The 57803-nt window shown below is 36.8% G+C and overlaps 7 protein-coding genes and 1 pseudogene across 8 annotated transcripts; 5 read left to right on the top strand and 3 right to left on the bottom strand.

Moving 5' to 3' along the window:
- The first annotated feature begins 110 nt into the window (after positions 1-110).
- Positions 111-2467, top strand: LOC125818312 (dynamin-related protein 4C-like; annotated as a pseudogene).
- An 11838-nt stretch (positions 2468-14305) lies between these two features.
- LOC125818311 (dynamin-related protein 4C-like) lies at positions 14306-16757 on the top strand. Its single transcript, XM_049497853.1, has 2 exons — positions 14306-14329; positions 14922-16757. Exons 1-2 carry the CDS (start codon positions 14306-14308, stop codon positions 16755-16757), a joined length of 1860 nt encoding a protein of 619 aa, XP_049353810.1.
- A 6967-nt stretch (positions 16758-23724) lies between these two features.
- Positions 23725-27725, bottom strand: LOC125818241 (putative disease resistance RPP13-like protein 1). The gene is made up of 2 exons (XM_049497782.1): positions 27601-27725; positions 23725-27510 (listed from the first exon to the last, which is right to left on the bottom strand). The coding sequence occupies exon 2, from the start codon at positions 27499-27501 to the stop codon at positions 23725-23727; it is 3777 nt and encodes a 1258-aa protein (XP_049353739.1). The 5' UTR covers positions 27502-27510; positions 27601-27725.
- A 940-nt stretch (positions 27726-28665) lies between these two features.
- On the top strand, positions 28666-30668 carry LOC125818310 (dynamin-related protein 4C-like). The gene is made up of 3 exons (XM_049497852.1): positions 28666-28819; positions 28874-30419; positions 30467-30668. Exons 1-3 carry the CDS (start codon positions 28666-28668, stop codon positions 30666-30668), a joined length of 1902 nt encoding a protein of 633 aa, XP_049353809.1.
- A 978-nt stretch (positions 30669-31646) lies between these two features.
- Positions 31647-35637, bottom strand: LOC125818252 (uncharacterized). 2 transcript variants are annotated; one of them, XM_049497798.1, is made up of 6 exons: positions 35388-35630; positions 33348-33418; positions 33181-33245; positions 32602-33087; positions 32441-32531; positions 31647-32027 (listed from the first exon to the last, which is right to left on the bottom strand). In XM_049497798.1, exons 1-6 carry the CDS (start codon positions 35527-35529, stop codon positions 31941-31943), a joined length of 942 nt encoding a protein of 313 aa, XP_049353755.1. In that variant the 5' UTR covers positions 35530-35630; the 3' UTR covers positions 31647-31940. The 2 variants fall into 2 exon arrangements, with proteins under 2 accessions (XP_049353755.1, XP_049353754.1); XM_049497797.1 differs by lacking the exon at positions 31647-32027 and having other exon boundaries at positions 32324-32531; positions 35388-35637.
- A 2399-nt stretch (positions 35638-38036) lies between these two features.
- LOC125818258 (NADH dehydrogenase [ubiquinone] iron-sulfur protein 7, mitochondrial) lies at positions 38037-45110 on the top strand. Its single transcript, XM_049497804.1, has 2 exons — positions 38037-38508; positions 44657-45110. Exons 1-2 carry the CDS (start codon positions 38102-38104, stop codon positions 44889-44891), a joined length of 642 nt encoding a protein of 213 aa, XP_049353761.1. The 5' UTR covers positions 38037-38101; the 3' UTR covers positions 44892-45110.
- A 2121-nt stretch (positions 45111-47231) lies between these two features.
- LOC125818248 (pentatricopeptide repeat-containing protein At1g77360, mitochondrial) lies at positions 47232-48805 on the top strand. The gene has a single exon (XM_049497789.1). It carries the CDS (start codon positions 47253-47255, stop codon positions 48687-48689), a length of 1437 nt encoding a protein of 478 aa, XP_049353746.1. The 5' UTR covers positions 47232-47252; the 3' UTR covers positions 48690-48805.
- A 1970-nt stretch (positions 48806-50775) lies between these two features.
- On the bottom strand, positions 50776-56690 carry LOC125818259 (uncharacterized). The gene is made up of 4 exons (XM_049497805.1): positions 56490-56690; positions 52268-52375; positions 51699-51866; positions 50776-51185 (listed from the first exon to the last, which is right to left on the bottom strand). The coding sequence occupies exons 1-4, from the start codon at positions 56589-56591 to the stop codon at positions 51063-51065; spliced, it is 501 nt and encodes a 166-aa protein (XP_049353762.1). The 5' UTR covers positions 56592-56690; the 3' UTR covers positions 50776-51062.
- Positions 56691-57803: the final 1113 nt, after the last annotated feature.

The following is a 57803-nucleotide window of genomic DNA, read 5'->3' as shown; positions in this document are numbered from 1 at the left end:
CTGCAGAAGTTCACATAAATGATCAAGTATCATGTATGTATAAATAGGGATACTTTGAGTTCATGCGGTCATCAAGAGTTAGATTTAATAGATACTAAACCTTCCCAGCAATGACATCCCAACAAGTAAGCAATGACTCTTCTTCCAGTGATCCAAAACATCTTGGAGGGGTAGAACCACAAGGCTCTGTAGTCCATGCACCAATTGTTTTATCGTTCAATGATATGATTCGACCGCTCCTTGATTGTGTGGACAAGCTTAGGCAACTCAATAGTATGCAGGAAGACATTAAGCTGCCTAGCATCTTCAAGCTTGGACACCTCAACATCATGCAGGATGGCATTCAGCTGCCTGCCATTGTGGTGATTGGTGATCAGTCTTCGGGGAAGTCCAGTGTGCTTGAGTCACTTGCCGGAATTAGTCTTCCTAGAGGGGAAGGCATTTGCACTAGAGTGCCTCTCATCATGAAGCTCCAAAATCATAGTGAGACAAAGGTTTACTTGGAGTACAATGGAAAATCAGTTCCAATCGATGAATTTCACGTAGCAGAGGCCATTATTCTTGCAACTAATGAGATTGCTGGACATGATAAGGGAATAACCAATATCCCTTTAACACTCATAGTGAAAAAGAATGGTGTTCCTGACTTGACTATGGTGGATTTGCCTGGAATACCTACGGTCCCGGTTCATGGAAAATCAACAGATACTTTTGAACAAATTTCAGAAATTGTTATGAAATATATAACACCAGAGGAAAGCATAATTGTGAATGTTTTATCAGCCACTGTTGATTTCCCTGCTTGTGAATGCTTTAAGATGTCCAAAAAGGTGGACAAAACTGGGGAAAGGACTCTAGTAGTTGTGACAAAGGTAGATAGAGCTCCTGAAGGGCTGCTTGAGAAAGTTACTACAAATGACATGAATGTTGGACTTGGCTATGTTTGTGTTAAGATTCGTATCGCGAACGAGTCTTATGAAGAAGCTCTTAGTGAGGAAGCAAGGCTTTTTGAAACTCATGCACTGTTATCCAAGATGGACAAGTCCATGGTTAGCATTCCTGTTCTGGCACATAAGTTGGTGCAAATTCAAGCAAACATCATTTCCAAGTGCTTTCTGGATATTGAGAAGAAGATCAACGACAAACTCGCAGTAAATGTTGCTGCTCTCAACGGTTGCCACAGCATTCAGGTTCTGTTGCTTAAGCTTTGGCTACATTCATGCGCATTCAGAGTTTGGCTATTGAGTCTCTGAAGAAAAATTTTCTTGGAGTAGAGTTTGATGAGTACACTGAAGATTTTGATAAGCAATGTGCTGCTAAATGGTCTGAGTTGATTGATCTTGAACTCAAACAATACTCTGCTGAGCTACGTTCAAAGTATCCTGATGAGAAGGAAGACAACTTGTTCGTTGAGCTCATGTTTTTAAATGAAGCACAAAGGATTGGATTTCCCGATTTCCTGGATGTTTTGCAGAAGAATGTCAGGGACATTTCTGCCACTACAGAGGAGTTTGTTGGAAAATTGTGGAACTATATAGAGGGAGTTGTCATCGAAGTTTTGATGCATCATTCTGGTAGTTGCCCAAAACTTCAGTATTTCATTAAGAGGGCAGTGCAAAATTTGATTGCCAACAAGAAGGATAAATCGGTCAATGGGATACGAGAAATCATTGGGATGGGTAGGCTGACTGACCTCACTAGTAGTACTGAATATGTTGCTACTTATAGCAGTCTCATGGGTCAAAAAAAGAAATTTATGAAGTTCTGCAAATATTCCAAAGGGGGGACGAAAATAAACATCAAAGGATTTGGAGTAATTGATGTTTTTTTTTGAGGTGACAGCCTAAAGATGTTGTGCAGCAAGCTTTTGAATTGAAGATGACTATGGCTGCATACTGGAAAATTGTGTTCAGTCCTCAAAAGTTGGGTAACCATGAGATCAAGGTGGAAATTGTTAATGATCGAATGGCAACTTTGCATGTGAGGTTCTTTGCATATTGGCAATTTGCTTTCGGTCTTGAAAAGTTTGTTAATGAGATTAAGGATGAGGTTCTTGGTGATCTAATAGCATCCCATGGTGGTGGATCTGAGAGTTCCCTGCAAGAATCATTGGTTGCTGAGATGTGCTTTAGGCTCAAAAGGAGTGTGAAGTTGCTTGAAGAGTTAAAAGAGATGGTGGCGAAGATTATGGAGTACAGTCTTGGTTCATCATATTAGTTCAGAACAGGCTTAGACTACTGTTTCATGATTTGCCCTGGATCTCTCCTTGTCATTAAGACCTTGTTTTTCTTCTTTCATTGCGTTTATCTATCTACCTAGTACTCTTTATCGAATTTACAGCTACAATGGAAGTCTTTATGTTAATGATTTTGATTCTGCATTTCTGTTTCGTGTTTCGTTTATCACTTTTTTTGGCTGTGTTTTACGGTTTGAGTGGTCAGTATTCAGCTTCAAAAAATTGGTGTAGATGCAGTTGTCATGTGTATTATTTGTTACAGTTATTACTTGACTGCCTAGACCATTCTTCTGTGACAAGATCCCTGTTTCATGTCAGTAGGAAGTTACTACTTGTACCGTTTGAGATAACAGTGATATATAGGGTCAACTTCCGTGCACCTCAACTATTTCATGGAATACCTACTACCTCTCACTAGTATTTCACTTTGTAACTCTGACATCAAGGCTTAAGCTAGTAGTAGGGATTTGAACCCTATCTCTAAGGTTTACACACACTTCATTGACCACTAGCTCACTGCCTTGGATTCTCACACTGCTAGTATAGAAAAAACAGTAGTCTGGTGCACTAAGCTCCCACTATGCACATGGTTTAGGGAAGGACCGGACCACAAGGGTCTATTATACAGAGTCTTACCCTGCATTTTTGTAAGAGGTTGTTTCCACAACTTGAACTGTGACCTCCTGGTCTTACACGACAACAACTTTACCAATTACGTAAGATTCTCCTTCTCACACTGCTAGTATAAATAACTCAAACTTGAACTGCATGGCAACAAGATGTGTATTTCATGGGGGGGAGGGGGGTGTTGGGACCGCACGTACCACCACCCTAACTCCACATTAGTATGATATTGTCCGCTTTGGGTCAAGCCCTCACGGATTTGTTTTTGGGCACATCCCAAAAGGCCTCATACTAATGGAGTTGGGTGAGCACTTATATATTGGTACATTTCTTCTTCTCCATCCGATGTGGGATAGGTTTGTTACCCAACAATCCTCCCCTCAAACCAAGACCACACAATTCGTAACCTCCCCTTCAACTAGGTCACACCATCTGATCTGCCAAATCATTTTGCACCGCCATTATCACACAACGGGACACGCCGCCTGGACCACCACTTTGCCAGGAAGACTTTCGACACAAGGCACCCCTGCAGATCACTGGTCTTGTTGTCACATCATGAACTTCTCACAAAACGCAGTCCATTACTCCGACACACCCGAACATGGGCTCTGATACCACATGTTGGGACCGCACGTACCACCACCCTAACTCCACATTAGTATGGTATTGTCCGCTTTGGGTCAAGCCCTCACGGATTTGTTTTTGGGCACATCCCAAAAGGCCTCATACTAATGGAGTTGGGTGTGCACTTATATATTGGTACATTTCTTCTTCTCCATCCGATGTGGGATAGGTTTGTTACCCAACAGGGGGGAGGGGGGGGGGGGAATAGGGTTTACAGTATTTCTTCTGCAAGCAAAAATAAAAACCCAAGATTGAAGAGCATTTCGTCCATAAGGCAAAAGCAGAATAGATGCAGACATGCAGTATGCAATACGAAGCAATGAGCCTTTCTATCACCACAATATCTCAGGAAAAAACAATAGAATTAGACTGATTGTGTCACCCAAAAGAGTACATTATACACCCAATAAGTTAGAAATGACAACCGAGAGAGATGCCATGAAAATTGGGTTGACTGATTATTAGTTCTAGTTATTCCCGGAAGAATATAGAGTTTCTGGCGATCAGAAACATCTCCACTGATGATCTAGCCCCTTCATCAAAACAAAAGTCCAAAATGACAAAGCTGAATTCAGGAAATTCAGATGTCTTTTACCAATGTTTTCTCCGCAGTTCTACCTCATGCTCCGTATTTTGGAGCCTTCCAAAGCTTGAATGCCACTTCATGTAGAAATCTATCTGTTGGAATCACAAGGTTTGCGCCATGTTGGTTAAAAGATGAGAGCGCAAAATATTAGTAGGATCATAAATATCCATGTTAGCAGACAACAACTCTAGTGACAACAGTAAATTTCGAAGGTATTTTACGTAAGAGAAACACAAGGATGGAGATCAAGCCCAAAATCAAGGATACTACGAGTAACTAAAATGTCAGAACAGAATTGATAATGGCGCTCAAATTATTTGAAGATGATGCAAGCTCTGCAAATTGTAAAAGACATGCAGAAAGGTTCTTGAATTTCTGCCGGCTATTCTACACGACTTGATAAATTAGGAGATTTTCTAAGTGTTAAAAATGCCTAGTGCATTTAAAAGGAACACAAGTGTAGAAGAGCATGAATCATTCTCCTTAGTTGTGTCAGCATATTTCTGAGCAGTGAAAGGAATCTGTTTGAATACCTCTTTGAAATCCTCGTATGAATATGCTTCTGCCATATCCTTCCGAGTGACAGCATTCTGCCACTGGGCCACTAATATGGGGCAATGCTGCCTGTTAACGAATACATCAGACGACAGTATGCATGGATGATATAGAATGGAAGTGGAAAAATTGCACTTACCTAACATTTGGTCGTGGTTTTCCTTCTTTGATTGTATAACTTTGACGAGGGAAAATAAGAGAGAGTTTAGAATTATTCTCTTGTCTACTGTCAGCAATAGAAAACGTGGAATCATCAGACTCATGAACAGCACCATAGCTCAACAAAACTGACATGTGCAACCTAGAACCTACTTCCGTTCCAGGATGTGCCATTTGCACCAAATTACCAACCAATCGATTGACAAGATCCAAGTCTTTGAGGCAATTTGTCGTTTGACCAGCTCCAACGTGAAGAATAACCAAATCAAATTGGCTAGACTCTAAGGTCTTCCCTTCTTGAAACCCCAGCAACTTGAACAATTCGGAGGCTAAGGCAGATGAATCGACCTGGTTATTAATGTTACTAATTACCTCATTGAGCTCTAAGACGGTGAAGCCAAGCTTATTGCAGAAACTCTTCAGTCTTAAATTTTCAGTGATGACAGCAGCTTTCATCCCCATAAACCTGAACGAGAACTTTTTAAAAAAGTGCCTTCTCAACAATGTAAATAATATCATATTGATGGATGTTCAACATGTAAAACTGGAGTAGTCTTACCTCTCTGATATGGTTGCTGCTACATGCTTCTCCTGAGATTGAGCTTCAGAAGATTCTTCCCCATTCTTAAGAACAGAGTAAGTATTTTAGCATAATCTATGTTAATTAAGCTAAGAAAGAAATGAATGTCTTTAGCAATTACTATAAACAGTGTAATCGCATCTCACCAGGGCAAGATAAGCTTCACTTGCATCCACTAGCTCAGCAAATTCTCTGACAATTCTTGCATCCTCAGTCTCTGCAATCTAATCCCCATATAAATTCCAAAATGACGGATAACAACAACATACCGAGTGTAATCTCACAAGTGGGGCCTGGGGAGGGTGGTGTGTTCGTAGGAGGCTGTTTTCGATAGACTCTCAGCTCAAATAAAGCATATCAAAAGATAAGTATGAAAAACAAATACAGTAGCGAAGAAGTCATGGTGAAAACAATGAAGAAAAGAACAATAGCAACAACAAACAATACGATAACTGAAGCCAAAATGACAAATAAGAGTACAAATGTAATTAGACTCCCAGCATGAACTGTAAAGTAATAACAATCTGTGTACTGTCCATGAAAACTATTTTTTAAAATTTAGAAACTCACCATGCTTTCTTATGAATAAAAGTACTCATCCACCCTAACACTAACCACCTGTAGGCATAGCATAACAAGAAAAATCATAGGCACCAGGCTATAGAGTTGAAATAATGGGATGGTGAACGTAGACACGATTTACAGAAGCTACTAGAAGAGAAGAAAGAAGAACTCCATTTATGAGCTCAAAAGGCTAACTTGTACAATTACATGAACATGTATTTATAGTTGTTTATGTAACTAACTATTGAAAGAATTAGTTATAACAACTTTAAGAGAAAAGACTATACTACCCTTAATCATCCTAACCACCTCTTAACTACTTAACAACCAACTATTTTGATGAAGTCTCATTACTCCCCTTCAAGCTAGGAGGAGCAAAAATGTTCAACACTCCTAGCTTGGATAACAAATACTCATGTTGACTTCTGGACAGCCCCTTTGTCAAAATATCTGCTGGTTGTTCTTTTGTTGGGATATAATTCACTTTGATTGAACCTTGTTGTATCCTTTCCCTTATGAAGTGACAGTCAATTTCAATATGTTTTGTCCTCTCATGATAGACTGGATTTGCAGCTATTTGTATTGCTGCTTTACTGTCACTGTATACTTGTATTGGCAACTGCACTTCAACTCCTACTTCCTTTAACATCCCAAGTAACTGTAATGACCCGAAAGGTCATTTTGGTAATTTTTCGTGGAAATGACTATTTTGCCCTTTCGGTAGTTGCCCCGAGTCCCATGTTTTGTGGTTGTAAAGTTGGTTTGAGGAAAAGTTGGTAAAAAGTTGAGTTTTTGAGAAGTTGAGTTTTTATGAGTTAAAGTTGGTTAAAAAAATTGCTTTGGCGAGTCATTTGGAGTTTCGGGACTCGAATCGGATTTCCGTCGATTCCGGCAGTTCTAGAATGTCGAAACGGGTCTGTGTTAAGTTACGGAGTCGAATTTGGAGTTGAAACGAAGAATTGAGGTCCTAAGTTGCTAAAGTTGTGAAATTTTGATAAAGAGTTGACTTTGGTTAACATATGAGGTTCCGAGACTCAGATTGAAATTCCGAGAGTACCGTTGGTTTCGGGAGGCGATTCTAAGTCTAGAATGAGTCTTGGTTGAATTTTTAGACGCTCCGTTTGAGTTTCGAATTTTTTTGGCGTTAAACTAGTTTCTTGGCATCTTATTGAATTTCGGGTCAAGGAGTCCTCGAATTCAAATTCCGACGGTTCCATTGAGTCCGGAACGTCGAATTTAGTGGGGGTACATATTTAGTTTGTGTGCACGAGATTCCGAACGAATCCCGAGGGTCCAACGGAGACTTAAACTTTGGTGTTATTGTTGTGTTTCAGCTGCAATAGCAGTCCTTTTTAAGTCAAAAAACAGTAGCCATTTTCCCCCAACTTGAAAAATACCCATTTCTCCATTTTTAGACTTTGGGAGCTCGAAAATAGGTGATTTCAAGTGGGTTTTCGCAAGGAATTCATTGGGTAAGTTATTTCCAACTTGTATCTTTGATTTCCATCGATTATTTATGGATTTTAACATCAAAATTTGAGATCTCAACTGTAAAATTTGGAGGTTTTTGCCTAATCCGAATTTAATAAAAAATTTGAGTTTGTGAACTCATTTCAACTCCTTTTTCGAAACGGTTTTCACTATTGGATTCTAAATTTCTTGGGGAACATTTTTCACTAAAAATTTCCAGATTTCGAGAATATTTTCCGGAACGAGATTATTTTTGACCATTTTACCCTTTTCTCCAAATTTCACGATATTGGTGTTGTTAGATTCGTATTGATTGTGAGATTCCATTTATGAATAGATTGTGGTGATTTGGAGCGTGCTCGGAAGGGTAAAACTCAAATTTGAGTTACTAGTTGAAGTGTTTTGAGGCAAGTGACTTCTAAACTTTGTTAAACTCTTAGACTACACATGACTACTTTCCTAATTGTGTTGGGGAGTAATGGGGATTGAGGATGAGTTTTATTTGTTGATTGAAATTGTTGTAATTGAAAGATGGGGAATAAAACGAGCTAAATGTGTTATATGTGACTTGAATTTGTTGAATAAGTCATGTGATAACTGATATTGAGGGGATAGAAGAGCATGAGTAGGCTATGATGTGGTCGTGATATGGTTGTGATTGAGACAGACGATGTGTAATACTATGATGTGGTCGTGATATGGTTGTGATTGAGACAGATGATGTGTAATACTATGATGTGATCGTGATATGGTTGTGATTGAGACAGATGATGTGTAATGCTATAATGTGATCGTGATATGATTGTGATTGATGACATGTGCATATTCATTATTCATCCCATGTGTGAACTATCTGTTGCATGAGTTCTGAGACACTGATATGAGGATGGATGGATATGAGACACAGTTGAGACTAGCTCCGGCTAGAGATATATGAGATGGACTAGCTCCGGCTAGCGATTTGGATGCCGATGGGATCTGGTTCCGGCGGTGATACATGGTCCATGTGTGGCCCCCATGGGTTCTGATTTGAGTATTCAGCGCGGTCTGATTACGTCAACAGATGTGTATCTTAGGACAGACATGCATCACGACTACATGACATCATTATTGCATTTGCATCGCATTTGACTTCATCTTTGTCTGTGGTGTGTGGATTTTTCCTATTTGCCCCTCTTCATGTGATATATGATCTATTTGCTCTTACATGAGGATATGAGGTTGATGTTGTGACACTGTTGGATATATCTGTTGATTATGAATTGTGTAGTATAGGTTGTTGGTTCGCTGTTAGAATGAAGTTTCGGTGGTTCGGTTGGGATTGAAAGGAGTTGTTTTGTAGCTGCTAGTTTAGCTTAGTTTAGTGTTACTTGCGAGTACCTGTTGCTTTTGGTACTCACCCTTGCTTCTACACAGTTGTGTAGGTTGACAGCTCTATCAGATCCGGCTTATTACTCATCTTCATATTAGAGCTTCCAGACTTACTTGAGAGGTAGCGGTTCATTCCAGACGTGCCCTCAAGTTATCTATATTTACTGTTCTGTTCTATTCTAGAACTTTACTATGAGACTTGTATATTTTATTCAGATTCTGTATTAGAGGTTTGTACATGTGAACCAATTCTGGGGTTATGTTGAGTTTATTTAAAAACTTTCGCTTATCTTTCTATCTTATTCTTGTTTTATAAATTCTGTATCGTCGGGTTTTGGGGTGTTAGGCTGACGTGTCCGGTGGGGTTTGGGCACGTGCCATCACATCTGGTTTTGGGGTGTGACAGTAACCATACTAATTCTGATACAGTCGATGCAAGACTTTTGTACTCAGCTTCAGCTGAACTTTTGGAGACTGTGGTTTGCTTCTTTGCTTTCCATGACACTAAAGAGTTGCCTATCTTGATCATGTAGCCTGTAACAGATCTCCTGGTAAGTGGACAAGAGGCCCAGTCTGCATCACAACATGCAGTAACCAATTCATTTGAAGAACTAGTTAATAGCAGACCCTGTCCAGGCTGTTTCTTGAGATATCTCACCACCCTTAAAGCTGCATCCATATGTGACTTCTTTGGCTGCTGTAGGAACTGACTTAGAGTCTGAGTGCTAAATGATATATCTGGTCTTGTCATATTAAGATACAACAATTTCCCAATTAGCTTTTGATATGATGTTGGATCCACCAGCTGATCTTCAGAATTCTTCTTGTCCCTTATTTGCTCATCATACTGTTTTGATGTTAACTTGATATTAACATCAATAGGAGTTGCTGCAGGCTTTGCTGCTGACATTCCTACTTCAGCTATAAGCTCCAAGATATACTTTCTTTGATGCATAAGTATGCCTTGTTCTGTCCTAGTGAACTCAATACCTAGAAAATACTTTAGTTCACCTAGGTCCTTCATTTTGAAACACTTCTGTAAGGCTTGCTTTGTCTCTTCAATCAATTTCAGACTGCTTCCAGTAACCAACATATCATCTACATACACAAGTACAATGACTATACTAGCCTCTGAATCTCGAATAAACAAAGAATAGTCATACTGACTCTGTCTGAATTTGAGAGCATGAAGAGCTTCAGTCAGCTTGTGATTCCATTGTCTTGGTGCTTGTTTGAGACCATATAGGGACTTAGTCAGTCTACAAACCTTCTCCCCTTGACTGACAAAACCTTGAGGGAGCTGCATATAAATTTCATCCTCTAAATCGCCATGAAGAAAAGCATTAAAGACATCCATCTGATGAACATGCCATTTTCGAGATGCTGCAAGAGAGACTATAGATCTCACAGTGACCATCTTAACCACAGGGGAGAAAGTCTCCTTGTAATCTATTACTTTTTGTTGACTGTAGCCTTTAGCCACCAGCCTTGCCTTAAACCTCTCAATTTCACCAGTAGCCTTATACTTAATCTTATACACCCATCTGCAACCTATAGGTTTCTTTCCTTGGGGAAGATCAGTAACCACCCATGTATTGTTGCTTTCTAATGCCTGAATTTCCAACTGCATAGCATCTATCCACCTTTGTTCTGTCACAGCTTCAGAATATGTACTAGGTTCCTTCAGTGAGGAAGAAGCAGCAATATAACACTGATAAGAGGAGGAGAGATGGTTATAGCTCACATAATTTCCCATAGGATACTTCACTGCCTTTTGGGTAACAAAATCAGTCAGCCAAGCAGGAGATTGCTTAGTTTTAGTGGACCTTCTGATCTCAGGTGATACAACAACCAGTTGACCCTCTTGACTAGAATCCATAAGAGTGTCATTACCAAAAGAAGAACTACCTGATCTTGGTTCTGCTGAAGGATCACAAACTGCAGTCAAGTTATCAGCTGAATTCTCAGGCATATGCTGGATAGGTTCTGGATCTCCAAATTGTTCAAGCTCCTGATTTGCAAGGTCAGGTTCAGGACTTTCATGCTCAGGATTATAAGATACATAAGCTGGCTGAGACAACTCTTGAAAATTGACAGCTGAACTGTCTTGGAATATATCTGTGAATAGCTGGTATCTTCCAGAATGCTTATCAGATGCAAAGGGAAACATGTCCTCTCTAAACATAACATCTCTGCTTACAAAAAAAACTTTGGTGGTAAGATCCAGAAGAATGTACCCTTTTTGTGTTGCTGAATACCCCATATGAATAGCAGACCTGGCTCTAGGCATTAGTTTATCATGTTCAGTAAGACTTTTGGCAAAGCATAAACAACCAATAGTCTTAAAATGAGACAGTAATGGTTTGCTACCATATAATCTCTCATAGGGAGTTTGAAAGTCAAGTACACTGCTAGGAAGTCTATTGATAATGTAGGCTGCTGCTAATACACAATGCCCCCAGTACTTGATAGGAATCTTTGCTTGAAATCTGATTGCTCTTGTAACTTCAAGGAGATGCCTGTGTTTTCTTTCAGCCACCCCATTCTGTTGGGGTGTATATGGACAAGATCTCTGATGTATAATACCTAACCTTTGAAACATGCTTGTACAAGTAGAGTTGACAAACTCAGTGCCATTATTAGACCTAATTATCTTAACAGTCTTGGCAAATTGATTATGAACATATTGTACAAACAATTGTAAGGAAGCACAAACATCATATTTATGTTTAAGAAGAAACAAACAAGTCATTCTTGAGAAGTCATCCACTATAGTAAGAAAATACTTGTTTCCATCAAACGTAGCTGTATTATACGGACCCCAAAGGTCTACATGAATCAACTCAAAACAGTCACAACTCTTGATACTGCTAGTAGGAAAACTAAGTCTAGTTTGCTTAGCATAAGGACAAACTAAACACTTAGACACCTTACACTGACTTTCTTTATTCATAGAAAATATTCTAGCAAGAACACCAGAAGAGACATGTCCTAGCCGTTATGCCACAACTCCATATCTGTAGAAACTTGAGACACACTTAAAGCTATATCCCTTTGATTACTGACATGCTTTTGAGTATACAGACAACCTGTTTCTTCACCAATTTGCTTCACCTTTCCACTGTAAAGCTCCTGGAAAACATAGCAGTTAGGGAAGAAAGTAACTGAGCAGTCTAGCTCCTTTGTTAATTTGCTGACAGACAGCAAATTGTATTGGAAGTCAGGTAGATACAACACATTGGAAATAATACCATTATCTCCTAATGCACATGAGCCTACATGTGTCACATGAGTACTATCTCCATTAGGTAAGTACACAACCTTAGGAACCTCTAATTTCGAAACAGTGCCTTTGATAAACATATCTAAATCAGATAACATATGGTTAGTAGCACCAGTATCTACAATCCACACTCTGTTAATATCAGGAACATGTAATGATTTACCTGCAGTATGAGCAGCAGCAGGTGTAGCATTACAATCCAATGAGGCAATGTCTGTCTTGTGCTGAAAACCTTTGAGAATGTGATCATATTGATCCTTTGTGAAAGTGCAACCCTTCAACAACTGCTTCACATCCTGTTCAGCTTGACTCAGCAACTTAGAAGAATTAGAAGGACCTGGTACACCATGATCACTCTGAGAGCTATCATTTTTTCTTCCCCATCCTGGTACCTGCACATTCGTATTCATACCATAGGAGAAGTGAACCTGATCAGGAGTACCATCTGATGCAGTGCCTTGTGGCTTCCTTTTTTACTTGAAGTCAGGTGGATACCCTACTATCTTGTAGCAATACTCCTTGCTATGACCTTTACACTTACAAAAGTCACAAATCAAGACTAAGTTCCTTTTGAATCTCTGATTTACACCTGAGGTAGATGCAGATTTAGAATACATAGCCACAGAGTCAGCACTAACTGTGTTCATTCCCATGCTATTGCTGTGAGACATCACTGCTTTTTGGCTTTCATCTCCTACTATCATAGCATAAGCATGATTAATAGTAGGTAAAGGATTTAGCATCAGAATCTGACTTCTGGCCTGTTGAAAGGACTCATTTAACCCCATCAAAAACTGATACAACTTCTGCCTATTCATGTGAGCCACAAATCCTTTCGATTTATCACAGTTGCAACAAGGTGCAGGCACTAAAAGTTCAGACTCATCCCACAAGGTTTTAAGTCTTGTATAATACTCAGAAACTGAATTAGTGCCTTGTTGCATTGTTACAATGTCTTTGTGAAGACTATATGTTCTAGAGCCATCTACTCTATCAAATCTCTCTTTCAAGTCATTCCAGACTTGCAAAGCACTCGAAGCAAAAGCAACACCACTAAGAAGACTCTTAGAAACTGAGTTCATTAACCAAGACAATACAATGGCATTTACCCTCTCCCATTGCCCCCACAGTTCTTCACCATAAACCTCCTTTCTACAGGATCCATCCACCAATCCTATTTTATTTCTTCCCAATAGAGCTAGTGTAATAGATCGATTCCACAATGTATAATTCTCAATGCCAAGTAATTGAAAAGAGATAAGGCTAACACCACTCACATCAGTAGGACTAAGAAACAGAAGATGATTGTAATCAATACCTTGAGATGATGAGACTGTATTAGAGGGCAAAACGAAGGAACCAGAACCAGCAACTTCTCCATTGTTGATACCTTGATTTAGTTCTTCAGCTACTCGATCTGTAGACATAGTAATCAAACTTGTTGCGGAATAAGAATCAAACTCAGTTAATAACAGACTTGAACTCCAATCTGCAGATCAACCGAGAATCTGATGAATCTGTGAATTGACAAAGCAACTCTCTGATTCGAATCTGTGAATCGACAAAGCAACTCTCTGATTCTTCAACCTAAATGCCTATCACAGCTCGTCACTGTGTGAAGCTCTGATACCATGAACGTAGACACGATTTACAGAAGCTACTAGAAGAGAAGAAAGAAGAACTCCATTTATGAGCTCAAAAGGCTAACTTGTACAATTACATGAACATGTATTTATAGTTGTTTATGTAACTAACTATTGAAAGAATTAGTTATAACAACTTTAAGAGAAAAGACTATACTACCCTTAATCATCCTAACCGCCTCTTAACTACTTAACAACCAACTATTATGATGAAGTCTCATTAGATGGCAAACTCTTCAATTTTAATTGGTTACGATGCGTCCCACACGTCATCAATAATATTTAACATATTATGTTAATTCCACTCTTTAGAGAAGTCTTATTGTTATCTAGAGGTAGAGGGTAAAGTGGGTGTAGGAAGGATATATATCAATTATCAGCTGTCTCATAAAAGTGATCAAGAAAACATAACATCCTCCTATCCAGTTACACAATATATATTTGATCTCAAGTGCTCGGTCATCTAGGATGGCTATGTCTTCCACAAAAAATAATTTCATTCTCAGCTAGTGGTTGAGAAAAGATGGTGCACCAGTTCCTTGGAGTCAACTGCCTTGATGACTTTTCGATTTCTACAAGTGCCTAATTGGCTTCCTTAACAGTGTAAATGAAGAACATTACAAATCCTTCCGTTAGCAAGTCTCAGAAATGCTCTACCAGTTTGATATGATACACATAAAAGTTTTATATGATTGTCTTTCAGTGTTACTGATTCTGGCATTACCAACCAAGCAGATAAATTTAACGATAAATAAACAAGATCAAACACAATAACTAATCTTACTAACTCAACACACATTATATTCAGGCAATCAAGAAAGTGTAATAGAAAAGTAAAGGAATATGGTACTGTGTCAACTGTTGGAATGCCAAACGAAAACTGAAAACATGCAGAAGTAGTTCAAGTGTTTTTTGTGATGAAAACGATGAGTTGAGTATTATTGGGGATACAAAACACATTAAGTTTATTTAATTATCCCCTTGATTGGAAAAGCAACAGCCATTAATCTTGATTGATGATTGTTAATGCTCATAAATGAATAGTGACCAAAAAAACATGCATAAATAGCCATATGGTGAATTCATATGATCCTCAAGAAATCACACATTGTAGAGAAGCAACAAAACATTTACCACAATGCATATCATGAATAATGACTCTTCTTCTTCTACTAGTGAATGTGCACTACAAGTTGTTGATCAAAAACATCTTGCAGTGATAGCCACAAAGCTCTAATAATGTTACTGCACCTATTGTTTCATCTTTCAATGATAGAATTCGACCACTCCTCGACTGTGTTGACAAGCTTCGACATCTTAACATAATGCAAGAAGGCATCCAATTGCCTACCATTGTGGTGGTTGGTGATCAATCTTCTGGAAAGTCTAGTGTACTTGAATCACTTGCCGGAATCAGTCTACCTAGAGGACAAGGAATTTGCACTAGAGTGCCTCTCATCATGAGTCTCCAAAATCATAATGAGACAGAGTTACACTTGGAGTATAATGGAAAGTTAGTTCCAACCGATGAAGTTCACATTGCGGAGGCAATTTTTCTTGCAACTAATGAGATTGCTGGACATGGTAAAGGAATATCAAACATCCCTTTATCACTCATAGTGAAAAAGAATGGTGTTCCTGACTTGACTATGGTGGATTTTCCTGGAATAACTAGAGTTCCTGTTCATGGGGAACCAGACGATATCTTTGAACAAATTTCAGCTATTATTACGAAATATTTAACACCTGAGGAAAGCATAATTTTGAATGTTTTATCAGCTACTGTTGATTTCCCTACTTGTGAGTCTATTCGGTTGTCGCAGAAAGTGGACAAAACCGGGGAGAGGACTATAGCTGTTGTGACAAAAGTTGATAAAGCTCCTGAAGGGCTGCTTGAAAAAGTTACATCAAATGATATGAATATAGGACTTGGCAATGTTTGTGTTAAGAATAGAACTGGGAATAAGTCTTACAATGAAGCTCGTAGTGAGGAGGCAAGGCTTTTTCAAACTCATGCACTTTTATCAAAGATTGATAAGTCAATGGTTAGTGTTCCTGTTTTGGCACATGAATTGGTGCATATTCAAGCAAACATCATTTCCAAATGCTTGCCAGATATTGTGAAGAAGATTAACGACAAACTTGCTGTCAATGTTGCTGCTCTCAACATGTTACCACGACATTTGAGTTCTGTTGCTGAAACATTGACAATGTTCATGCGTATTCTGAGTTCCACCAAGGAGTCTCTAAAGAAAATATTTCTCAGAGGGGAGTTTGATGAGTATGCTGAAGATCTTGAAATGCATTGCACTGCTAGATTAGCTGAGATGCTCAACGAGTACGCTGTTGAGCAACATGCAAAGAGCATTGAAAAAAAGGAAGATTTCTTGATGGATGAGATCATGTCTTTAACAGAAGCAAATGGGATCGGATTACCAAATTTTCTCCCTCGTGCTGTTTTTCTGAATGTTTTACAGAAAAAGGTCAGTGGGATTTCAGCAACTCCTGAGGTGTTCGCGGGGAAATTGTGGAACTATATAGAGACAGTTGTCATCAAAGTTTTGATGCATCATTTCTGTAACTACCAACAACTTCAGTCTTCCACTAGGTGCGCGGTGCAAAATTTGACTGCCAAGAGGAAGGATGGATCGATTAATTGGGTCCGAGAAATCATTGAGATGGAAAGGCTGACGGATTACACTTATAATCCTGAGTATGTTGGAACTTGTAGTAGGCTCATGGCTCAGCAAAAACCATTTATGGAGATTATGAATGATTCTAACAAGCGCTCGATAATAAACCTCGAGGGAATTGGAGAAGTTGATGTTGGGAGTTTGAGGAAGCATAAGGATGTTGTTCAGCAAGCTTTTGAATTGAAGATGAGGATGATTGCATACTGGAAAATCGTGTTGATGAGATTGGTCGATCATATGGCACTGTATACAATGTTTAGTCTTCAAAAGATGGTTAATTATGAGATTGAGGAGGAGATTGTTAATGAACTTATGGCATCCCATGGTGGTGGCGTTGAGAGAACTTATGGCATCCCATGGTGTTGATGAGATTGGTTGATCCTAGCTTTTAATTCATAATTGAAATTAGGTAATTGTCATTAGATCCAATATCGCTATAGCTATAACGACATTTACAAAGAGTGCTAAATGTAATTGTCACTAGTAATTGCTTCTAAAAAATTATATATATAGCGGCAATTAATCTATTGCCGCTAAAAATCATTTTTGATGTAGTACCTGAGGCTAAAACACTCCTCAAATCAACTAATATTAATGGATGTGTTAAGATTTGACACAAAAAAAATCATAAAAAATCATTTAGAAACAAGGTGACAAACCAAATAAACCATGCACATGAGTGAGTTAATATCTCAAAAGGTCACTCAACTTTGAGAATTTATCTAACAAAGTCATTAAAATTTGTTTTGTATCGTTAAAATCACTAAACTTAGATCTTTCTATCAATAAAATCACTCAATCAAATTTATCATTAAAAAAGTATTGGTATGGCAAAATAAATTATTATTTTTATATCATGTAAATATAAATTCCACAATTAAATAAAACTAAAGAAATCTCATTAAGGACTTTTCACTTCCCCTCACAAAACTTTTTTCAAAAAATCAAAATGTATATCCAAACACAATTTTAAATTTCAAAACTTATTTATCAACAATTTTAAAAAATATTTTTTTCGAACTTGAACAAATCTATGTCAACATTAGCAAACCGTGGAGTTACAAAGGAAAAGTAAAATCTTTACCAATTATATTTAGCAAGAAACATCTAAATAGATTACACGCCAAAGAACGTATTAATTAATAAATACTTGGTTCTTTTTTTGACATTTGTTTATTGTTTTTCTTCCTGTTTTGGATTTAATTTGTCATTTTGCTTAAATATTTATACTCATTTTTTATTTAGGAGACAAACTAAATATTATGGTATTACAGTATTCAGTAATACCAAAATATGTTTCACTAAGAAAAATTATTCATTTATTTATTAAATCACGACATAAATTATACAATAATATCATAAAACAATATTTGTTTCCGTAATTAAGTTTGTCCGAACTTTTTTTAATAAGTTTTTTTTTTAATTTTATTTATTTGTGGGTCTGTGTTTATATGACATAAAAATAAGAATTTATTTTGCTATGTCAATATTTTTTTAAATAATAAATTTCATTGAGTGATTTTATGGATAGAAATGTCTAAGTTTGGTAATTTTATTGATACAAAACAAAGTTCAATGACTTTGCTATATAAATTCTTAAAGTTGAGTGACTTTTTGAGATATTAACTCCACATGAGTTGCTTGAATGCATCTTGCTCAAAAGCAAACACAGTCACATTGTAGAATAATCGAAAGTTTGAGACAACCTAAAATAAAAGTATGAAAATGAACTCTAAGTCAAGGACTTCATATACCAAATAGTATAAATATAAACCAAATTAAATTGGGACTAAAAAAACCTATTCTTATATAAGGTAGGACAAACGAATTCTAACTAGACATAATTAAATAATAAATCCTAAACTACTTAGAATTCCTACTCTTTCTATATTTCCTATATTATATAAACTAAACTTATGATTTTTTGAAGTTGAATACGAAGTTAATTCCGGAAAGTAAAATATACTCTGTTATTCTCACCAAAACACAGCCAGAAATATTGAATTTGTTTCCTACATCACATATACATAGGAAAATATTGATTCTATATAAATAAAGCTGCTCTGTATCGTTTACAATAAGTCAGAAGGCATGGCATTTCGAGGTGAAAGTATCATGGGAATGAAGATCAGGGTGTTCAAGTGGAAGCACCAACATATGGTGAGCCATGTATACAGTCATTGTAGGAAGTTTGGGGCTTTATTACCCGAATATGGATTTTTGATTTTTCGAGTAAAAAATAATATTACTCCTATTATCCAACCTTTCGTGTTAGTAAATGCAGAATCCACTTTTGTAGATCTAGTTAAAAGCATTAGCAATGCTTTGTCCCCATCTAAATTGTTCTGTTTGGACCCAACTCATTCTTTAGCCAAAACTATCTCAGCTTATTTGAGAAGCTGTTATTGTAAAACTACCTTCTGTGCCTCATCACATCCGAAAGGCATTAAGGTTGTGGTGACCGTGGACGTGGACACGTCCCCGTACGTGGACGTGATCTCAGACTCGGAATCGGACTCGGAATCGGAATCTTCACGGGATATGATCTGCTTAACTAATATTAGTAATATGTACGAGATATTGTGGAATAATGTTAGCGATGAAAATGTAGTTAATTTTTACATGTATGGAGTTCTAGAGTCTGATAATAAGAGGAGAAATTTATATCTAAATGGATTTTATTGTATGGCTGAACTATATTTGGCTCGACTTGACATAGAGTTTGATGTTGAAAATTCTGATATTCAAGACATCCTTCATTCTATGTCTAATTACTTGTTGGAGCGTGCTTTGTTTTTTTGTTCTGAAAACGTATTCGATGGGAAAAAACAAGAATTTAGGGAGCTGCTATGTGGATTGAAGATTATGACAGTGGGGGAAGTATTATTGAAGAATAATTTTGAGTTGGCAGACGACATATGCCCTATTTGCTTTGGGAAATTTTGTCATGAATCAGTGGTGGCGGTAACAACACCGTGCTCCCATGTATTCCATAGGAGTTGCATATTCACTTGGCTATCAGAGAAGAACAATTGCCCTATCTGTAGAAAAAAGGTTGCCTTGCATGAATAGTTCTTGTTATTCTCATGGCTACATTATCTTTTTTTCTTATTTGCTATTTTTAGTTTTTATTTCATCTTAGCCCTAGGTTTCCAGCTAAGAGCTTTTTAGGCCTATATATTCAGGTAACACCAGCCATGTATAAACTATGTTGAATGAAAACCTGATTTTTATTACAACATTGTTAATTACTGTTTCCAGGGCTGGCATTGGAGGGGTTCTCAGAGATGACATGCCCCCTCTGTTTTTGTGCAACTTATGTTGGAAATTATAGGCATGGTAGGGGTCAAGCCATGTCTTTCCTCTGGACGGATCATTGGAAATTATACTGTACTTTCTATATTGCATTTACAGTTTGCTCTAACCATTACACCTTCAGAAATTCAGATAACTTAGACATGTTCTTTTTATGTCCCAACAGATAGATGTGGTGATGGCGTATACTGACATTCCCATGGATGATTGATGCATATTCATTCTTCATATGCTTTCAAGAATATCCCCATCCTACATAAATATTTGTAAGGAAATCTGTAACATCCGGCAATTTGAAATAGCTATGCAGAAGCTTAGAATTGGAAATAGTCATTTTTGGAAAGAATTCAAAATCTGGAAATTTAGCCAAGTATGGAAAAAAAATGAGTTTTTGGCCAACTTCAGATAGTCATAACTCCTAGCTCAGGATGAGTTAGGTGTATTTTCAGTTATGTTTGGAAAGCTCTTGGAGTGATCTTTCCAAAGCCGCCGAGTTTGCTCAATTTCGAGTTCGTATGAGTGAGTTATGCCCTTTGGAAGTTGGGCTGTTGACACAGGGAAGTTCATCCGAATTTGTAAGGGTATTTTGGTATTTTCCCTAACCATTTCTTTTGGTTATATTAAGGGTCTAGACTGGTTTTAAATCAGTTTTCCCTTTTAAAAAGTGAGGGTTAGGGCTTTGAGAGAGAAGAGGAGAAGGAGAAGAAGAAGCAAGGTTCGTAGAGATCGTCGTGGATTTCGTCGGGGGTGATCCCTATTAAGGTATGTGAGATCATAGTATTGGGTTGGTTCATTCCCCCACACGCCAACTTGTTTTAATTCCGAGAAAAGATTGGTTGTGGTTGTGTTTGTTGAAGTTTGTGGTTGTGTTGTTGAAGTTTCTTGTTGGTTTGGTGCATGTTTTCGGATGGAATTCCGAGTTGAATCTATTGTATTTTGAGGGTTTTAATGATTATGAGTGTTTGGGGAAAGAACCTTGGATGTTAAGAGGGTTTAGAGTTGGAGAAACTAAGGAGAAAAGTTGGATTTTCGAGGGAAAAGGCTGGGGCGTCGCGCCAGCCAGCGCCCCCCAACAGGGGTTCTGAAGTTTCCCCCTTGGGGCGGCGTGCCTTGCAGAGCGCCCAGCAGGCCCCTCTGAAGTCTGAAGGCTGGTGCCCCGCGCCTCTCAGAGCGCCAAGGACGCCAATCCTTCCCATTCCTTCCCCACTTTTTCATACATGTTCCTTGGTAATGTTCCTATGTTTTATTATTGTTTTCAACACTCTAAGGTACATCTAGACATCACGAACTCATCCATAAACATGAGATCATTACCCTTGAATCCATAATCCAATTCGAGGAAAGTTAGGATCAAAGTCAAGTGAAGTTAGAGTCAAGCTTAGAAATTAAGAAGTAAGTTAAAGCAAGTCTTTAAAGTTTTTCAAGAGTCTTTATTGAATGTTTTAACTTCATTTTTAGGTTCAAGTTTCAAGTTAAGTAAAAAGTATAGAGTTTCAAGTTAAGTAAAGAGTATAGAGTTTCGAGTTAAGTAAAGAGTATAGAGTCAAGTTCATTTCTCAAAAGTTATTAGGGAACTAAGTATTTCCAAAGAGGCTTATAAATGTTTTCACATTTAAGATGAGAGGAGACTGAGATTTCCAAAAGAGCTTTGAGCAGTTTGAGTATTGTCTCTTTTAAGAAAAAGATGAGTTTTGCGAAAGAGTTTCTAAAACATGATTAGTATGACAACCGAGTATGTCATCAATGTTTAAACAGTATGGTCTCTAGATATACCATCAATGTTTATGCAGTATGACTTCCCGAGTCATCAATGATCATATTAAAATATGGTTTTGATATGTTCTTTTTAGAAAGAGTCTTCAAGAGTAATTACCTCTTTTAAGAGGGTAGTTTGAGCAATTAATTCAAACTAGAGAAAGAAGTTTGTTTTTTTAAATATATGAGCTAAAGTATATTTTGGGAGTAGTCTTGAGCACCGAAATGGGGACGCGAGTTCATACTAACTCAACCCTCCATAAGAACCATGTAGCCAACATGGGATTTAACGGGTCATACTTTTTAGATGATCACGTAAGTTAAGCTAGTGGATCCATTAAGTTGAAGTTAAAGTAGTTCTATATGACGACAAAGTATAGGACAGTCTGGCAGCGTGATGGTAACAACGTTGTATCACCACTTAGGCTCCGAGTGGTGGTTGTCGGTTAGAGAAACTCCTACAGTAGAAATTGCATGGTTCCTCGAGGGGTTCTGCTTAGTATGGATGGGGGTATGGGACTTCATTCATGCATTGCACAAGTAGACTTTGAGAGGGAGCATGGTATTTTTATGATATTATAAATATGATTTTTGACGTCATGTTTTAAATAGTTTTACAAGCTTTATATATTGCATTTGTCTTATTGTTTTATATTGAGTTCAGTTACTCATGAGTTGAATAGAGCCAAGGTAAGTTCTCTTTTGTATCCCTTTCAAGCTTAAGTTGTTGTTTAGCTGTCCAGCTCGCTTACTCGTACATTCCATATACTGTTGCCAGTTGGCCTGCATCTTATTATGATGCAGACGTAGGTACCCAGGATCATCATCCAGCACACCGTTGATCCAGTTGAGCACTCCAGAGTTAGTGGTGAGCCTCCTTGCATTCCAGAGGACTATTATTTCATTTTTCTTAGTTTTTTTTTATTAGGATGTTGCGGGGTCTGTCCCAACATCCATCTTAGTATTATAGAGGCTTCATAGACAGTCAGTCAGTTAATATTGAGTCTCTCATCTATGTATATATATATATATATATATAAATATTCTATTTTGAGACTCGAGTTGCCTTTTTGGACAGATTTTATCAGTTAGGTTGTTTTATGACCTTTCATTGCATGGAGTTATTCTGTTGAGTTAAGTTTTCCGCTGAGTTAAGTAAGCCAGGCCAAGGTTCGCTTGGGGCCAGCAATGGTCTTCGAGTGCCGATCCCGCCCAGGGTGTAGGCTCGGGGAGTGACAAAATCTACATGCTTCAATAGAAAACTCACCTTATATTCAATTTAGCAACCAATTGACAACCCTTAGTTATCATCGTCATGTTGTGGCACAACTATATATGTGCAAACACTGAAGGATAGTACAAATACAATATATACTTCATATATAGATTCATTTAAAAGAGATTTTCTATAGTAAGCAGATCTTCGTTCTACTGTTAAGCAAAGTTACATACTTGACATGGGATGTTTGATGCTTAGAAGAACTAAAAACTTTCGATTAAACATGGTTGCATAAGTTATGTATGATGTCTTTTGCAATTGAGATGTGAAATTAAAACGTGATAAGACCATAAATCAATAAGAAATGAGAACCTTGAAAGAGCCAAGACACGCGCAATAAGAAATGAGAAACCAATCCAATACATGCCATCCAAGAATTATATAACGCACAACAATTAGCTGCAACTCTATAACATCTAATTCTGACAATGGAAGTTTACTTATTTCCTAAAACTTCTGATCGTTTTCCGTGATTATCTTTTCTAAAATTTATATTCTCTATGGAGCATAAAAATAAAGCTATGTGTTTGATGATAAGAACGGCATAATTTATATTCTGAAAAATATATTAAATGTCATTAATATCAAAGCGATACCTCATTTGTAATGATCACACATACCTCATTTGTAATGATCACACAGATTTATGTTTAAACAGTTCAAAGTACAAACATAATGTTTAGAGTCAATCAGTGATAACAAAACTGCAAAATTATCTTTATTCACTTACACTTTGCTGTCAGACCACATTGAAGCAACTGTCTATTCAATAGAGAAGCAGCAGAACTTTCCTATTACCACATGAGCTAGAACGGTAACAAATTGAATATATTGTTATCAGAATCCTGACAAAGAAAAAAGTTTGCTAAGTTAATATCCGATAATCATTAATAAAAATACTGAATAATGCTAAAGGAAAACTTACATTTGTTTTAAATGTTAAAGGTATTCGTCATCAATCTTTATGGTGGAGATATGAGCAATTTATGGCCAGTATTTCCCCTTGTCAAATTTTAGGAGTGGTTTGAGGAATGGACATTTGGAAATAGATAGCTCAGAGAGGGAAGGGAGCATCCCTTTTACTGGAAGGGATTTGAGATTACAGCAATCAGTGATGGTCAGCTCAGAGAGGGAGGAGGGCAGGGGTGGAAGGGATTTGAGATTAGGGCAATCATCGATGATCAGCTGAGAGAGGGAAGAGGGCAGGGGGGCAACAGACTGGAGTTGATGGCAGGAGGAGATGACTAGACTTTGAAGAGAAGGAGAGGAGTGAAGCCCTTCTTCCAGCAGTGACTGAATTTGAGGTAAATTATAAATATCTAGATATTGAAGAGAGGTGAGGCTTTTGAGATGTTGGCTGCTTAATGTTTTCAGATTCTCTATTCTAAGTGTTTGAATAGAGGAAGGCAACTCCCAATTCTCACCACCAACAATCTCGTTGTCACTGCCATCATGGTAGATGCGTAATTCTGTGAGACAGGAGAGTCTCTGTAAACGCCACTCCTTTCGATCGTTCACCAGTTTATTGCAATTCCAGATCTGAAGTAGTTGTAAATTGAAGGGCAATCCTCCTTCAGGGAAGGACTCTATTTCTGGACAATTACACAGTATCAGGTCCTCAAGAGATGGAAGGAGTTGTGGCAGCCGCTTCAGCTTTGTAAAGTTGTCGCAATAGAGGCTTTCAGTCACAGTAGTAATAAAAAAACTAGTAAGGTTGTGGCAACTCTGTACAAGCAAATTGCATGCTCCTGGGACCAACTCAGTTATAGAATCACATTCTACCAGTGCCAAAACCCCAAGAAACATCTCACCAACTGACGCCTCCAATTTCCATTTCTGGCAACGAGATATATTTATTGTCTTCAAGGTACTGGGAAGAATGCTAAAAGGTAAGGAGGTAAGAGAGTTACAATCACTAATAAATAATCCCTCAATCTTCTTCATTCCCTCAAGTTGGGATGTAAACAGCTGACCCTCATCAAAAAGAACTCCAACCTTAGGAGAACCAATAACTTCAAACCTTTTTAAACTTGGAAGTTGGATGGGTGTCTCCAAATTGAGTTCGGGACATCTTGAAATGCTCAATTCTTTCAGAGAACAGAGATTTTCAGGCAACTTCCCCATCAACTTCGGACAATTTGCAATTGAAAGCTTCTCGAGTTTAGGAAACTCTCCAATTCCTAGTACGTGCCATTGCTTCCACTCTGGCATATCTTCAAATTCAAGCTTCTCAAGACAGTTAAAAGGCTTTTTAGAGGATGAACTTCCATAGAATTCTTCAGTGACCTCTGTTATTCCATGCATCTCTCTAATCGAAAGGATTTTCAAAGATGGAAGTTGTCCCAGTGCTGGCAAGGAATCACAGTCCTTGCAGTGGCTAAGAGACAATTCTACCAGCTTAAGAAACAAAGGATCAGCTAGCCAATTTGGAAATTTTGTCCCTCTATATCCGGTGATTTCGACTTCTTTTACATTTTTATGTGGGCGTAGCTCATCAAGTATGTCTATTTCTGTTTGTGAATTGTCTACACTACTACTTTCACTCCACCTCAAAGATAGCTTCTCAACATGATTCTTCTCCCTCATCTTTGCCTTCACAGCTTCCCTTCTATCAACCACATTTTGCAACTCTACAACTGATAGAGATCCATACAAGTTATGTACTTCACCCAAATCTTCCATTCTCAAACCACCGCGACCACCTACAAGAAACTTGGCTCCCACCAACACTTGGAGGCTTTTCAACTTGCTCAGATGTAGTGGCATCTTCAAGCGACAAGTGTTGCTTATGTCAAGATGACGCAAGTTAATCAACTTCTCCATCTGCAGCGGTAGCTCCTCAAGATAACCACAAGATGACAGGAGAAGTGTCTCTAAGTTATACAATACACAAATGGAATTAGGCAACTTTTCAATCATTGTCCTAGAAAGGTCCAAAAATCTGAGGAGCTTTAATTTGATAAACAATTCATTTGGCAACTCCTTAATCATGTAATGAGACAATGATAGTACCCTCAAGGATCTTAGTCTTGGCAGTATGTTATGCTGTACCCTCTTGCTTAGAGGGTTAATATAGAGACCATTACATGTTGGAAGCAATGTCCGCAGCTGCTCCAATTTGTAGAGGGGTGTCAATTTTTCAAAGTCACCATCTTTTCCCATGGAATAAGATAAGTGCCGGCTTTTTTCCAACATATCAGATCTTTGGCTCTCTTCCAACCTGATACAAAGTTTTGAAGATGCAATTTGGGCTAAATCGTTGATGAGGTCATGCATTAAGAATTTCTCTCGGTTCCCTTCAGAAGGATTTGGGACCCTTTCGAATAATGATCTTGATCTCAACTCCAGAAAGTATTGGTTGCCCGAATCTTCAATTATTTCATCTTCCTGTGGTATGAGACCATTGGCAATCCACAGATGAATAACTTGTTCTTTCCTAAATGGATAATCTTTAGGAAATATTGCACAATAGGAAAAACATCGCTTTAAATGTGCGGGAAGATCATTGTAGCTCAACATCAGCGCTGGTAATATGTCATTGTGTGGCAGCTCCCATATTTCACTTCTCAAAATACGTTTCCACTCTTCAACCTCTGATTTGGAGCGTAACATGCCAGCAAGAGTCTTCAGAGCTAAGGGCAGTCCCTTGCACTTAGCTGCAATTTGTTTTCCGACCTCTTCAAGTTTTGGATGTCCCATAGGATCCATGTTTTCAAATGCATGTCTTTTAAATAAAGACCAAGAGGCTTCAATAGACAAATGGTCCATGCTAATTTGCTCATTTCCCATCATCAAGGCAACACTCCCTTTACGTGTCGTCACAATGATCTTACTTCCTACATCTCCATGTACAAACAGATTTCTCAAGTCATCCCATTCGTTGTAGTTGTCATTCCACACATCATCCAGAACAATAAGAAGCTTCTTTCCCTTTAAGTTTTCCTTCAATTTGACTTGAAGCTGATTAAGATTGTTGTGGACATCCTTTGAGTCAAATGAGTCAATTTCTTGAAGTAACCCTTTCGTTAGTCTCAAAGCATCATATGGCTCAGAAACACAATACCAAGCTTTCAAACCAAAATGGTTCTTCACCCTCTCATCATGGTAAATCGCTTTAGCAAGTGTTGTCTTACCCAGGCCGCCCATTCCAACAATAGGAACTACTGTCAGATTTTTTCCACTTGCATCTTCACACAATAAACGGTCAATCAAATCCTCTATTTCACTCTGCCTTCCAAAGATATCAGAATCATCAACCAAAGAAGTTGAAGGTGCTCTAGTTTCTTGTTTAGTTGAACCAAAATGCTCCGTTAAGCCAAGGTCACCAATTTGCTCTTGCAAATCCTTCAATGTTTCAACAGTATCTTCCAACTTCTCCTTTATGTTAAGACAAAAATCATCACTCAAGCACAGGTTGCAAATTTTCCAATGTTTCAATAGTGTTTCTGCAACATTTTGATTCTGACCTTCCACCTTAAGCCTCAACGCTTCATAATTGACTTCTTCTATTAAGTTTTCAGCAGAGTCCACAGCAACTCGAAGCTCATTAACCCAGTCTCTCACAGATGGATTTGATGCTTGCTTATTCTCTGCATCACTTAGCACAATCTGAAGACCACGCAAAGTCATTTTCAGCTTCTTTAAGAGCCGAACATGATGCTTTTGCTTATGAAACATGTTGAGAAGATCACCCTGAGGAGCAAGCCTTTCAAAAAGAACATTCAAAGCTGAAGAGAGAAATGCTCCACCAACTACCTCCATTTCTGAAATCTGCAAGCAAAACAAGGAACCACAAAATGATTTTAAGAATTTTGAGAAGATAAATGTTTCAATCTTAAATTACTAACAACTTTATTTTACCTGTTGAATGCTAAGAGTGGTATGTAATCAAGAATGATTGCTCTCTCTCTCTCTTTTGCTAGTGATCTTACTTGTAATTGATACAACTATATTTTATCTACAGTCTACAGCTTACAGCCATAGAAAAAAGAAGTGGCAAAACTGTCCTTTTTCCCAAAAACAAAATAATGGACTCTGGTTTCTTGACTATTCATTACTTTTTTCAATTCAATAATTGAAGCAAGAGATGAAGGGTGGAGTAGAAGGGCCCCCAGGTGGGGGACTCAAAAATAAAAGAGCTTTAAATGATAAATTTCTACACAGATCATTATAGTGCTAAAAGGGACCTACCATATCATGAATATGTTTACTCTACATTCTTGAAAGGTTCTTGTTTTTTTTAAAATAAATCATTCTTGAAAATGTTATTGCTGAATTTTGAATTTAACAAAAATGGATTCATTGTTTGAATGATACTTTACTTTCTAAATTTTGCTGTAGAGAACATGTTCTTTGCAACTGTAGGTCATTTAATACAACGTTTGTCTTGTTTTGTATAGTTGGCAGTCATAGAAAAGAAAAGTTGAAGTGGATATCTCCTTAATATGTAAGCTGTATATATTCAAAATACCAAAATTTCCCTAACTAACAATAATTAAAAGAGGGATGGTGAAATTTCACATATTTTTTCCCTTTTTCATTTCCTATATCCTAGTGAATAATTAACATTTATTTGCTTATGAATAGCAGTAAACATGGCTCTTAGTTAAACAGCTCAGTTGTTTTGAGGGAAACAAAAGCACTAATTATACTGGAAGTGTGTGTCTGTAGATATGCTGTTCACACCATCTATAGAAGAAGTTCAAGTGTTTTTCTGATGCATTAACTGTAACTACAAGGATGAGATCAGTATTTTTTGGGGATAAAAAAACCATTAGGTCTAGTTAAGTCCCCATGCTATTCTTTTCACACTAATCTGCAGAAGTTCACATAAATGATCAAATATCATGTATAAATAGGGATACTTTGAGTTCGTTCATGTGGTCATCAAGAGTTAGATTTAACAGATACTAAACCTTTCCAACAATGACATCCCAACAAGTAAGAAATGACTCTTCTTCCAGTGATCCAAAACATCTTGGAGGGGTAGAACCACAAGGCTCTGTAGTCCATGCACCTATTGTTTTATCGTTCAATGATATGATTCGACCGCTCCTTGATTGTGTGGACAAGCTTAGGCATCTCAATAGTATGCAGGAAGACATTAAGCTGCCTAGCATCTTCAAGCTTGGACACCTCAACATCATGCAGGATGGCATTCAGCTGCCTACCATTGTGGTGATTGGTGATCAGTCTTCGGTGAAGTCCAGTGTGCTTGAATCACTTGCCGGAATTAGTCTTCCTAGAGGGGAAGGCATTTGCACTAGAGTGCCTCTCATCATGAAGCTCCAAAATCATAGTGAGACAAAGGTTTACTTGGAGTACAATGGAAAATCAGTTCCAACCGATGAATTTCACGTAGCAGAGGCCATTATTCTTGCAACTAATGAGATTGCTGGACATGATAAGGGAATATCCAATATCCCTTTAACACTCATAGTGAAAAAGAATGGTGTTCCTGACTTGACTACGGTGGATTTGCCTGGAATACCTACGGTCCCGGTTCATGGAAAATCAACAGATACTTTTGAACAAATTTCAGAAATTGTTATGAAATATATAACTCCAGAGGAAAGCATAATTGTGAATGTTTTATCAGCCACTGTTGATTTCTCTACTTGTGTATGCTTTAAGATGTCCAAAAAAGTGGACCAAACTGAGGAAAGGACTCTAGTAGTTGTGACAAAGGTAGATAGAGCTCCTGAAGGGCTGCTTGAGAAAGTTACTACAAATGACATGAATGTTGGACTTGGCTATGTTTGTGTTAAGAATCGTATTGCGAATGAGTCTTATGAAGAAGCTCTTAGTGAGGAAGCAAGGCTTTTTGAAACTCATGCACTGTTATCCAAGATGGACAAGTCTATGGTTAGCATTCCTGTTCTGGCACATAAGTTGGTGCAAATTCAAGCAAACATTATTTCCAAGTGCTTTCTGGATATTGAGAAGAAGATCAACGACAAACTCGCAGTCAATGTTGCTGCTCTCAATGAGTTGCCACAGCATTCAAGTTCTGTTGCTGAAGCTTTGGCTACATTCATGAGCATTCAGAGTTTGGCTATTGAGTCTCTGAAGAAAACTTTTCTTGGAGTAGAGTCTGATGAGTACACTGAAGATTTTGAAAAGCAATGTTTTGCTAAATGGTCTGAGTTGATTGATCTTGAACTCAAACAATACTCTGCTGAGCTACGTTCAAAGTATCCTGATGAGAAGGAAGACAACTTGTTTGTTGAGCTCATGTTTTTAAATGAAGCACAAAGGATTGGATTGCCCAATTTCCTGGATGTTTTGCAGAAGAAGGTCAGAGACATTTCTGCAACTACAGAGGAGTTTGTTGGAAAATTGTGGAACTATATAGAGGGAGTTGTCATCAAAGTTTTGATGCATCATTCTGGTAGTTGCCCGGAACTTCAGTATTTCATTAAGAGGGCAGTGCAAAATTTGATTGCAAGGAGGAAGGATAAATCGGTTAATTTGATACAAGAAATCATTGGGATGGATAGGCTGACTGACCTCACTAGTAGTACTGAATATGTAGCTACTTATAGCAGTCTCATGGCTCAAAAAAAGAAATTTATGAAGTTCTGCAAATATTCCAAAGGGGGAACGAAAATAAACATCAAAGGATTTGGAGTAATTGATGTTTTGTTTTTGAGGCCTCAAAAGTTGTTGATGATCGAATGGCAACTTTGCATGTGAGGTTCTTTGCATACTGGCACTTTGCTTTCAGTCTTGAAAAGTTTGTTTATGAGATTAAGGATGAGATTCTTGGTGATCTAATAGCATCCCATGGTGGTGGATTTGAGAGTTCCCTGCAAGAATCATTGGTTGCTGAGATGTGCTTTAGGCTCAAAAAGAGTGTGAAGTTGCTTGAAGAGTTAAAAGAGATGGTGGCGAAGATTATGGAGTACAGTCTTGGTTCATCATGTTAGTTCAGAACAGGCTTAGACTAGTGTTTGATGGTTTGTGCTGCATCTCTTTTGTTCCTTAAGCCCTTGTTTTTCTTCTTTCATCGCGTTTATCTATCTACCTAGTACTCTTTATCAAATTTACAGCTACCTGTCCTCTTCTAGCTTCTTATCTACCTGGTACTATGTCATAATTCTGCAGATGTTTGTTTAATCAAAATTTTGAAAATGGAAGTCTTTCATTTGTGTATCACCTTTTTTGGCTGTGTTTTACGGTTTGAGTGGTCAGTATTCAGCTTCAAAAAATTGGTGTAGATGCAGTTGTCATGTATATTATTTGTTACAGTTATTACTTGACTACCTAGACCATTCTTCTGTGACAAGATCCCTATTTCATGTCAGTAGGAAGTTACTACTTGTACCATATGGGATGACAGTGATATATAGGGCCAACTTCCGTGCACCTCAACTATTTCACAGAATACCTACTACCTCTCACTAGTATTTCACTATGTAACTCTGACATCAAGGCTTAAGCTAGTAGTAGGGATTTGAACCCTATCTCCAAGTCACTTCATTGACCACTAGATCACTGCCTTGGATGCTCACACTGCTAGTATAGAAAAAAGAGCAGTCTGGTGCACTAAGCTCCCACTATACATGTGGTTCAAGGAAGGATCGGACCACAAGGGGCTATTGTACACAGTCTTACCCTGCATTTCTACAAGAGGCTATTTCCACAACTTGAACCGTGACCTCCTGGTCTCACATGACAGCAACTTTACCAATTAAGTCAAGATTCTCCTTCTCACACTGCTCGTATAAATAACTCAAACTTGAACTGCATGGCAACAAGCTGTGTATTTCATGGGGAAACAAAATAGGATTTACAGTATTTCTTCTGCAAGTCAAAAGAAAAACCCAAGATTGAAGAGCATTTCGTCCATAAGGCAAAAGAAGACTAGATGCAGACATGCAGTATACAATATGAAGCAATGAGCCTTTCTATCACCACAATATCTCAGGAAAAAAACAATAGAATTAGACTGATTGTGTCACCCAAAAGAGTACATTATACACCCAATAAGTTAGAAACGACAACCGAGAGAGATGCCATTACAATTGGGTTGACTGATTATTAGTTCTAGTTATTCCCGGAAGAATATAGAGTTTCTGGCGATCAGAAACATCTCCGCTGATGATCTAGCCCCTTCATCAAAACAAAGGTCCAAAATGACAAAGCTGAATTCAGGAAATTCAGACATCTTTTACCAATGTTTTCTCTGCAGTTCTACCTCATGCTCCGTATTTTGGAGCCTTCCAAAGCTTGAATGCCACTTCATGTAGAAATCTATCTGTTGGAATCACAAGGTTTGCGCCATGCTGGTTAAAAGATGAGAGCGCAAAATATTAGTAGGATCATAAATATCCATGTTAGCAGACAATAACTCTAGTGACAACAGTAAATTTTGAAGGTATTTTACGTAAGAGAAACACAAGGATGGAGATCAAGAGCAAAATCAAGGATACTACGAGTAACTAAAATGTCAGAACAGAATTGACAATGGCGCTCAAATTAGTTGAAGATGATGCAAGCTCTGCAAATTGTAAAAGACATGCAGAAAGGTTCTTGAATTTCTGCCGGCTATTCTACACGACTTGATAAATTAGGAGATCTTCTAAGTGTTAAAAATGCCTAGTGAATTTAAAAGGAACACAAGTGTAGAAGAGCATGAATCATTCTCCTTAGTTGTGTCAGCATATTTCTGAGCAGTGAAAGGAATCTGTTTGAATACCTCTTTGAAATCCTCGTATGAATATGCTTCTGCCATATCCTTCCGAGTGACAGCATTCTGCCACTGGGCCACTAATATGGGGCAATGCTGCCTGTTAACGAATACATCAGACGACAGTATGCATGGATGATATAGAATGGAAGTGGAAAAATTGCACTTACCTAACATTTGGTCGTGGTTTTCCTTCTTTAATTGTATAACTTTGACGAGGGAAAATAAGAGAGAGTTTAGAATTATTCTCTTGCCTACTGTCAGAAATAGAAAACGTGGAATCATCAGACTCATGAACAGCACCATAGCTCAACAGAACTGACATGTGCAACCTAGAACCTACTTCCGTTCCAGGATGTGCCATTTGCACCAAATTACCAACCAATCGATTGACAAGATCCAAGTCTTTGAGGCAATTTGTCGTTTGACCAGCTCCAACGTGAAGAATAACCAAATCAAATTGGCTAGACTCTAAGGTCTTCCCTTCTTGAAACCCCAGCAACTTGAACAATTCGGAGGCTAAGGCAGATGAATCGACCTGGTTATTAATGTTACTAATTACCTCATTGAGCTCTAAGACGGTGAAGCCAAGCTTATTGCAGAAACTCTTCAGTCTTAAATTTTCAGTGATGACAGCAGCTTTCATCCCCATAAACCTGAACGAGAACTTTTTAAAAAAGTGCCTTCTCAACAATGTAAATAATATCATATTGATGGATGTTCAACATGTAAAACTGGAGTAGTCTTACCTCTCCGATATGGTTGCTGCTACATGCTTCTCCTGAGATTGAGCTTCAGAAGATTCTTCCCCATTCTTAAGAACAGAGTAAGTATTTTAGCATAATCTATGTTAATTAAGCTAAGAAAGAAATGAATGTCTTTAGCAATTACTATAAACAGAGTAATCGCATCTCACCAGGGCAAGATAAGCTTCACTTGCATCCACTAGCTCAGCAAATTCTCTGACAATTCTTGCATCCTCAGTTTCTGCAATCTAATCCCCATATAAATTCCAAAATGACGGATAACAACAACATACCGAGTGTAATCTCACAAGTGGGGCCTAGGGAGGGTGGTGTGTACGTAGGAGGCTGTTTTCGATAGACTCTCAGCTCAAATAAAGCATATCAAAAGATAAGTATGTAAAACAAATACAATAGTGAAGAAGTCGTGCTGAAAACAACGAAGAAAAGAACAATAGCAACAACAAATAATACGATAACTGAAGCCAAAATGACAAATAAGAAGTACAAAAATGTAATTAAACTCCCAACATGAACTGTAAAGTAATAACAATCTGTGTACTGTCCATGAAAACTATTTTTTAAAATTTAGAAACTCACCATGCTTTCTTATGAATAAAAGTACTCACCCACCCTAACACTATAGGCATAGCATAACAAGAAAAATCATAGGCACCAGGCTATAGAGTTGAATTTATGGGATGGCAAACTCTTCAATTTTAATTGGTTATGATGCATCCCACATGTCATCAATAATATTTAACATATTCTGTAAATTCCACTCTTTAGAGAAGTCTTATTGTTATCTAGAGGGTAAAGTGGGTGTAGGAAGGATATATATATCAGCTGCCTCATAAAAGTGATCAAGAAAACATAACATCCTCCTATCTAGTTACACAATAAATATTTGATCTCAAGTGCTCGGTCGTCTAGGATGGCTATGTCTTCCACGAATAATAATTTCATTCTCAGCTAGTGGTTGAGAAAAGATGGTGCACCAGTTCCTTGGAGTCAACTGCCTTGATGACTTTTCGATTTCTACAAGTGCCTAATTGGCTTCCTTAACAGTGTAAATGAAGAACATTACAAGTCCTTCCGTTAGCAAGTCTCAGAAATGCTCTACCAGTTTGCTATGATACACATAAAAGTTTTGAATCATACAGATGGAAGGTACAAACTTTTGGCTCTCCATTTTTTTGGAGTTGGGTCGGGGGATGTTTCATTATTAGAAAACAAAAAAAATGCCAGATATAATTGTCTTTCAGGGTTACTGATAAATCTAACAATAACTAAACAAGATGAAACACAATAACTAATCTTAAACTCAACACACATTATATTCATGCAATCAAGAAAGTATATTTTCAATCAAACTTGGTCGGCTAGATGAATGCCCTGCATCTTATTCAATTCCATTCAGTCCATTTCATTCCAATACTATTCAGTATTTCAACACAAATTGGGGATTCTTATCTATAGGTTCTCTAACTAGACTAAAAAGGCTCCTCACAGACACCAGTACAATGTACCTGTAACAAAAACTAATCTCAACTAGTTGGCATCGCCTATATGGATCCTTTGCTATATTACCAAACAAACAAAGACATTTAACTATCACCAAAACGAGATTAATTAACTTCTTTTTCTTTATTGGCACGAGACTAATTGACTTACTAATTCAAAGCACAGTATATTACATGCTATTTAGATATGCATCTAGTATTCATTATCAAAAAACAAAAACTTCCATATGCAGATGGATCAAAGTCTATTCAAAACCATGCAATCTCAACAAACTGCAGTATTAAAGATGAAAAAGAGCAAACCCCACATAGAAATTATCAAAAAGAAACAATCTTGAAGTTACCAAACTAAAAAGGACTCTTTACCAAAAGTTGGACATGATGTAAGTGTAACATGGATGTTTTCAGTACTTCAAAAAGCATCATAACCCCACATAAAATTTATCAAAAAGAAACCATTTTGGAATTAAAAAAAGGTAAAAAGAAACAAAAAAGACCTAAAGGAGGAGAGTGAAGAAGAAACAAGAAACCACATCAAACAATCCTAATTCTTGCATATGCAAACTGATTTCTACTAAATAAACATGCAATTTCTGTTAACCCAATGATCAAATATGAAAAATAGCATAACCCCACATAAAATTTATCAAAAAAGAAACAATTTTGGGATTAAGAAAATCAGAAAAAGACCTGAAGGAGGAGAGTTAGGAAGAGACAAGAAGCCACAGCAAGCTCGAGAAGTAAAAGAATGGAGGTGGGTATGAGACGGGTCAATGGATCGGGCTAACCCGTCACCATATAATACCAGTGCTCTGCTAGGCTTATCTGCCATAATCAATCAAATGTATTGGAATTGATGATAATGAAGAAGAGAGATGGATTGTTGTTGATTATAGTGAATAAAGCTTGCAACTTTGGGAGAAAGAATCTCACTTTTCCCTTTTTTCTTTTGTAGAGTATTCGTTTAAAAGAGTATTTTTAGATTTGATTTATTTGAAGTATTTTTTTTTTGAAAAAAATGAAAAACATTTAAGATAAAAATGACAAAAGTTAGGATATGATTCTTTTTAGCTTATAAAGCTAGTTTAAAAAGTTAATCTAAACATTTTCTAAGTTCATTTTAGTACTATGATAATATAATTTATTTGTATTTGGGGAATATATATAAGATAGTGTAGGTTTTGTGTAAATTTCACATATATATTTGAGCTGGTAAAAACCTTGTGTATTGGGTGTGTCTTTTACTACTCTCTCCGTTCCATTTTATGTGGCACTTTTCAGATTTCGAGATTCAAACAAGTCTATCTTTGACCATAAGTTTTTCATAGATCTTTTAAACATTTTGAATTATCAATTATTGTAACTTATAGTACTTTTTACATAGTTTACAAATATATAAATTTAATTTCAAAAAATTGAAGATTTCATGCACAAATTTCCGGTCAAACTTAAACTATTTGACTCTCGAAAAACTAAAAGTGTCACACAAATTGAGACAGAGGGAGTATAACATTTGAAGTTGAAGTAATTTTATAATTGCAAAATCTTAAATTGTATATGTTGATATAATTTATTGAACGCTTGTATATATTGTATTTAACATGATCATGTGCATTGAGTTGTCGATTTAACGAGTTTTTAAGCGATAAAAATTCAAAAATTATTAAAGTTTTTAGAAAAAGCTTCGGCTCTATGTGTTAATGAAGAATTTCGACATTCATATGAGAAATAGACTTATGCTACATACTCTTAATCAATGGTAATGCTTCAATTGTCAAATATGGTCGAATATAAATTGATGACTTATACAACTAAATGCACCATATATATACAAGTAAAATACAAATATATGTATCAGACGTCTATTTCTGAAACATATGTGGTGCATATAATATTCACGTATTAGAAATAAACTTTGATGCACACAATTGTATCAACAATCAACAACAATTCATTCGTTGAAATACAGTCAAAACAAAAGAATGTATACAATCATATAACTAGATTATAGAATACATAGTATCCAGTGAAATTGTATGTATTGATACAAAGTGACCCTCTTTGTTTGATTAGTTAGTTTTCAAGAGGGGAAATTCTTATGGCAATCTCAGGCATACTACTAATAGATTATTTGGCCTAATTGAAACAACCTAGGAAAGGTTGTCAGCCTACATAACTTACTTCTCATACTTAGAAAGCCAGGTATCAAATCCCTATAGTTCGAGCCCTTTGGATCGAGCAAACATACATAGTATGCCCAACGAAATTGTATGTTATGATACAACTAGATTAAGCAAACATATACAACTTCATAATAATAGCTAATGAACAAATACGGCTCCAAAACTATAGGTATGAATAAATAATAGACAAACTATAGCTGCTAATAATAATTATGCTCTAAACTATAGTTATTTATAAATTTTACTCTGAAGGGAAAACATTGAAATTATTTACAAACTAAAACCTATATCCAAATCCTTTCTAGCCCAATAATAATCAACTAAAGGCCCAAATATGAAACCTAAAGGACTAATAGATTGAGGATCCCAACTCTGACCTCGACCCGGAACCTAATTTAAGACTCTAACTCCAACCCTGACTTGGACAAACTAGAAAGAAAAGTACGATCTTAACTCTATTTTGTAGGGTAAAGTTTATATTCAATAGATTATTTGCTCAAAAGAAATGTAACTAATGCAAAAAAGATGAAAAAGAAAGAGACAACAAAACATCAATGTACAAAGTAAGTCCAACAACATATATTACTACACATTTGAAGAAAAATAAACTACAACAATAACATATCAAATGCATTCCCATGAGTGAGGCTTGAATAGGGAGTGTATAAACATATCTTATATTTTCCTTAAAATAAAAGAGAGGTTGTTTTTGATAGACCCTCAACTCAAACCAAATGAAAAAGATGACAATAATAATAAGTAGGAAAGGGAAAAAAAGAAACTATGCAATACATAAATCCTACCATTAGCATTATGAGAACACTAAACTATCCATTAATCTTTTATCCCAATTCTCGACCTCATTACCTTCTTGTCTAAGATTATATCCTCAATCCGCTAAAGATATTCCATATCTAATCTAATAACGTTTTGATGAACGATTATTTACGTCAATTTCCTCTTGCAAAAATCAGATAAGGGCCCAAATGTGAAACCCAATGGAAAATAGCTCAAGCCCAAAGGATCAATAGACCGAGTTATACCCATTTACAACCGGGTATCCATCTTTGCTGGTAACCGTTAGATCAGTTCCACGTGTCTCCATCTGCTTCCTTCAATAAAACAATTCTGTGTATGTATTTCTCAGACCAATCGCCGCCTCTTTCATTGTTCTTCTCTTTGGCATTCTGTAGAAGCCGGAGTTTCACCGGAGAATCAGAAATGGCGTTAATAGCTCGAAATGCGAAACTGCTCACCGGAACGGCGCCGTTCCTTCAAAGGGCGGCGACGATCCACACGACACTCCCATCTCTCTCACAGCAACCTGCCTCTTCTCCGGCCACTTACGGTGGCGCACAGCCTCCGTCCATGAATACACCAGCAGGGATATCTAAACCGGCTGAGTATGTCATATCTAAGGTCGACGATCTGATGAATTGGGCTCGTCGTGGGTCCATTTGGCCCATGACTTTTGGATTGGCTTGTTGCGCTGTGGAAATGATGCACGCCGGAGCTGCACGTTACGATTTTGATCGATTCGGTATTATTTTCAGACCTAGCCCTAGGCAATCCGATGTTATGATTGTTGCTGGTACACTTACCAACAAAATGGCCCCTGCTCTGCGCAAGTATGTATAAATTCTAACGATTAACCCTCTTTTTCCGTTTATCCCATACGTCTGTTTACGAAGTATCTGTATGTCTATATTTGGATTCTATTTTTTCTGTAGAATTGGATTTGCTATATGAACATTTAGGGAAATCTGATAACCAGCAATTTTTTTGTATTTTTGTGAGATCAATCGATTATGTCTTGGTTTTATGAAAATCTATTTCATTCTGCTCTGTTGGTATGTTTTCCCTCGGGTGCAACAAACTGAGGATAACATGAGGTTATTCAATTTGCTTCATTTAATCTGATTATTTGGATGTTGGTTTCTTCTCTGGCATAGTCTCCCACTCTTCCTTTTTGTATGAAGGTTGGGCATAGTGTTATTTAGAACTGGTCTTTTGGTGGAGTGATGGATTTTGGTGTAGTAATAGAAAAACAGAGGTTATGGAGCACTGTAGCTATAATGTATAGGGTAATAATGTGAGAATTGGAGGAAACTTTGGCATGCTTTGAATGTTATTGTTAGAATGTTTTAGTAGGACTCAGAATGAACATAGCTCACAGGAGCATCATAGATCATCACCAAGTAGGATGACAATCAGAATAATCTAGTATTATATGATATAACGCAACATGTGGTTGGCCAGGTTTCTTTAAAGTTTTGCTTTTAACGTTCTCTAAGGAACACTAATTAAAGAACATGTGGGTTTTTGTGAGAACATACTTAAGAATGTCTACAATTTTTCAACACACAGAAATGTTGAAATCATCACACTGCATCTTTTAATTAGTGTTCATATTAATTATCGAAAAATGAATCTTCCCCTATTTAAAATTCTTGTTGGTTAAATAAGGTTTCAAAGGCGAGCATTTAAATTTGTGTTCCAAGGAAGTAGCGTATTTGTTATCGTGATGAGAAATTTGCAGATTGTTAGATAGATATTCATCCAATAAAGCTCAGACCCCACATATGGGATTACATTAGGTATATTGTTGTTTTTGTAACCATTCAATATAAACAAAGACAAGCATTTGCACATAAATATTACCTACAACTTTTGTGTTGGTGTATTGAGTAATGACTATAGCCTGCCCTCTCAGTAGTGATGTCTTTTTGTTTTTGCAATGGTCAGCTAAAATAGTCATTTGATTATTCATATTGATTAAAAAGAAATGTATATATTCGTTGGATTGTTTATTTCCTTAACTCCTTAGTGTTTGTTGGTATTAATGTGTCATATTAGTCTGCAACAACAACACCTTGTGCAATCCCACAAGTGGAGTTTGGAGATGTAGAGTGTGTGCAAATTTTAACCACAAGGTAGAGAAGCTATTTCTGAAAGATCTTTGGCTCAAGTGCAACAAATCAAAGTGGTTATGAAAAGAAAATATGACAATGTGGAAAACATGTCAATTAATAAGGATAGCATTCAACAAAAAGAACAGTAACAACGATGAAATAAATGAAACATAATAGAAAAGAGAGGGTAGCAAATATCAAAAGCAAGAGATTACATGTCTATGACTAATACTACGATAGACATGTGCTACCATACTTCCATCAAGCCTAATCCCGTCGAAAAGCGAGACAGAACTCAACTTTTTAGGACCTTCATACCCTTCTATTTAAGGTCATGTCCTTGGTAAGTTGCAGTTATGTCATGTCTTGTCTAATCACCTCTCCTCCATACTTTTTCGATCTACTTCTACCTCCCCTCATATCCATTATATCTAACCTCTCACACCTTTTTATTGGGGAGTTTACACATCTTTCTTTTCATATGTCCTAACCATTGCAACTTTGCTTCCCTCTTTGTGCACCATGGAGGCCACTCCCCCTTTGTCTTAGACATCCTCATTCCTAATCTGATTTCCCTTATATGCCCACACATCCATTTCAACGTCCTCAGTTCTGCAACTTGCATCTCCTGAATATGGGTGGACCGACCAACATTTTTTCCTATACAATAAATCCGGTCTAACCACATAGAACTTACCTTTAAGTTTTCGTGGTGCATTTTTTTCACACAAGACTTTGGAGGCGAGTCAACAAATATGACTAACGTGTCATATTAGTCAACTTATATATTTGATGTTGTGGTCTTCCGTCTGCCCCTCCCTGCTTCATTTCTATCTAGCATGTCTCTATGCTGACAAGGAGCGACAAGATTAGGAATGAGGTTATCCGGGAGAAGGTGGGAGTGGCCTCTGTGGTGGACAAGATGAGGGAAGCGAGACTGAGATGGTTTGGACATGTGAAGAGACGGAGCGCAGACGCCCCAGTGAGGAGGTGCGAGGTAATGGTGGTAGAGGGTACGCGGAGGGGTAGAGGTAGGTCCAAGAAGTATTGGGAAGAGGTGATTAGACAAGACTTGGCTATGCTTCACATTACCGAGGACATGACTCTAGATAGGAAGGAGTGGAGGTCGCGTATTAAGGTTGAAGGTTAGTAGGGTTAGCGTGTGTCTTCCCTTGAGAGGGTTTGGGTTGTTAGCGTTTGGAGTAGTCCTAGCCTTATGTTGTTTACTGCGTTTCACTCCCAATATCTTTCTTGATGTTATTGTCTCATTTGTTGATTATACGCTATCTTTTGTATTGGCTGTTTTGTTTTATATATATCTCTCCTGTCACTTAGATTTGATGTTCTTGAGCTGAGGGTCTCCTGGAAACAGCCTCTCTACCTCCACGAGGTAGTGGCAAGGTCTGCGTACTATTTACCCTCCCCAGACCCCACCTAGTGGGATTTCACTGGGTTGTTGTTGTTGTATGTCTCTATGCTGACAAAGGATTAGTAACATTTGTCATTGTTTTCTTGCATGTTGTTCCTATATCACTAGGATTTTGTACTTCAATGGATATGTTGTTGACTGTCAATGTGCATAGAACTTTGGAATATTATGTTATGCAATAAACTCGAGGAGATCAAGGTGTATAAATGATTGTTTCGATATATGTAGTATAATAGTTTATGGAAAGGTTAAAGAGTAAAAGAAGATGGATAATGGAGGTTCCCTGAATTATGTCTCGTATTGTTCAAGACAAAAGGCATAAAAAAAAAAACCAAGGTTTGCTATGTTTAAGGACAAAACACAATTAGTTCGAGAGACTCTGAAGAAAAGAACATACTCAGTGTAATCCCACAAGTGGTGGGTCTAGGAGGGTAGTGCGTACATACTTTACCTACCTTGACTATGAAGAAAAAATGATATATATATATATATAGATTAGCACAAAATTTATCCCTGAATTGTGTGTAGAGCGTACATACTTTATCCCTGAATTTTGTGTGTGTGTCTGAAGAAAAATATTTATAAGCACGAAGTTTTTTTTTTAATAAAGGTAAAATTTTGTACAGAGAACAATATGGGGATAGAAGTATTGTAAGAAATGGAATTAAGTGAACCTATGAAGTAAAAACCATACAGTTCATCTGAAAAAAATGAAGTGAAAACTATACCAATCAATATCAAACTAATGGGGTGGGTTGGGGGGGTGGGGGGGTTATAGAGTGTCACCTAAGTGGGGCTAAGTGCAAACAACTAGGGTTTGAATGAGCGTAGGAAAACACTCGTGAACAGCACATAGTTTCAGTGGTGAGGTTATCACATATGGATCTGGCTGGGGTGTTGGGCAAAAGAAAGAGAATAATATGGAGTAGCATAAACTCAGTGACTTCTACTTTCACTTGTTCTTCATCCTACTTTATTTTTTTAGCATTCCCCTTTACACTAGGGAAACTTAATCTGCTTTGGTTCAAGATAAAAATAAATAAGATCTAAAAGTTTTTTATTTTGCATTGACCATCCCAAATCAAGAGCTTGTTTATGTTTCACTTGCTTTTTGAGACGGGTAAGAATTTTATTGACGTAGTGGTAGGAGTGCAACTTGTGATATGTGGGGTAGGCACTCGTCATATGTTTTAATCTAGTTGCATAAAAGACCTAGTATTTAAGTGGAGAAAAGTAGAGGGGTGAGCCTATTTGCCACCGAGTTTCAAACTGTGTGCCGCTGATCCTAGGGAATTTCTCAATTATAAAAAAGTGGCACATATATTATGTACACCCCAGCAAAGAGTAAATACACTAAGTTACTTCTTCTCATCTATCCTAGCCTGTGGGAGAGTTATAAGAGTAACTTGGTTCCTGTTGTTGTTGGAAGGTGGCAGGTATACTTCATAAATTTCAATTGAAGTGTTCTCTTTTTTCCTTTGCATAAAGTATAATGAAACACAACTCCATCTTCAACTCCAACTGCATAAAGTCCAAATAAACTGAAAAATATATGAAATCTATGACCAGACGCCTACTAAGCATCTGATAGGAATATTTGAAAGAGAATCTTCAAGAGTTGTGTCATAGCCACCATACCTTGTCATCATTCTGATTAACTTCAGTGAATTTATTGGTGTGTTATAGAAATCAACAATTTCTAGTGATCTCTCAATCATTCAATAGTCTCCTATAATTCCACCCTTGAATAGATTATAGACCAAACTTCATTAGTAATTGCCTTCTATTGCTAATTTATAGTGAAAATATCGAGATATATTGTATTCAAAGCACCCTGTTCCAATCAGTTGTCCTCCCAGATATATGTGTTCAGCCCATCTCCCACTCCATAGCTGGTTTTGTTGCTGAAAATTTGCCAAAGAATTCTAATAGCCTTCCAATCTCTTACTCCATAAGCCCAGATGCAGTGATCTCTTCTTTTGTTTTTCAGGGGCCTTCCTCACCATATTTATCTTTAATTACTATCCTCCATAGTGAATGTTCTTCATTAGTGCATCTTCAAAGCCATTTCATGAGAAGGCTTTGATTTTGTTTTCTCATATTATTTTTTTCTCCAAGCATTCATGTTACTTGCTTAGAGTAACAACTTTCCATTTGGCTAAAGGGAACCCTTTACTTTCTATATTTTGTTGCCATAGAAAGTCTCCTTTAAGATATCTATCCATTCTCTTCCCTATTTTTGGAGTGATGGGAAACAAAGACGTCATGTAGGTTGGGAGAGCTCCAATACACTATTGATAAATTACTAACCTGCATCCTAGAGAAAGTATTGGCTTTTCCACCTTGGTAGCCTCTTTTCACATATCTACAACACCCCATTCCATATATCAATGTACCTGCATTTTGCCCCACCAGGGGCATTCCCATTTAAACACGAGTAAAACCCCTGTTTCTCCTCCAAGAACTCCAACAAGTTGCTGAATATGTTAAACTTCATTAATTGGGATAAATTGAACTTCTCCTCCGGCTAATGTGAAGCCTAGATATCCCTTCAAAGCTCTATTTCTGCATCACACAAAATAATAGCATTATCTGCATATAGAGGTGGGTGATCTCCATGCTCCCTCTTATGTTTTTGAAGCCAGCTATTTTCTTGTTCAATGGTATCCTAGGACCAACAATCACATTGAATTCCGGTCTCCAGGTCTCTTATTTAGTAACAAGCTGGATAGAACCTTACTTTCTCCCTGTTTATTGTGGTTGGATCCCTTGGTGTTGCTGCTGATTGTGCTATCCATCTGACGTGATTTTTTCTTTTACCTAAAAAGTCACAGTGTTATAATTATTAAGAAACACCGGCGAGTGATGTTAATGGCTTATCTATAATCAAACAGAAGTGATCCATGTTCGAAACTATCTGGACCCTTCTAAATTGAACTCAAACAATTATCAAATATTTTGTTGAAATTTTTCACTCACTACGTTGAGCATTCGTATTTTTGCTATTCTGATCATGTACTTGCTCATTCTCTTCATTTCCAGTTTTCATTTAGACCTCTCAATTTAGCATTCTAAAGTTGATCACCTTTCCTTATTTGATCAAGTATCACACCTGAATTCTCCAAAGTTCTTTTACTTTATTCCGCTGCAGGTGCGTCTCTAGTGTGTTTAGCCCGAATCTTATAATCGTACACTTCCTAGATTTTCTTCTATGTTTGCAAGGAAATCTTGTATGCCTGTCAGTCTGTCACCTTTCTGGAATCTGGTAATTAATGACTTGAACAACCCAACCAATCAGCTAGGCTTCTCTTCACTTGTGAAAAAAAAAAAATGGTAGGAGGAGGATGGTAATTAATTGCTCTAATGTAAGGGTACCCTTTTGTTTTAATGAGTCAAAATATTAAGCCATATTGCTTCTTTTTTTTCCTATTGCAGGGTCTATGATCAAATGCCTGAGCCAAGGTGGGTCATTTCCATGGGGAGCTGTGCAAACGGTGGAGGATACTACCATTACTCATACGCTGTCGTGCGAGGCTGTGATAGGATCGTCCCTGTTGACATTTATGTTCCAGGTTGCCCACCTACTGCTGAGGCTCTTCTGTACGGAATTCTTCAACTGCAGAAGAAGATAAATAGGCGCAAGGATTTGCTTATGTGGTGGACCCAATAAGAGCCTTGTTTTTATGTTTCCATCGATCTGTATGGAAATAAACGTTTGGCGAAGTACCATCCAAGGAAAAGAGATCTTCTTGTTTTTTCTTTTGGGTGAATCTTATGGATCTCTCTTCTGGACCTTCTGTGTTTCTTTTGTATGTTAATCTGATATTTAGTGGTACTCTCTAAGCTTAAGTTGGTATATCTCAATAAAGCTGCTGTGCATCCTCTAAAAACTGAGGAATGGATTCAGATATTTTTTATTGTGAAGTGTAATTGATAGATTGAGAAGTGTTGTGCATCTAATATTTTTAATATGCATGATAAGTGTGGAATCGATTGTTTTTAGTATACACAATGTAATCCTCTGTATGGGTGTTTTATTCCTTTGATGCATCTTATCATGCCTTTGTGTTGAAAGTCTATAAAAAATAACCTCTCTAGTCTCTACTATATTAAGATAGGAGTACGTTATGTGTACATACATCTTGCCCTTGAGCCGAGAGTATATTGAAAACAGTTGAGCTAAGAGGACTTCAAACTAGCAGTATGAAGTATTCAGTGTGCCTACAGAGTAAATGCTCACCAAAATATGTGTGATCAGTGATGTATCAAAGTGTTTTTGAAATTTATTATTTTAAATGTCACATAAGATATACTAAAAAGTGACAATTTCTTTTTTGATAGACTACAAAAACAAAGGGAGTATATGATTTTATCCTCATATTTTGTTCTTATTTGATTTGTTATATATAACTATAATAAAGATTGTTTTTATTAGGTAGGAAAATGAATAAAACAGAGAAAGAAATTAAACTTACCAATAATTGGATGTCTCCAATGAACCCGCAAAATTCATGGACTAATATACATGAAAATTTGAGATAATCCTAAAATTTTGTTTTGCGACACAAACACCACAAGCATTTTCTGCCTATTGAAAACAATGAGAATTATTTCATAGATCGTCATCAATGAACCATAAAATTTGAGCTCCAACAAAGTCGGTCCCTCATATTACAAAAAATTTATAGGCTAATATACACAAAATTTAAGCTCAAACAAAGACCGTCACATATATTTGGCATTGCAAGGTCATGTAACCCGAATTAACAAATTTGGTGTTTTCTCATGTGTATTAGATAATGCCAATTTTCTTAAATATATTTTGACGGACTCTGATTAACATGAAATTTAGTAGGTACATTGAAATAGACTGATAACAAATACTCATTAGTTTAGAGAATATTTTTTTAAAAAAAAATTGTTTGAGTTGTTCTCATTAGTTTAGAGAATAATTTTTCGTGTGTATCAGTACATATTATTTCTTGTAGTTAAATGTTGATTTGTGTATCAAGGTTATGGAAAATTGGACTGTATTCTTTAGGTTGGGCTTGGTGGGCTTTGAGTTGGGTCAGGTGGCCCAAGTAAAAACATGGGTTTTCTTGACCCCTAAAATGGAGCGGACCGCAATAAACCTTCAACTTTCTGAGAAACAAAGGAAGAAAAAAACTCATAAACTTTGTTCATCTTACCAGGTATCTCATAGTTGCAGAATGTTTTTTTTTTTGCAACTGCAAAATGCTGTTTTTTGTTGGTTAAAGAGTGTTTTTTCGTATTTTTTTCTGCTGCTGTGGTGTGTGCTAAATTGAAATGTGTCTATAACATGCAGTAAGCTAATGATTTGATTGGATTGTTTTAATTGTATGAAATTTGATTTGCTTTAAGTTGATTTGAGTATACTTTAGGGAAATAGAATAGAGCTATTTTGTTGTTTTGTTATCTCGAATGTACATGTCGAAAATGATTAGCTAGAGAAACCAAGTTATTGAATTATTTTTTTTGATAACCGTGGTGTTCGATACCTCTTACCAGCAACAGGTATCCGGTAACTCTATCCACCAAGGATAGGACTGATAGGAAGAAATCACCTAGTGTTTTGGAGGGAATACCAACCTTTTGATGTTAATGGCACTGAAGATTTTTCACTTGATGTTCAAGCATAGATTAACGTTCGATATGCTTATTATGTATAGGGAAGTATTCATCCAACTGTTGTGCCAAATGAGGAAAAAAGAAGTTTTTTTAAGATTTTGGTGCGCTTGGCACAGCCCATTGCTAGTTCAAGTACCTAAGTTGAAGTAGATAGGTTCATATTTGAGTTGTAAAAAAAATTGAAATTCTATTCGTCTTCTCTTGATATGTGTGAAGATAATTCGCTTGATTGTATTGCTTCTATCTGAAAATGAACAAAAGAACAATGTTCTACTTTGACATATCAATAACCCAAAAGATTGAATCAGTAACTCCTGTTTGTTTGTTTTTTAACTTTTTCAGATACTCGACTAGTTTTTTTTATCTTTCTACAAGGAGGATCATGTTGCGACAATTTCATCACAAATTGTGTGATAGAACAATGATTTTTACCCGAGTGTATAGTTCTAAAGAAACAATGGAAGTTAAACTTGATCCTCTAACAAGACTTTGTAAAATTATGATGTCTTGCCCAAAGGCGGGGCTTGACACGGAGCTTGACCAAAGTGGGATTAGGGTTTTACCGGAGATGGTTGAGGATGTCCTTAAGAGATTTGAGAATGCTGGAATGCTTGCGTATCGTTTCTTTGAATGGGCTGGTAAGCAACATAATTATGAGCATAGTACTAGAGCCTACCACTCCATGATTGGATCTCTTGCCAAGATAAGGCAATATCAGATGATGTGGGATCTTGTAAATGAGATGAAAACCAAGAGAATGCTTAATATTGAGACATTTTGCATAATCATGAGAAAATATGCTAGGGCTCAAAAGGTAGAGGAGACTCTATACACTTTCCATATCATGAATAAGTTTGATGTGCCTCCCAACCTAGCGGCTTTTAACGGCTTATTGAGTGCTCTATGCAAATCGAAGAATGTGGAAAAAGCTCAGGAGATTTTCGATAGTAAGAAGAATGAATTTACTCCTGATTCGAAAACATATAGCATATTGATTGAGGGGTGGGGAAGGGCTCCGAATCTTCCCAAGGCAAGAGAGGTTTACAGGGAAATGATTTTGGCTGGCTGTAATCCGGACATTGTGACTTATGGGATCATGGTCGACATACTTTGCAAGGCTGGCAGGGTTGATGAGGCTGTTGAAATTGTCAAGGAGATGTACTTCAGCGGTTGCAGGCCAACGTCCTTTATTTATAGTGTTTTAGTCCATACATATGGGCTAGAAAACCGGATTGAAGATGCCATAGATACATTCCTTGAAATGGAAAAAAATGGTGTTGAGGCTGATGTAGCTGTATATAACTCACTAATTAGTGCTTTCTGTAAGGTAAATAAGTTCCAAAATGTCTATATGGTTCTGAATGACATGCAATTCAAGGGGGTGACTCCCAATGCAAGGACCTGCAATATTATTCTCAGTGGCTTGATTGCTCGAGGTGAGACTGATGATGCTTTTAAGGTTTTCCGTAGGATGCTCAAAATTTGTGATCCTGATGCAGACACGTATACTATGATGATAAAGATGTTTTGTGAGAAGAATGAGATGAAGATGGCTCGTAAAGTGTGGAAATATATGAAACGCAAGCAATTTGTTCCCAGCATGCATACTTTTTCTGCACTTGTCAATGGATTGTGCGACGATGCAGATGCCCCTGGTGCCTGTGTGTTGATGGAAGAGATGATAGAGAAAGGAATGCGCCCTGGTAGGATGACATTTGAAAAATTAAGGAAACTACTTCTCAAGGAAGAGAGAGAAGATGTACTTGAATTCCTTCAGGAGAAACTAAATCTTATGGTCAGGGAGCCTTTGTCTGATTAAGAAACCATTTAGATAACGTATTTCTGATGATTCGTGATTATATCTGCTGTTGTTGAATCTGATCTCTAGAGTCAGAATATCCAAGTGTCTCGTACTGTTTCAGCAACGGATAAAGATATCCAGGTCACATAATAACTGAGCTTGCTAAGGATTTAACTTCATCAGTGAGACTCACTTGGAGCACTTGGCAATTTTTTTACGTTGGAAAAGTGCCAGTCTGTTAATTACTGGAGTTCTCATTTGGAGCACTTGGCAATTTTTTTACGTTGGAGAAGTGAGGCCAGTCCTTGTTAAATACTGGAGTTTGGAAACGGTGTAGAACACAGTTATCTTGCTTAAACATGGTTTTCTCTAACTTCAATACTTCTTCTGGATGCGGTTAGTTCTTTTCCGTTTTCAGTTGATTAGTAAAAGAAACTTTAGCCAGTGAAAGATGGTCGATACAAGTGGACAAAAAGCCACAATCAAGGTCAGAACTCATGCAGGGATGTAAATAGTTTTGTTGTCTTCAATCTATTAATGCATCAAAAATTTAAAAAGAAGAATCTCTGTTAATGCATTCGTCAAACACTGTATTTTTGGCGGGTTATTATTAGTGCTCAGGCCTCAATGTCACTTCTCTGTGCGTGCTCTCTCTGACTTGTGCTTATGGGGGAAAAAAATGGACCATCTTGGTCTAGTTAAGACTTGGACATAGAAATTAAGCTTCATCTACAATTAATGTATTTGTTTTGATTGGTCTATAATTTATGTCTCAATAGGGAGCTCTCTTAATTAGTTTCTTTTCTTCTCTGCTGAAGACATGTACCTATTCACCGCCTTTTTTTAAATGGGGGAGACACTTGTTTATTATCCCCCACCACTTCTTGTTCTACAGCCTCCCTAAACTCAGTCTAAACTCAGTTTCTGGGGCTGCAAACTCTGTTTTTCACGTTTCCTTTTCGTGTATTCTCATTATTATTTTTCTGCCCAGGGTCCTCAATCTGCATACATAAGTTGGTTTGGTACCTCCTGGAAGGAACTAATTGAATAGGTGAAAGAATGCTAATGCTTCATCTAAGGTATACTCTTGCTGTAATTTATTTCTTCTATAGTATTTAAGCTATTAGAGTAAATACACATTTATTTTCTTAATTATATTTTCAACACATCCCTTGAGTGCGAGCCTATATCTTTTTTCATGGGTCAAGCATGTTATGGGAAAACTCTACAGTTTTATCCCGGTCTTAGCAATTGCCAGATCTTCTCCTTTATTTTCTTAATGAAATATGTTTCTATTGTACTATTACATCATGCATGATAATGACGTTCTTGTCACTTTATCTTGGTTGTAATCTTTCATGTAATTTATCAATTGGGAAAGCTGATATGTTTCTCTCCTCACATCAATCAGGATTCATGATTCCCATGCAAGCTCCTCAAAATGTAAGTCGACAAGAAGCAGCACGAGCACAGACATCGCCGGATGCCCAGGTTTGAAAATGAGCTAGTTCACAACCTTCCAGAGCGTTAACTAAGGGGTACGTCACACTTGACGAGCACCATTGCCATCTCTATGCCATAAACATACCAAGAGCAGAAACGGGTGTGCATTCATCCATTTCATCATGGCTCGTGAGAAAGGAACCTGCCAGTGTTCGACTTCAATGGGTTCTCCAAGATAACAAACCCAGAAAATCCCAATCAGGACCTCAAGCATATATAATAAGGCGAGCTCTTATGCAGGACAAGGCCGTGAAGAGGATGCTAAGGAGGAGGATCCATTTTCTTTATGCAGCATTGACTTCTGTTTACTCTGTTTTAATTTTTCATATATGAATAACTGGAAAATTTCTGAGAACCAATAAAACTTTCGAAACACGATGAATGATTCCCATGCTCAATGCACTTGCATATTTCCATTCAAAAAATGGCAAGGACGCAGCGTATTGAGTGGGTATTTCTCACAATGGACAAAGGAAAAAGAGCTCAATCAATCAAGCAACTCTACACGCCATGTGGCCGGCCAGGAGAGAAGTAAAACCAACTAGACAGCAGAGAGAGAAAGAAGAGCATAAGAAGCAATCTAGAGAACACACATCGATATACCAACACCAATCACAGTGAAAAAACAATAGATCCAGTCAAACAGTTTTACCAGCTTTCACATTAGATGACTAAAAAGAGCTATTATGAAAGACAATATTGGCATCCATAACAATGGTTTTCTTCGTGGAAGTAACCATCTAAACTCGTGCAAGTAGTTCATGTTCAATGTACATCAAAAACCAATACACCCATCCTTCAGCAGTTAGCAACTTGCACATTGAGAGTGCAAAACAGTTATACTTCCCTTTCTGTGTACCAGCAACACACAATAGAGCAATGTTGGATCTACCTCACTACATTAAAAGTGGCACTTGGTTTGGAAATCATCACTGGACACTCCCCCTTCTCATCATACTCAGCAAACTCATCTCCGGACAAATCAATGCCTTCAAATTTCGTTCCCTCAAGCTGCATTAAGTGAATCAAATTAGAACTGGCACGACATCTCCCATAACACAAAACCTAAGAATTGGGAAATGTAGCTAATGAAATTATAGCTTTTCTTTAATATAGCTATATATAACATATCAGGAAAAAAAAGTTCTTTAGAAAATAGTCAACTAGCTTTCTCATGGGCCAATTTGGGCAAAATATTAGCCCAATTTTTGATGGCCTGAGCTAATAGATGTGTGGGCCAATAATCAGCCCAAACTTGGGCGGATTATGATTTCACGGGATAATCTTGCCACCTTTAGACATATAAGCAGAACATATTCTCCAAGAAGTTAATTAGGAGATACATGACCTCGTTAAAGAAATAGAAATATATTCAAAGAACCCCAACAGCTCAAAAACAAATGGAAAATTGATAGGGCAAAGAAATCTTATACCTAAAATTTAATATTTCGACAACTTTTTTATAATAAGATTTTTCTTTAATTTTAAGAAACACCAAAGCAGAAAGCAGGGGAAGAAGCTTACAGATTTAGCTTCCCATTCTCCTCGGAAAACATAATCCAGCGGCTCAAAACCCCTGCACTCAAATAGCATCAAAGGTGCAGATTTTCCAGCTTCACTATCAGTGTGAGTCAGAGGACGGCCACGGCCAGTGATCATGGCTATTGTACCATCCCTGCCACAGAACTTACACTGGAAGAAAAAGTCACAAAAGACTTAGTAATCAATCAAGTCTATACAGCATCAAGAGCTGTAAAATAGCAATAGGACATCAAAGGGGAAAACACCAAAAAAGAAGGTAACAATTAAGGCTCAAAACAGAATTCCAAGGATATCAAAGTTATTCAACATATAGAGCTAAGAAACAACAACAGGGGCATTTACTACGGCTTAACCCATTCTGAATATTGAAGATATCCTAATTAATTCCGTATCTCACCTCAAATTTCAGGCGGTCACAGTGATTTTAAATTCAGTTTAAACTAGCTCTGTGTCATATCTAAACTAACAAATATGCACTCAGATATGCATAAAGAAATGTCTGAAGCAGTAGATTATATCGTCAAAGATAAGGAAACAGGAGGATAGGTCACCTTCTGGACAAGGTGGGTGTGGCCCTTGCCATTAGGAAGAGGAACAGTTTCAACCAAGCTCACATAAGTCTCCTTTTGGGTGATCTCACCACAATGGCCACACTTTAGCTGCACAATTTAAAGAAAAAGAACCAAGTTTAATGGACTATGAAAAAGGTAGTAATGTAGGACACCAAATGTATGATTTCATCACACAGAAATAATTGGCAAAATTAACTTATGGAAGCAGCACTACCTCACATGAACATACCTGAAAGGAAATTTCAGTACTACTATATTGATAGAGAGCGGTAGTACACATTACAAATAAAATGACAGAAGCTTTGCATGAGATGGTTTAAGACGTTAAGGCGTCTTAAAATGGTAGAAGTGTCGTATAAATTAAAACAAAGTTTGTGTGAGATGGATTAACATTCCAGAATGTCTCAAAATGAAAAACATGTCATATAAATTATAACAAAGTACACAAGACTTCATACAGTGGAAATGACCCTATAAGATAAAAGAGAAGGCATACAGTTGAAATGACCCTATAAGATAAAAGAGAAGGCATACCGTGGAAATGACCCTATAAGATAAAAGAGAAGGCATACCGTGGAAATGACCCTATAAGATAAAAAAGAAGGCCATCTTGGGATAAGAAACCTTCAACTACATAACAATCGCTTCTTACAAGTTATTTGGAGAAGGGTATCAATCAAAATATGGAAAAAGGCCATGGCACAATGGAGCAGTTAATATTTCCAATTGTTAAAGTGTTAAGGAACACATCCCAAGCTGTTGGATTTGTTTGATAGGATTTTTGCAGTTAAAGAGGGAGATGGAAGAGTACTATAGTTTTGGAAATACGCATAACTGGATGTTTACACCATTAAAATTAAAGCTTCCTGATCTATTCAGACTCAGTAACAACTATTGTTCCAATGAGGGAAGGAAATGCATGGAACTTAGGTTTAAGAAGTCCACTTTTCAATTGGAAGGTCAGCAAACTGGCTCTTTGCTTCAGAAATTGGACCAAGCCTCGTTGAGACCGGGGCAACCAACTCTATCAGTGAATAATTATACTTACTTGGAACAAAAAAACTCTTCATACAGAACACAAGCAAGATAGACACAAAAATTCAGAAGCTAAGATGAGAGAGAGTCTTTGACAAAGAGAAAACAAGAAAATGAAGAATGGGAAGATAAAGTTGGAATGAACTACCAAAAGAGCCGCAAACAAAAACCTATCGTGGCACCCATCAATTAGCTAAATCACACAGAGAAATTATATAGAAGCACATTAATGAATTGCAATGGAGGTCAAAAGCCTAAGTATGCACTCTATAAACTGAACACAAGGAAATAGACAGAAAAACTAAATCACAACTATGAATAAGAAGATAGTTTGAGATGAAATTGGAATGAGACTTGAAGAATCCCTACAAAGACACCTATGAAGCATGTTTGACTCAAAACAATCTCAATAGGAAAGGTTTCCAGTTTGTATACAGGTGCTATCTATGTTTGGAAAAGATGGAAACTGTAAACCATTTGATATTGTACTGCTCAGTAGCCACAGATCTGAGGCACACTTGAACTGGAGCTTATGGAGAGTTAATAAAGTCATCAAAAGGATTTGAAGGAAGATACCTGCTGCTAGGAATAGGTGTTTTGATGGAATCTCAACTCCAAATCACTCCCTCAAAACCAAGTGCTTACTTTATATTTTTTTACTGAACTAATATGACTACTGTAATTAGCACTGATCAGTGGTTGGATTTTGTAAGATCCCTTGTCTTTGATTGACACTGGAAAGGGATTCATTAGTTCTTTTGTTAATGCTTTTTCCTTCCCTTGTAACTATGCATCTACTTGATGTTCTTTTGTGAATGAAACATCTAACTTTATCAACAAAAAAAAAGAAGATGTGTATAGAGGCACACATCAATTAGCTCGATAACACCAAGAGTACATTTAAAACATAGTATGATTATCACAAAATTTGAGGTGGAAACCAGAATCCTGAACATATACATGCATCTATAACAGAACACAAGGGTATCGAAATGAGAAATGAGAAGAATGTGAATAAATACATAGTTTAACAATCAAAACCATGAAACTGTAGAGCAAGACGAAAAAATTGCAATGAGCTACCAGAAGAGCCATACACAACACATACAGAGGCATGCATCAATAAACTTGAGAGATGCATACAAACGCAATAGAACAATCGCAAAGTTGGAGGTCAAGAGCTTAAACTCTTAAACATGCACTAATACACATTAAACAAGGAAATAGACGCAAAAATTAATAACTAAGACGCAACTAGGAATAGATTGTTAGTTAAATGGAAAATGAAAAACAAGGTGAGATTGGACAGTGCACAAGCAGAACCCTAAAAAAGCACATACGGAGACATACATCAACTAGCTCAATTACACAGAGCATAGAGAGGCAATAGAGTAATCACAAATTAGAGATTGAAAACGTCAAACTAAAAATAACAGACAGGCATTCCCACACAGAACGTAGAGATATACACAAAATTTGAAAAGCTAAATTCAGAAATAGGAATAGACTAGATAGCTTGACAAAGAAACTTAAAAGTATCAAGCTCGAGTAAATGAAATAATGAGCTACCAGAAAATATCTGAAAGAATAGCTAGAAGGCATCATCAATTAGATCATAGATAAATCAAATAGAAAGACAGTAGAGTAATCATAAGCCTCAATGTAACAACCATACTTTATACACATAACACAAGAAAATATGGACAAACGAAGAAGCTAAGTCCAACTATTAGAGGTGTTACACCCCACCACTTCTGTTTATCTACTAGATTAGATCTTATGATTATTTACTAGATTAGCTTGATAGTATTTATCAGTTATCTCATTTGAAAAAATATCCTTAATGTAAGTAGCACTCGTAGGAAGTTAGTTACTTAATTCATGGATTTAAATACAGCTTCATATTCAATACAAAATCATCTTTCATATTCTCTACAAGTTTATACATAAACTAGGAATAGTATAGACAGTTTGACAAAGAAAATCATGGAAATTAAGTACAAAATTATGAAATTGAAATGAGCTTCCCGGAGATCCAAAATGAATAGCTAGAAGGCATCCTCAGTTATAACATGAACACGAAAGTAACACACATACATATGCACACAGAACAAGGAGTTAGACTCGAAAGTCATCATCAGAAGAGACATAAAACTAAGTCGCAACTAGGAACAAACAGATGTCCGACAGCGAAAATCATGAAAATGAAAAACATGGATACGAAATTGCAATGAGTTGCCTCAATAGCCCTAAATAAACACCTAAGAGCAGAGACAATCCACTATGTGTGTGTATTTACTATAGAGTGAACATCAAATAAATCAACCTTCATTGAGAAATCAGACACGCAAATGCCATAAAATAACTACAACTTATATAGGCGGATACCTTAAACAAATAGTTATAAGATATCATCAATTATTCAATCTTCAAAGGAAAGATCACATAATATCACAGTAGAATAATCGTAAACCCTATAGTAAGTAAATGAATATGAACACAGAACAAATAAATAGACACGACATTCTGAACTTAACAAAAAAAATATTGCAACTAGGAATAAACTATAGTTCGGCATAGAAAATCACAACAATGCAGAACACGAAGATGAAATTGCACTGAGCTACCTCAACATCCCTAAAAAAAACACCTAACGAGAAGATAAAATCACTGTGTGTGCATATTTACTATTGAATCAACATCACTTCGATCAATGTTCAGTGAAAATCGCATAAACATGAGTACATGACAATGCAATAAAATAACTACAAATTATAGAGTCGGATACCTTTAACAAATAGCTGTAAGGCATCATCGTTTATATAGATATTCAAAGGACAAATCACACTTAATATAATGGTAAACCCTAAAGTAAGTAAAGGAAAATAAATAGTAACGAAATTCGAGAAGGAAAAAAACAAGTTGCTAGTAGGAATAAAAAATATAGTTCGTCATAAAAAATCATCAAAATGAAGAACACGAACATCAAATTGCAGTGAGCTACCTGAATATCCCTAAAAAAAAACACCTAATGTGTAGATAAAATCCACTGTGTGTGTATTTACAATAGAATCAGCATCAATTCGATCAATCTTCATCGAGAAATCGCACATACATCTAAGTGCAATAGAATAACTGAAAATTACAGAAGCGTTTATGCGGATACCTTGAAGTGGTAACGGAAGTTTTCATCATCGCAACCGCCTTGTGGCCGAAGGTCGGTGAGGTTTTCAAGCTCCGCCTTAATTTCCAGCATGAAGTTCACCATTTTTCTTTCTGCTTGCTGCTTCGAATCAACGCTTTCTCTCTGATTCTCTCAAATGCTCTTTTCTCCAGAATGACAGAATGGAAAAGGCGTGATGAGGAAAGAGTGATTTATAGCCTGTTATTGGAGGGTAAAAGAGTAAATTACCACATCTGAATCCGGATAGAAGCTTCCAAATCATAGTAGTAGATTATTTTTGATATATAATACAATCTCTCCGTCAATTTTTAATTGTCATATTTTCTTTTTTAGAGTCAAATTATAAAAACTTTCACTAACATTTTCGATGTATTTTTTATCATATTAATATGCAAAAAAATTGCATTTTATAGTATTTTTCGTATAATTTTTTAATATTTAAGTTTTTTTTTTGAAATATCGAATTAATGTAATCTAATTTAACTTTAAAAATTAGTCAAACTGTCTTTCGAAAAGTACAACATGACAAATAAATGTGGACGGATGAAGTATAAAGTTATTTTTAATGTGATCAAGGAGGTCGCGAATTCAATTCGAACTCGTATCGAAATAGCCACTTCTAAAAATGTAAAACAAATGTATGATTATAGAATAATAGACTCTCCTGGTTTAACTTTTCTCCCAACTTTACATATAGCGAAAATTTAATACATCGAATTGGAGTACACTTTTTCCTCATTTGGTATTTGCTTTGAAAACTTATTTATTTAGATTTCCCATAGATGTTACATTATTTGTTTTTTTTCCCTATAAACAAAAAATATGCAGATTCAAATTCAAGTCTAACTGTTGAAACCAAATATGAAACTTACATAACAAACACAGCAACTGTTGGGTGGGGTGAGACTAGATCATCGATCCAATCTCCATATATTCGACATTGTTACTTGTTTTAGATGTGAGATATGACCAAAGAGAGAAATTGCATATCTAATGTAGCAAATAAGAAAAAAAAGATAATATAGCCATGAGAATAACAAACAACTATTCATGCACCACAACTTTTTTAGGACTTGAATTTTCTGATTATATGACACGAACAATTTATATAAAATATTTTAGGACTTGAATTTTCTTTGAATAATTTATATAAAATATTTTAGGACTTTGAATTTTCTTTCAAATTGATTGTTAGTTATTGTCATATATTTATCGATCTTTTTGTCTATCTCATCAATCTCAAATACAATTACAAAAACAGAACAAAAATATTATTGATAAAAACATAAACAATTT

The sequence above is a fragment of the Solanum verrucosum genome, unplaced genomic scaffold, assembly GCF_900185275.1.
Source record: "Solanum verrucosum unplaced genomic scaffold, falcon-dt-bn FXZP01000253.1, whole genome shotgun sequence".
NCBI lineage: Eukaryota > Viridiplantae > Streptophyta > Magnoliopsida > Solanales > Solanaceae > Solanum > Solanum verrucosum.
This window is presented reverse-complemented; position numbering and strand designations above follow the sequence as displayed.

Coding starts and splice junctions, on each gene's coding strand:
- LOC125818311 (XM_049497853.1), top strand. CDS start 14,306: ATGAAGAACATTACAAATCCTTCC. Junction 14,330..14,921: donor AGAACATTACAAATCCTTCC/GTTAGCAAGTCT, acceptor TTGCAGTGATAG/CCACAAAGCTCTAATAATGT.
- LOC125818241 (XM_049497782.1), bottom strand. CDS start 27,501: ATGGAGGTAGTTGGTGGAGCATTTCTCTCTTCAGCTTTGAATGTTCTT.
- LOC125818310 (XM_049497852.1), top strand. CDS start 28,666: ATGACATCCCAACAAGTAAGAAATGACTCTTCTTCCAGTGATCCAAAA. Junction 28,820..28,873: donor TTGTGTGGACAAGCTTAGGC/ATCTCAATAGTA, acceptor TCAAGCTTGGAC/ACCTCAACATCATGCAGGAT. Junction 30,420..30,466: donor AAGTTGTTGATGATCGAATG/GCAACTTTGCAT, acceptor CTTTGCTTTCAG/TCTTGAAAAGTTTGTTTATG.
- LOC125818252 (XM_049497797.1), bottom strand. CDS start 35,529: ATGGCAGATAAGCCTAGCAGAGCACTGGTATTATATGGTGACGGGTTA. Junction 33,419..35,387: donor TCCTAACTCTCCTCCTTCAG/GTCTTTTTCTGA, acceptor ATTAGATTGCAG/AAACTGAGGATGCAAGAATT. Junction 33,088..33,180: donor GCAGCAACCATATCGGAGAG/GTAAGACTACTC, acceptor GTTCTCGTTCAG/GTTTATGGGGATGAAAGCTG.
- LOC125818258 (XM_049497804.1), top strand. CDS start 38,102: ATGGCGTTAATAGCTCGAAATGCGAAACTGCTCACCGGAACGGCGCCG. Junction 38,509..44,656: donor ATGGCCCCTGCTCTGCGCAA/GTATGTATAAAT, acceptor TTCCTATTGCAG/GGTCTATGATCAAATGCCTG.
- LOC125818248 (XM_049497789.1), top strand. CDS start 47,253: ATGTTGCGACAATTTCATCACAAATTGTGTGATAGAACAATGATTTTT.
- LOC125818259 (XM_049497805.1), bottom strand. CDS start 56,591: ATGGTGAACTTCATGCTGGAAATTAAGGCGGAGCTTGAAAACCTCACC. Junction 51,867..52,267: donor ACACCCACCTTGTCCAGAAG/GTGACCTATCCT, acceptor TTTTTCTTCCAG/TGTAAGTTCTGTGGCAGGGA. Junction 51,186..51,698: donor GAGAATGGGAAGCTAAATCT/GTAAGCTTCTTC, acceptor CACTTAATGCAG/CTTGAGGGAACGAAATTTGA.